At 44.0% G+C, this 72,089-nt stretch overlaps 3 protein-coding genes across 3 annotated transcripts; 1 reads left to right on the top strand and 2 right to left on the bottom strand.

The window, feature by feature from the left end:
- Nucleotides 1-22,109: 22,109 nt before the first annotated feature.
- Nucleotides 22,110-25,874, top strand: LOC125508757. Its single transcript, XM_048673544.1, has 9 exons — nucleotides 22,110-22,269; nucleotides 22,388-22,497; nucleotides 23,878-23,980; nucleotides 24,098-24,157; nucleotides 24,481-24,543; nucleotides 24,651-24,851; nucleotides 24,932-25,022; nucleotides 25,101-25,315; nucleotides 25,458-25,874. The coding sequence occupies exons 2-9, from the start codon at nucleotides 22,388-22,390 to the stop codon at nucleotides 25,545-25,547; spliced, it is 933 nt and encodes a 310-aa protein (XP_048529501.1). The 5' UTR covers nucleotides 22,110-22,269; the 3' UTR covers nucleotides 25,548-25,874.
- Nucleotides 25,875-30,108: 4,234 nt separating this feature from the next.
- On the bottom strand, nucleotides 30,109-31,860 carry LOC125555934 (NAC domain-containing protein 45-like). The gene is made up of 3 exons (XM_048718740.1): nucleotides 31,496-31,860; nucleotides 31,110-31,390; nucleotides 30,109-31,003 (listed from the first exon to the last, which is right to left on the bottom strand). The coding sequence occupies exons 1-3, from the start codon at nucleotides 31,695-31,697 to the stop codon at nucleotides 30,275-30,277; spliced, it is 1,212 nt and encodes a 403-aa protein (XP_048574697.1). The 5' UTR covers nucleotides 31,698-31,860; the 3' UTR covers nucleotides 30,109-30,274.
- A 6,072-nt stretch (nucleotides 31,861-37,932) lies between these two features.
- LOC125508756 (NAC domain-containing protein 1-like) lies at nucleotides 37,933-39,672 on the bottom strand. The gene is made up of 3 exons (XM_048673543.1): nucleotides 39,338-39,672; nucleotides 38,949-39,238; nucleotides 37,933-38,764 (listed from the first exon to the last, which is right to left on the bottom strand). The coding sequence occupies exons 1-3, from the start codon at nucleotides 39,513-39,515 to the stop codon at nucleotides 38,153-38,155; spliced, it is 1,080 nt and encodes a 359-aa protein (XP_048529500.1). The 5' UTR covers nucleotides 39,516-39,672; the 3' UTR covers nucleotides 37,933-38,152.
- Nucleotides 39,673-72,089: the final 32,417 nt, after the last annotated feature.

Raw genomic sequence — 72,089 nt, 5'->3', positions numbered from 1 at the left:
TCCTGAAGAAACAAAGAGAGACCGCGAGGTTAGGGAGAGAGAAGAACCAGGGGAAGAAGGAGAGGGAGGCGACGGGGAGCTGCTGTTGGTCATGGTCATCGGCGGGGACGAGGCCTCGGGCACGAGATCGGCGAGCGGCGCTGGTTCCTTGGTCAGAAGGAGGGAGGATTCGAAGGGAGCCATGGGAGGGCTCTGGTTGGTGGGGATCGATGGATTGGGCAGGGGAGATCCCGAGGGGGATTTGGTGAGTGGGTGGCGGCGGCTAGGGGGACAAATGTCCTAGGATTTAGGCTTAGGGGTGGTCTATATATGGAAAGGAGGGACGTCGGATCTTCTGGTCGAAATCCAACGAACGAGAATAAATATGCTAGGGAGTCCAATTAAGAAAACGGGGATGTTTTATAGATGTTTGGGGATGATCAGGACCCAACAGTGACGACAGTCCAGGTTGGGTTCGGGTAAGTTTCGAACACGCACCCGAGGGGGTTTGGTGGGCTGGTTTAGGAGGGTGTGGACTGAGAGGAGAGAAAAGAGGGCAGCCCGGCAACAGTTTCCGGGGACCAAAAACGTCCGACGATTTTACCGACTATATTGCCGCTATAGTTATCCGTTGGAGCCTCAAACGGACTCTGAATGCAATGAAACTTGGCAGACGGCCTACCTACACTATAACAAGACCGCACGCCAACTTTCAACCCATTCCGAGAACATTTTCCAGCCACTTATAAAATAATATTTCGGACGTGTCATGGGCGCGTGCAAGTGTGTATGGGCTCAGAACGGACAACGGGGAGAACTGGGAGAACCCGGCCGAATGCAAGTTTTGAAAACATGATGATGCAATGCACATGATGACATGGCAAGATGCAACACGCAAGCAAATGACATGGCAAAGACAATGAATAACTGGAAGACACCTGGTGCAACGATCTCGGGGCGTCACAACGAGAGGCGAATGGCAAATAATGTAATGCGAGGGATAAGAGTTTGTGATGGGTACTTGGTATGTCTTGACTTGACGTAGATCTCCCTGGCAACGGTGCCAGAAATCCTTCTTGCTACCTCTTGAGCATGCGTTGGTTTTCCCTTGAAGAGGAAAGGGTGATGCAGCAAATTAGCGTAAGTATTTCCCTCGGTTTTGAGAACCAAGGTATCAATCCAGTAGGAGACTACACGCAAGTCACCAAGTACCTGCACAAACAAACAAGAACCTCGCAACCAACGCGATAAAGGGGTTGTCAATCCCTTCACGGTCACTTACGAAAGTGAGATCTGATATAGATAATAAGATAAATATTTTTGGTATTTTTGTTGTATAGATTGAAAAGTAAAGATTGCAAAATAAATAGTAAACTATAATTGTAGATCAGAAACTTATATGATGTAAAGTAGATCTGGGGGCCATAGGTTTCACTAGTGGCTTCTCTCAAGATAGCATATATTACGGTGGGTGAACAAATTACTACCGAGCAATTGATAGAAAAGCGCATAGTTATGATGATATCAAGGCATGATCATGAACATAGGCATCACGTTCGTGTCAAGTAGACCGAAACGATTCTGCATCTACTACTATTATTCCACACATCGACCGCTATCCATCATGCATCTAGAGTATTAAGTTCAAAAGAACAGAGTAACGCATTAGGCAAGATGACATGATGTAGAGGGATAAACTCAAGCAATATGATATAAACCCCCATCTTTTTATCCTCGATGGCAACAATACAATACGTGCCTTGCTGCCCCTGCTGTCACTGGGAAAGGACACCGCAAGATTGAACCCAAAGCTAAGCACTTCTCCCATTGCAAGAAAGATCAATCTAGTAGGGCAAACCAAACTGATAATTCGAAGAGACTTGCAAAGATATCAAATCATGCATATAAGAATTCAGAGAAGAATCAAATATTGTTCATAGATAATCTTAATCATAAACCCACAATTCATCGGATCTCGGCAAACACACCGCAAAAAGAATTACATCGAATAGATCTCCAAGAACATCGAGGAGAACTTTGTATTGAGATCCAAAGAGAGAGAAGAAGCCATCTAGCTAATAACTATGGACCCGAAGGTCTATGGTAAACTACTCACACATCAACAGAGAGGCTATGGTGTTGATGCAGAAGCCCTCCGTGGTCGAATCCCCCTCCGGCAGATCACCGAAAAAGGTCCCCAGATGGGATCTCATGGGTACAGAAGGTTGCGGCAGTGGAAAAATGGTTTTGTGGCTCTCCTGGATGTTTTCAGGGTATAAGAGTATATATAGGCGAAAGAAGTAGGTCGGTAGAGCTGCGAGGGGCCCACGAGGGTGGGGGCGCGCCTGGCCCCCCTGGGCGCGGCGCCCTACCTCGTGGCCGCCTCGCTTCTTCCTTGACGTCCACTCCAAGTCTCCTGGATTGTGTTTGTTCCAAAAAAGATCCTCGCGAAGGTTTCATTCCGTTTGATATTCCTTTTCTGCGGAACACTGAAATATGCTAAAAACAACAATTTGCACTGGGCTTTCGGTTAATAGGTTAGTCTCAAAAATAATATAAAAGTGCATAATAAAGACCATAAACATCCAAAACAGATAATATAATAGCATGGAACAATCAAAAATTATAGATACATTGGAGACATATCATGCGTGCGAAGAACTCGTCCTCCCCAGTATGCCTACTCGCTAATCTCACAGCCTAGCTCGACGAACTAAATGGAAAAGAGACACAATAATTTACCCAGGTTCGGGCCACCTTGTGGTGTAAAGCTCTACTCCTGCTTTGTGGTGGATTGGCCTCGGGGGGTTGAGGATGAACTAGTACAGTGGGAGAACAACCTCAGGAGGAGGAGGGTTCTTGTGCTCGATGAGCTGGTGGGTGTGAGGATGATCTGAATGATCCGCCCCCTTCTACGGTGGTGGCTAAGCCCTATTTATAGTGGCCTTGGTCCTCTTCCCCAATGAAGGCGGGAAGGGATCCCACAACGGCCAAATTCGAAGGGAGACAACTAGTACATGCTATCCTGACAAAAGTAGTCTTCGCCTGCAAAGCCTCTGGTAGTGATGCTAGGGTGGGCTCGGCGATGACCTCCGTCCTGGCATCCTGGCGGTCTTGATCTTGTTGCACCGGAATGGAAACCTTTAGCTGATTCCTTGGGAATCCGCGCCTATGCTTGCCTCCTTAGCACCAAAGAGGAAACTGGTACACTATGCCCGCTGGAGCCCGCCTGGCCTTAGTCGTCATGGCCCACGTCATCCGAACCTCATGAGGTGAGACTTGCATAGAGATCTCCGCTCCTTGGGAGCCAGCCTGAGGAGGCCACCCCTTGTGGAGGCCTTGACGTCGTCTGCCTCGCGAGGCTTGGTCCCTCACGAGGGTCTTGAGTTGTTGGTGTTGAAACTGGGTCGTACCAAGCCATCGATGAAGCCACGTCGTGGGCCATAGGCAGGCAAGTCTGGGTACCCCCGTTCCCAGAACGCTGACAGATCCAAAGTTAATCCTTGACTTCATAGATCTCTAGCACAAGGACCCAAACACTCCTATGCCTGATTACAATCTCACACCTGGCCAAAGTCATATGTTGAGGGCCTTTATTGGTGAAGAAAAATGGAAATTTGAGAAGGCCATGCAACTAAAGAAAGCTCGGTACAAGAAGGAGCGTTTTCTGAAGAAAAATGTCGTGAAGATGACTCCTGATGAACTTGTGACCATGCAAACTAAGGTCAAAGCACTCAGTGATGAATTTGAAGCTTATTGTGCAGATTAGTTAGGAGCCAAAGTCGGATTCGTCAAAATGGCAAAGGGATTTACATCAAATGTTGCAGCTTCATCACAACATGGAATTCCTCATGCTGAAGCATCTGCTCAGCCTACTGAAGAACATGCAAGCACAACTGATGACAATCAGGATGTTGATGATTCTGAAAGTACCAGGGCTGCTGAAGAAATTCCAGCCACTGAAGAAACTGCCAGGGAAACCTCCACTATTGCGCCTGAAAATCAAGCCAGACCAGTTGAAGCATCTGCTACTGCGCCTGAGGAAACTGAACATGCCAGGGCAACTGCGTCAGTTGTGCCTGAAGAAATTGCACCAATTTCATCTGCTCCTCCTGCCAAGTCACCTCTGATGACAAGTATCAACCTTCCTTCTGCATCAGAAGTGAAGAAGACCAAAGCTGCGGAGAAGGCAACAGTGAAGAAAAGGAAAGCATCTGCAACCTTAGAGTCTTCACCTCCAAAGAAAGTGAAGACTTTGACGAGCTCTTATGCAAACCCAATAGATGATGTTCCAATATCAAGCATGCCATCAAAGGAGATTGTTCCCTTTGGTGAGGAATATGTGATTCCCAGTGAATCGGATGAAGAAAATCCTTCTGCTATTACGTTAGAGCAATTGGATGAAGAAATTGAAGTGGATAATTGTTGGGTTCTACGGTAGGGTGCGTCGACTGCAAATTAAAATTTTCCTACGCGCAGAACAACCAAGAACATGCTACGGGAGATGGATCACAGATCATTACCACTAGACGCGTAGTGTCGTGCATCAAAAGAAGAGTTGGGGCAGCGCGTCTCCTCCTCGTCCGATTTCCCTGGAATAGCCGGTCGTCGGTTCCCACATACAGGTTCGCCGGAGCAGCGCAAGTGCACCGCCTCTAACGATATTCGCGCGTGCAGGAGGAACACCGTGCGACGGACTGCTAGGTCTGATCACACAGTCGGCGGTCGAGTGGAGGTGGCTATTCGCAACACATGCAAACCCTAGTGACAACGCCGAAGCGATCAACTACATGAGTGTGCCACACCCCCACTTTATATAGGCGTCCTTCGCGGGCTCAACACTTGGGCCTCGCACGGACCCTAAAGCCCACAAGTCTACTCGTCCACAATCCGAATACAGCTCGGATCGCATCCGACCATTGTCCTCGGATCCGACCTTGTAGGTTCCTTCCCTTAAGCGTGTGACCCCTTAGGTTCAAGCCGACTTGGTCACAGTTCGGATCATCTCCGAACTGCACGGTTGGTAGCAGCCCCTAGCAAGGCATGCCAAACACCAAGCAGACTATGAAGCTGGTTAGGCGAACCCGTACATCACACATCTGTTCCCTTTGCCACATGATATATATTGTCGGGCTCAAGGCGAGTCTGTCATCCTTGTGCTGGCCCGACCTCTTTCTCGTTCCAGTGATGTCGACCACAAACCGGATTATCTCATAATCCTAATCGCATGGCCATGCTTATCTTGGTCGGATCACACGAGGGGCCCAGAGTATATCTCTTCTGGTCTGAGGGGCAAATCCCATCTTGCTCGACCATGTCTCTCAGCATGGGTCTGGACAAGCCCGAAACCTACCTTTGTAACTACCCAGTCACGGGGTAGCGTTTGGTCCGCCCAAAGCAAGTCTGTCACCATCCCAAGTACATGCGCCAGCTCAGGTCTTAGGACATAGAACGTATGTTGTACTAGAGACTCACAGATGACATATCGCTGCGTCTCATAGTTGGGTTTGTCCGACTCGGACCTTATCTCAACTCGGATCCGACTACGTCAAATCCGACCAGATCCTTCCGAGTCCATATTATTCGGTTAGCATCCAATGCTCCATGGCTAGTGAGACCAAGCCATCGACCGTGTCATATGCTAGTCTAGTCGGTTGCGCGTCCACACAACCCTTTTGACTAGGGACCTTTTAGGACGTTCATCATACAATGCATGGTCCCACAAATAAGTCACGCACTTGCTGATACACATCATTGATAATGTCCAAGGACTATCTTTATTCATAAACACATAGGAAATATCATCATACATGATTGCCTCTAGGGCATATCTCCAACAATAATATCCCTTCAACTCCTCTGGTATCATCGCGCATGCCTCAATTCACAGCTGAAGAGTCAGGCGTTGAAGAAATTGATGAAGAAGACGAGGATGTGGACATTGGGTCGACAACTCCAATTCTGAATGATGTCTATTGGGAAAGTCATCACCCCAATTCTCCTTTGACTACACCCCTGCACTAACTTCCTCAGTCCCAGTCCAAACTGAAGAAATTCATACGGGCTCTGAAGGACGTCAAGCTTCACTTCCTTCTGTTCCAAAAGAAGTTCTAGCCGCTAGCTAGTGCTGAAGAAATGGAGGCCAAGGATGCTGCTGACGACACTGCTCCTGAAATTCCTCAGCCTATGGATCCAGAGGCTATGCGTCAAGAGGTTGTGAAGACATCAACTGCAAATATTCAGCCCAAGCCATAGAATCCTCACACCAAGAAGCAGAAGTTCAAGGCTGATGACTTCTTTGTTGAGCATCATTTCTTCACTGACTACAATCCATACGAGTCTGCTCGACTCTGTCGCAAGCGTTTTTGGACTGTTAGCCAGATGAATTTCTATTCCTCACTGTTGTTTGATAAGGACAAGATATTTGACCATGAGCAAATTCCTCATGTGGATATGGAGTTGAAGGAAATATGCCCTAGAGGTAATAATAAATTTGTTATTTATATTACCTTATATCATGATAAATGTTTATTATTCATGCTAGAACTGTATTAACCGGAAACTTAGTACATGTGTGGATACATAGACAAACAGAGTGTCCCTAGTATGCCTCTACTAGACTAGCTCGTTAACCAAAGATGGTTAAGTTTCCTGACCATAGACATGTATTGTCATTTGATGAACGGGATCACATCATTAGGAGAATGATGTGATGGAGAAGACCCATCCATTAGCTTAGCATAAATGATCGTTTAGTTTTATTGCTATTGCTTTCTTCATGACTTATACATGTTCCTCTGACTATGAGATTATATAACTCCCGAATACCGGAGGAACACCTTGTGTGCTATCAAACATCACAATGTAACTAGGTGATTATAAATATGCTCTAAAGGTGTCTCCGATGGTGTTTGTTGAGTTGGCATAGATCAAGATTAGGATTTGTCACTCCGTGTATCGGGGAGGTGTCTCTGGGCCCTCACGGTAATGCACATCACTATGAGCCTTGCAAGCAATGTGACTAATGAGTTAGTTACAGGATGAAGCATTACAGAACTAGTAAAGAGACTTGCTGGTAACGAGATTGAACTAGGTATGATGATACCGATGATTGAATCTCGGGCAAGTAACATACCAATGACAAAGGAAATAACGTATGTTGTTATGCGGTTTGACCGACAAAGATCTTCGTAGAATATGTAGGAGCTAATATGAGCATCCAAGTTCTGCTATTGGTTATTGACCGGAGATGTGTCTCGGTCATGTCTACATAGTTCTCGAACCCGTAGGGTCCGCACGCTTAACGTTTGATGATGATTTGTATTATGTGTTATGTGATTTGATGACCGAAGTTTGTTCGGAGTCCCGTATGAGATCGAAATGGTTGAGATGTAAAGATTCATATATAGGACGATGATATGTATTAGTGGAGATAGGGAAGAAGGGCCACGAGGTGGCGTGCGCCTCCCCTTGCCCAAACCGAATTGGACAAGGGGTGGGGGCGCCCCCCCTTCCTTCTCCCTCTCCCTCCTTTCCTTCTTTCCCACTCCGAAAAGGAAAGGGAATCCTACTAGGACTTGGGAGTCCTAGTAGGACTCCCTACACTTGGCGTGCCCCTAGGAGGGCCGGCCTCTCTCTCTCTCCCTCCTTTATATACGTGGGCAGGGGCACTGATACGTCTCCAACGTATCTATAATTTTTGGTTGCTCCATGCTATATTAGCTTCTGTTTTGGATGTTTATGGGCTTTATTATACACTTCTATATCATTTTTGGGACTAACCTATTAACCCAGAGCCCAGTGCCAGTTTCTGTTTTTACCTTGTTTTAGAGTATCGCAGAAAAGGAAAATCAAACGGAGTCCAATTGACCTGAAACTTCACGGAACTTATTTTTGGAAGGAAAGCAACCTGATGGACTTGGAGTGCACGTCAGAGGGAAGAAACGAGGAGCCACGAGGTAGGGGGCACGCCCACCCCTGGGCGCGCCCTCCACCCTCGTGGGCCCCTCGTGGCCCCCTGACGTACTTCTTCCGCCTATATATCTCCATATACCCTAAAACATCGGGAGCACAATAGATCGGGAGTTCCGCCGCCAGAAGCCTCCGTAGCCACCGAAAGCCAATCTAGACCCGTTCGGCACCCTGCCGGAGGGGAATCCCTCTCCGGTGGCCATCTTCATCATCCCGGTGCTCTCCATGACGAGGAGGGAGTAGTTCTCCCTCGAGGGCTGAGGGTATGTACCAGTAGCTATGTGTTTGATCTCTCTCTCTCGTGTTCCTTGAGGTGATACGATCTTGATGTATCGCGAGCTTTGCTATTATATTTGGATCCTATGATGTTTCTTCCCCCTCTACTCTCTTGTAATGGATTGAGTTTCCCCTTTGAAGTTATCTTATCGGATTGAGTCTTTAAAGATTTGAGAACACTTGATGTATGTCTTGCCGTGTGTATCTGTGATGACAATGGGATACCACGTGATTCACTTGATGTATGTTTTGGTGATCAACTTGCGGGTTCCGCCCATGAACCTATGCATAGGGGTTGGCACACGTTTTCGTCGTGATTCTGCGGTAGAAACTTTGGCGCACTCTATGAGGTTCTATGTGTTGGTTGAATAGATGAATCTGAGATTGTCTGATGCATATCGTATAATCATACCCACGGATACTTGAGGTGACATTGGAGTATCTAGGTGACATTAGGGTTTCGGTTGATTTGTGTCTTAAGGTGTTATTCTAGTACGAACTCTAGGGCTGTTTGTGACACTTACAGGAATAGCCCAACGGATTGATTGGAAAGAATAACTTTGAGGTGGTTTCGTACCCTACCATAATCTCTTCGTTTGTTCTCCACTATTAGTGACTTTGGAGTGACTCTTTGTTGCATGTTGAGGGATAGTTATGTGATCCAATTATGATATTATTGTTGAGGGAACTTGCACTAGCGAAAGTATGAACCCTAGGCCTTGTTTCAACACATTGCAATACCATTTACGCTCACTTTTATCACTTGCTACCTTGCTGTTTTTATATTTTCAGATTACAAAAACTATTATCTACTATCCATATACCACTTGTATCACCATCTCTTCGTCGAACTAGTGCACCTATACAATTTACCATTGTATTGGGTGTGTTGGGGACACAAGAGACTCTTTGTTATTTGGTTGCAGGGTTACTTGAGAGAGACCATCTTCATCCTACGCCTCCTACGGATTGATAAATCTTAGGTCATCCACTTGAGGGAAATTTGCTACTGTCCTACAAACCTCTGCACTTGGAGGCCCAACAACGTCTACAAGAAGAAGGTTGTGTAGTAGACATCAAGCTCTTTTCTGGCGCCGTTGCCGGGGAGGTTAGCGCTTGAAGGTATATCTTTAGATCTTGCAATCGAGTCTTTTAGTTTCTTGTTTTATCGCTAGTTTAGTTTATAAAAGAAAACTAAAAAAAGGAATTGAGTTTGTCTCATACGCTTCACCTTTTTAATATCTTTCGTGAGTATGATGGAAAGGATAATTGTGCTCAAGTGCTAGAAGAAGAAATCTATAAAATGTTTGGCACTAAATATTTGAATGATGAGAATGATTGCAATGTTGTTAGTATGAATTCCTTGAATATCCATGATGCTAATGATATGCAAAGCCACAAGCTTGGGGAAGCTATGTTTGATGAAGATGATATTTTTTGTCCCCCAAGTTTTGATGAGCAAATTTATTATGATGAAAGCATGCCTCCTATCTATGATGATTATTGTGATGACACGTACGCTTTAAATAATAATGATAACCATGAAACTTGTCATCTTGATCTTAATTTTCAATCACATGATAGTTATTTTCTTGGGTTTGCTCCCACTATTATTCATGAGAAGAATTTTGCTTGTGTAGAGAGTAGTAAATTTTTTATGCTTGTAGATCATGAAACGAATGCTTTATGTGCTGGTTATATTGTTGAATTCATTCATGATGCTACTGAAAATTATTATGAGGGAGAAATATATGCTTGTAGGAATTGCAATAATATCAAGTTTCCTCTCTATGTGCTTAAATTTTTGAAGTTATGCTTGTTTTACCTTCCTATGCAAGTTGATTCTTGTTCCCACAAGTTGTTTTTTCACAAAATACCTATGCATAGGAAGTGGGTTAGACTTAAATGTGTTAGTCATATTCTTCATGATGCTCTCTTTATGTTACAATTCTTATCTTTTATATGAGCATCATTGAAATCATCATGCCTAGCTAGGGGCGTTAAACGATAGCGCTTGTTGGGAGGCAACCCAACTTTATTTTTGTTCCTTGCTTTTTGTTCCTGTTTAGTAATAAATAATTCATCTAGCCTCTGTTTAGATGTGGTTTTATGCTTTTAATTAGTGTTTGTGCCAAGTAGAACCTTTGGGAAGACTTGGGGAAAGTCTTGTTGATCATGCTGTAAAAAACAGAAACTTTAGCGCTCACGAGAATTGGTGCCATTTTTATTTGGAAAGTGCTAATTAGTTAATTCTTTTTGAAGATGATTAATAGATAAATTCCTCGTGTCCAGCAATTTATTTTAGAATTTTATGAGTTCCAGAAGTATATGTTTGATCCAGATTACTACAGACTGTTCTGTTTTTGACAGATTCTGTTTTTCGTGTGTTGTTTGCTTATTTTAATGAATCTATGGCTAGTAAAATAGTTTATAAACCATAGAGAAGTTGCAATACAGTAGGTTTAACACCAATATAAATAAAGAATGAGTTCGTTACAATACCTTGAAGTGGTGATTTATTTTCTTATACTAACGGAGCTTACGAATTTTCTGTTAAGTTTTGTGTTGTGAAGTTTTCAAGTTTTGGGTAAGGATTCTATGGACTATGGAATAAGGAGTGCCAATAGCCTAATCTTGGGGATTCCCAAGGCAACCCAAGGTAATATTCAAGGATAGCCAAGAGCCTAAGCTTGGGGATGCCCCGGAAGGCATCCCCTCTTTCGTCTTCGTTCATCGGTAACTTTACTTGGAGCTATATTTCTATTCACCACATGATATGTGTTTTGCTTGGAGCGTCAATTTATTTTGTTAGGATTTGCTTGCTGTTATTTAGAACAATGTTTTTCATCTTTTATTTCAATAAAAGTGGCATTGATAGCCTTTACTATGCCTATTTTAGAAGTCCACATGTTGCTGTTTGAAAACAGAAAGTTTACCGCTGTTGCAATAATTCCCTAGAAAATTCAGAATGTGATAAAATGTTGAAACCTTTTTCATATTAATCTCTGATAAATTTACTACAATGGGAATTTTATTTCATAATTTCTGGAGCTAGGGAAGTATGGATCTTCCTGCACTCTTTAAAAATTGTCCTGTTTAGGCAGATTGCTGTTATGTTTGCATTGTTTGCATATGTTTGCTTCTTTAATGATTCTATTTGAGGATAGGACTATTAAATATGCAGAGGAATTTAGTATGCAATGTGGAATAATAATTTTAGTGATTTGCTACAGTATAGTATGATAAGGTTTTTGCAATGGTTTATACTAACTTATCTCACGAGTCCTTGTTAAGTTTTGTGTGGATGAAGCTTTTGAGATTTAGGGAGACCGTGATATGAGAGGAATTAAGGAGACACAAAAGATCAAGCTTGGGGATGCCCAAGGCACCCCAAGATAATATTTCAAGAAGTCTCAAGCATCTAAGCTTGGGGATGCCCCGGTTGGCATCCCACCTTTCTTCTTCAACAACTATCGGTTAGTTTCGGTTGATCCTAAGTTTTTGCTTCTTCACATGATGTTTGCCATTCTTAGAATGCCATTTTATTTTGTTTTGCTTGCTGTTTGAATAAAATACCAAGATCTGAAATTATTAAATGTTAGAGAGTCTTCACATAGTTGCATAATTATTCGACTACTCATTGATCTTCACTTATATCTTTCGGAGTAGTTTGTCATTTGCTCTAGTACTTCACTTATATTTTTTTAGAGCATGGTGGTGGTTTTATTTTGTAGAAATAGATGAACTCTCATGCTTCACTTAGATTATTTTGAGAGTCTTAAATAGCATGGTAATTTGCTTAAATAATCCTAATATGCTAGGTATGCAAGATTAGTAAAATTTTCTTATGAGTGTTTTGAATACTAAGAGAAGTTTGATGCTTGATGATTGTTTTGAGATATGGAGGTAATAATATCAAAGTCGTGCTAGTTGAGTAGTTGTGAAATTGAGAATTACTTGTGTTGAAGTTTGCAAGTCCCGTAGCATGCACGTATGGTAAACGTTATGCAACAAATTTGAAACATGAGGTGTTATTTGATTGTCTTCCTTATGAGTGGCGGTCGGGGACGAGCGATGGTTTTTCCTACCAATCTATCCCCCTAGGAGCATGTGCATAGTACCGAGGTTTTTGATGACTTGTAGATTTTTGCAATAAGTATGTGAGTTCTGACTAATGTTGAGTCCATGGATTATACGCACTCTCACCCTTCCATCCTTGCTAGCCTCTTCGGTATCGTGCATTGGCCTTTCTCACATTGAGAGTTGGTGCAAACTTCGCCGGTGCATTCAAACCCCGTGATATGATACGCTCTTTCACACATAAACCTCCATATATCTTCCTCAAAACAGCCACCATACCTACCTATTATGGCATTTCCATAGCCATTCCGAGATATATTGCCATGCAACTTTCCACCATTCCGTTTATCATGACACATTCATCATTGTCATATTGCTTAGCATGATCATGTAGTTGACATAGTATTTGTGGCAAAGCCACCGTTCATAATTCTTTCATACTTGTCACTCTTGGTCCATTGCATATCCTGGTACACAGCTGGAGGCATTCATATCGAGTCATCTTTGTTCTAGTATTGAGTTGTAATCATTGAGTTGTAAATAAATAGAAGTGTGATGATCATCATTTTCTAGAGCATTGTCCCAAGTGAGGAATAAAAAAAGAGAAAGGCCATAAAAAAAGAGAAGGCCCAAAAAAAGAGAAAGGCCATAAATAAAAAAAGAGAAGGCCCAAAAAAATGAGAGAAAAATAGAGAAGGGACAATGCTACTATCCTTTGCCACACTAGTGCTTCAAAGTAGCACCATAATCCTTATGAGTCATGATAGAGAGTCTCTTGTTTTGTCACTTTCATATACTAGTGGGAATTTTTCATTATAGAACTTGGCTTGTATATTCCAACAATGGGCCTCCTCAAGTGTCCTAGGTCTTCGTGAGCAAGCAAGTTGGATGCACACCCACTTAGTTTATTTTGTTGAGCTTTCATACATTTATAGCTCTAGTGCATCCGTTGCATGACAATCCCTACTCCTTGCATCGACATCAATTGATGGGCATCTCCATAGCCCATTGATTAGCCTCGTTGATGTGAGACTTTCTCCTTTTTGTCTTCTCCACATAACCCCCTCATTATATTCTATTCCACGCATAGTGCTATGTCCATGGCTCGCGCTCATGTATTGCGTGAAGGTTTATGAGTTTGAGATTACTAAAGTATGAAACAATTGCTTGGCTTGTCATTGGGGTTGTGCATGATGAGAGCATTCTTGTGTGATGAAAACGGAACATGGCTAAAGTATATGATTTTGTAGGGATGAACTTTCTTTGGCCATGTTATTTTGAGAAGACATGATTGCTTAGTTAGTATGCTTGAAGTATTATTATTTTTATGTCAATATGAACTTTTGTCTTGAATCTTTTGGATCTGAATATTCATGCCACAATTAAGAAGAATTACATTGAAATTATGCCAAGTAGCACTCCGCATCAAAAATTCTATTTTTATCATTTACCTACTCGAGGACGAGTAGGAATTAAGCTTGGGGATGCTGATACGTCTCCAACGTATCTATAATTTTTGATTGCTCCATGCTATATTATCTTCTGTTTTGGATGTTTATGGGCTTTATTATACACTTTTATATCATTTTTGGGACTAACCTATTAACCCAGAGCCCAATGCCAGTTTCTGTTTTTACCTTGTTTTAGAGTATCGCAGAAAAGGAAAATCAAACGGAGTCCAATTGACCCGAAACTTCACGGAACTTATTTTTGGAAGGAAAGCAACCTGATGGACTTGGAGTGCACGTCAGGAAAGAAACGAGGGAGCCACAAGGTAGGGGGGCACGCCCACCCCCCTAGGGCGCGCCCTCCACCCTCGTGGGCCCCTCGTAGCCCCCCTGACGTACTTCTTCCGCCTATATATCTCCATATACCCTAAAAACATCGAGGAGCACAATAGATCAGGAGTTCCGCCGCCAGAAGCCTCCGTAGCCACCGAAAGCCAATCTAGACCCGTTCCGGCACCTTGCCGGAGGGGGAATCCCTCTCCGGTGGCCATCTTCATCATCCCGGTGCTCTCCATGACGACGAGGGAGTAGTTCTCCCTCGAGGCTGAGGGTATGTACCAGTAGCTATGTGTTTGATCTCTCTCTCTCTCTCATGTTCTTGAGGTGATACGATCTTGATGTATCGCGAGCTTTGCTATTATATTTGGATCCTATGATGTTTCTTCCCCCCTCTACTCTCTTGTAATGGATTGAGTTTCCCCTTTGAAGTTATCTTATCGGATTGAGTCTTTAAATATTTGAGAACACTTGATGTATGTCTTGCCGTGCGTATCTGTGGTGACAATGGGATACCACGTGATTCACTTGATGTATGTTTTGGTGATCAACTTGCGGGTTCCGCCCATGAACCTATGCATAGGGGTTGGCACACGTTTTCGTCGTGATTCTTTGGTAGAAACTTTGGGGCACTCTTTGAGGTTCTATGTGTTGGTTGAATAGATGAATCTGAGATTGTTTGATGCATATCGTATAATCATACCCACGGATACTTGAGGTGACATTGGAGTATCTAGGTGACATTAGGGTTTTGGTTGATTTGTGTCTTAAGGTGTTATTCTAGTACGAACTCTAGGGTTGTTTGTGACACTTATAGGAATAGCCCAATGGATTGATTGGAAAGAATAACTTTGAGGTGGTTTCGTACCCTACCATAATCTCTACGTTTGTTCTCCGCTATTAGTGACTTTGGAGTGACTCTTTGTTGCATGTTGAGGGATAGTTATGTGATCCAATTATGATATTATTGTTGAGGGAACTTGCACTAGCGAAAGTATGAACCCTAGGCCTTGTTTCAACACATTGCAATACTGTTTACGCTCACTTTTATCACTTGCTACCTTGCCGTTTTTATATTTTCAGATTACAAAAACTATTATCTACTATCCATATACCACTTGTATCACCATATCTTCGCAGAACTAGTGCACCTATACAATTTACCATTGTATTGGGTGTGTTGGGGACACAAGAGACTCTTTGTTATTTGGTTGCAGGGTTGCTTGAGAGAGACCATCTTCATCCTACGCCTCCTACGGATTGATAAACCTTAGGTCATCCACTTGAGGGAAATTTGCTATTGTCCTACAAACCTCTGCACTTGGAGGCCCAACAACGTCTACAAGAAGAAGGTTGTGTAGTAGACATCAGGCACCCCAAAGGCACAACAAGTCTTCTCTTAGCCGTGTGCGGTGCCCCCCTCCACAGTTACACACCTTGGTCATATCGTCGTAGTGCTTAGGCGAAGCCCTGTGCCGGTAACTTCATCATCATCGTTGCCATGCCGTCGTGCTGACAGAACTCTCCCTCGTCCTCAACTGGATCAAGAGTTCGAGGGATGCCATCGAGCTGAACGTGTGCTTAACACGGAGGTGTCGTACGTTCGGTTCTAGGATCGGTTGAATCGCGAAGACGTTCGACTACATCAACCGCGTTACTAAACGCTTCCGCTTTCGGTCTACGAGGGTACGTGGACACACTCTCCCCGCTTGTTGCTATGCATCTCCTAGATATATCTTGTGTGATCGTAGGTAAATTTTTTGAAATACTGCGTTCCCTAACAGGAGTCTCTTCTGTGCTCCACCCCAGTCCTCAGTGTTCTTCATGATGCTGGACTGCTCAACTTCTGCACCGACATCTACGATTGGAATGAAGAACTCATTCTTCAATTCTTCGCCAGGCTGCACATCACAGAAAACGTTGAAGATGTGAATTCATGGGTATTGGACTAGATGACTGAAAACACTCACTACAAAGCACCGGCCTTTGAATTGATTCATGTCGTTCCTGTCAGTCCTCCCATTGAAGGTGCAAGGCGCATCTATGATGAACCCGAACTGTCAAATCATCTGATGCAAGTGCTGATGAAGCCTTTGAAGCCAAACCAAGCTCCAAGGACCACATTCCTGATCAAGGAATTGCTCTATGTGCCAAGGACTATATATCGCATATTGACCAAAACCGTCAGTCCAATCAAGGGCCATAACTCTGATGATGATGAAGTCATTGGCATAATGAAGAATCAGCTATTCAATATCATCCATGGTATTCCTATCAACTACCATGATTTATTCATGAGGACTTTGGACAATGTAGATCTATCACCGTTTGAATTGAAGCCTTACGCCCCCTGGATTATGAGATTCATCAGATCAAGGTCTTCAATCAACTATAAGGCTGACTGTCAAAATCATCTCACCTACTTGCCGCCAATTGAAGTCCTCAAAAGGACTATTTCCTCAGCTGATGAGAAGGGCAAGGCTGCTGTCATTGATGAAGGCACTCGTCCATTGGATGGACAGTTTCACAAAGCTGTATCATATTCCACCAATGATGACTCTGCCACACATGATACTGCCGCAAATGCTTCAAAGCAATATCCTCAAGCCACTGCTCCGCAGGTGATGACTGATCGTGAGCTTCTCCTCAGTCTTCATCAAAAAGTCGATCTAAATCACAAGCGGGTCAAGCGTCAGTTTAGTTCAATTCTTCAGAATATGACAATCATGCAAAACACTGTGAAGAAGAACCATTACTACCTGCATGAAGTTTTTGATCGCACTTGGGATGTATTGTCTCACCTCTACGGTGATGAAGATCTCAAGCAGATGAGGTTCCAACAGGACTTTGACTGGTCTCAGCCACCTTCGAAGAAATTCGAGAAGGTCAAAGTTCCTCACGTGGTCGCCAGCTCATATTCCTCATCGCGCGAGATGGATGAAGATGGAGATTTGAATGACACCGCAGCAGGACCTACTCCAACGGACGACCCCAACAACGCTGGTGCTCCCCCATCGACATCATGATGACATTCTTCAGGGGCGTTAGTCCTCATTTTTCGTCCCTTTTGGTCATTCGATGACAAAGGGGGAGAAATTTGAGTTAGTCTTCAAGTGGGTCTCTATATATGGGCGTTTTTGTTAAGTCACAACTCTCGCTCTTCTGAAGTGTTTGTTGATCGAGTTGTCAACTTAAGTCCTATGGTGCTCTAGCTCTTTTGAACTGCTTTTCTGCATGCTTATTCCTCAAGTACCTTAATGCATGCATGCTAAATTCATCAGAGTCCATATTTCATCATGCATTTCAAATTCTTCATATCATATGTTAAATGCGTGTATGGATTACAAGATATAGGGGGGATCTCCATGATTCTACTCTACAATGTGCATTTGCTTTTCAAAGCAAATTCCTCAGATATGCACATCTTCAGGGGGAGTTCTTCTATATCTTGCAACCAAATTCCTCAATATCAGTATTTACACTTCATATGTTTACTCCCGTTGAAAACTTAACCTATATTGTCACCAATCACCAAAAATGGGGAGATTGTAAGTGCATTTAGTGCCCCTTAGTGATTTTGGTGTATTGAATGAAGGAAATATGCCCTAGAGGCAATAATAAAGTTGTTATTTACATTTCCTTATATCATGATAAATGTCTATTATTCATGCTAGAATTGTATTAACCGGAAACTTGATACATGTGTGGATACATAGACAAAACACAGTGTCCCTAGTAAGCCTCTACTTGACTAGATCGTTAATCAAAGATGGTTAAGTTTCCTAACCATAGACATGTGTTGTCATTTGATGAACGAGATCACATCATTAGGAGAATGATGTGATGGACAAAACCCATCCGTTAGCTTAGCATAATAATCGTTAAGTTTTATTGCTATTGCTTTCTTCATGACTTGTACATATTCCTTTGACTATGAGATTATGCAACTCTCGAATATCGAAGGAATACCTTGTGTGCTATCAAACGTCACAATATAACTGGGTGATTATAAAGATGCTCTACAGGTATCTCCGAAGTTGTTTGTTGGGTTGGCATAGATCGAGATTAGGATTTGTCACTTCGAGTATCAGAGAGGTATCTCTGGGCCCTCTCGGTAATGCACATCATAATAAGCCTTGCAAGCAATGTGACTAATGAGTTAGTTACGGGATGATGCATCACGGAGCGAGTAAAGAGACTTGCCGGTAACGAGATTGAACTAGGTATGAAGATACCGACGATCAAATCTCGGGCAAGTAACATACCGATGACAAAGGGAATAACATATGTTGTCATTACGGTACAACCGATAAATATATTCGTAGAATATGTGGGAACCAATATGAGCATCCAGGTTCCGCTGTAGGTTATCGACCGGAGAGGTGTCTCGTTCATGTCTACATAGTTCTCGAACCCATAGGGTCCGCACACTTAACGTTCGATGACGATTTTGTATTATATGAGTTATGTGATTTGGTGACCGGATGTTGTTCGGAGTCCCGGATGATATCATGGACATGATGAGGAGTCTCAAAATAGCCGAGAGGTAAAGATTCATATATTGGACGATGATATTCGGACACCGAAAATGTTCCGGGGATACCGGGTGCATATCGGGTCACCGGAAGGGGTTCCGGGTATCCCCCCGGCAACTACATGGGCCTTAATGGGCCAAGAGGGGGACAGACCAGCCCCTAAGGGGCTGGTGCACCCCTCCTATACAGGCTTGCCAAATTGGAGTAGAAAAGAGGAAGGAGGAAAGGAAAAAAGGAATAGGATTCCTCCTCCCCCCTCTTCCCTCCCTACCCCGAATAGGAATAGGAAAAGGGGGTGGCCGAATTGGGAGGACCCCATGGCTGCCTCTCCTCCCCTCCAACCTATATATATATAAAGGGGGGAACCGCTAGAACATACACCAGCAATTGTTAGCCGTGTGCGGCGCCCCCCTCTACAGTTTACACCTCCGGTCATATCTTCATAGTGCTTAGGCAAAGCCCAGCGCGGATCACTTTGCCATCACCGTCACCACACCATCGTGCTGACGGAACTCTCCCTTGATACTTTGCTGGACCAAGAGTTCGAGGGACTTCATTGAGCTAAATGTGTGCAGAACTCGGAGGTGTCGTATGTTCCGTGCTTGATCGATCAGAACAAGAAGAAGTTCGACTACACCAACCGGGTTGTCAAACGCTTTCGCTTTCGGTCTACGAGGGTACGTGGACACACTCTCTCCCTCTCGTTGCTATGCATCTCCTAGATAGATCTTGCGTGATCGCAGGTTTTTTTTTAAATTGTATGCTACGTTCCCCAACATTGAAGACTTATAGGTTAAGGGACTAATGAGTTTGCGAGTGTACATAGGTCTATAAGTCTATGAGGAGTTTGATATTTACGATAAAAGTCGATCCCTAAAAATGAATAACTTCAGCTGAAGAATTTGGTTTTCTTGAAGATTTTGAAAGTGAAGAAATTGATGTGACCATGAAGACTTGGTATTCATGCAAGGATAATGAAGCATGAAGATTTTTGTTTTCGTAGTTTCATTTTCTCTTTCTTAAGTCATAGGAAACACCGTACTGTTAAGGGGGTCGAGGTAAAACTAAGGAAAAGTTTCCAAGTGATGTTCATCTCAAAATCCTACACCTACCCAATCCTTTCGAGTGAAGCCATTGGAAATCTCATACAGTCTAGTCAATTTCTTCAGTGACAGAGATGGAGATCTTTTGGTCTCTGAGGAATTTGTTCTGACTGAGGAGTTAGGAATTTGCCAGTGGGGATTGCCTATAAGTGAGGAACATGATAGCCCTGAGGAATTTGATAATCAAATATCTGACCGTTGTTGTGCTATGCGCCAGCTGTCCCAAAATATTTACCCACCTAACGGTCATATCATTGAAGGGCATTTATGTCTTATCATGGCGGGCTGCTCCCTAGGCTATATATAGCCGCCCCCTACAACCACTAGTTGGTTGGCTGCTTCGAGAGAAACTGACACTTATCATTGAGAGCATCCCATCCTCCAAGGACTTTGAGCGAAAATCATCAAGTGAGGAAAACCCAAACCCAAACACCTACAAACCCAAAGTGATTGAGCATCACTGAAGAGATTGTTCCTGTATGGAACAGATGCTTGTTACCTTTGAGGACTGTGCATCCCCTAGACGGTTAGGCGTCATGGTCTGGAGCATCCAAGAGGAAATTGTGGATCACCGAGTGACCGGGTCTGTGAAGGTTTGGAAGTCACCTGAAGACTTACCACGAGTGATTGGGCGAGGTCTGTGTGATCTTAGCTCAAGGAGAATACGGTGAGGACTGTGTGTCCGGGACTGTGTGTCCTCAGGTTTAAATACCTAGCCGCTCCAACCAGACGTACAACTGTCACAACAGTTGGAAATGGTCTACCAAATCATCGTCTTCACCAAGCTACTGGTTCTATTTTCTCAACCCTTTCATTTCCTCATTCATGCGTTGAATTACTTGATCATTATTGTTTGAACACTTTGACCGAAGACTTTCTCAATTTTCTCAATCCTAATTCTTCAGTCACTTTGTCTTCAGCTTGATTATCCTGTTTACACACTACTTGTACTCTGTGCTTGTCTTTATTTCATCATAATGACCCTGTTACTACTCTGTTACGCTTGCATCTGAGTACTTATTCCGCTGCTAGTTATTCGTGACTTAGGAAAGTCCTCACCTTGAATTTCCTCATTCATGAATTTGTAAAAATCGCCTATTTCCCCCCTCTAGTCGATATAATGTACTTTCAGTAGTTTATGAAATGACATTTTAAAAGTTCTTATCTGATCATGACATAATCTGCATAATCTGATTCTTTTTCTCCCGTTGCAACGCACGGGCATATTTGCTAGTGTACCTAAGAGCATCTACAACTGGACCTCTCAAACCCGCCTCATACGTCCAGGCGGGCCGCCTGATCACTGTCCGGTCACGATTTTTAAACCTAGACGGGCCTCTCAAACGACCCTCAAACGCTAGGGCTGACCGGCATCCCCCATATCCAGCCCAAATATGGAGTGGATATGGGGGCGCCCGGGCACGCCTGCCACGTCGGACCCGACAACTCGACCCCATCCTAAATTGCATCAAATCCATCAAACCATTCCTCCTCCTTCTGCCGCCCTCCAACCATTCCCGCGCCCGACCCTCGCCGGCCTCCACCCTTGCTCCCAATCCTCACCTCCGGTCCCGATCCATCGCCGGAGATGTCGTCCAGCCCAACCCACACCACCGCGACGGAGACGCAGTCCGCCTTGTCCGTCGGAGGCGTGATTTCGTCGACGACGACTTGCAAGGCGAAGGACGTCGCAACGACATTTGGCGACATAAAGCTTGAGAAGGAAATGTTGCAACTCGCATGGGACGCGGAAGATGCGAAGATCATGTTGGCGGACGAGACCGTCTTGGATGAGCATCCGAAGAAGTGGCTTGCGGACAAGAAGAAGGAGATCAACGACCGAAAGGACTACGAGGCGGCGAGGGCGGCTGCGGCTCGGGTGCAGGCGGAGGAGGCGGCCCGGATGCAGGCGGAGTAGGACGAGCAGGACACATTCCGCTTGGAGCATGCGCCCAACCAGTGATCCGAGGCCATCCGTCACATTCAGACATTGATTTCATTTTGTCATGTCCGGTTTGTTAAATTATGTTTTGCTTTGCTTTGTTTCGAACTTTGGCATTCAGACAGTTTGTACCGTATGAGGCATGCATGGATTGCATGGATTTGAGGATCGGAATTTACGGTATGTGAATATGCGGAATAATATTTAAAAGGCGATGTGTCCGCGAGCGTTTAAGAAGCCGAATTTGCAAAGTCCAGGCTGTAGAGGCTCTAACACGACTGCTAGGACGGAGGTAATATTTGTGAACATAGGAAGCAGAAAGATTGCAGTCGATCTTCACAAGGTCGGACACGTGCGAGACACTGCCTCTAATGCTCGGGCCCACTCGTCAGCCTCTAAAACAAGCGTGGTAGCAACTCACGCCACGACCTCCCCCCCCCCCCCCCCCCCCCCCCCCCCCCCCCCGCGTTCTCTGCCCCTGCCACGATTCGCAATACAGATCACGGCCGCGGTGACCAGCAGAAATCGGTATCGGAAGCGGGCGAGCCAAACCAACGCAAACCCCAAATCCCCAATCCGAGCTGCCCTCTCCCCCCGAGGTAAGATCCGTTCACGATCTCCGCGCCAGATACTCCAGATCGATTTCTGCAGCAATTTCCCGCAATTTTGTTTGACTTTTTCTCGGGGGGTCGATCGGATACGATCCGATTCGATCAGATGGCGGCGGTCTGGATGGCGTTGGCGGTGATGCTGGTCGCTGCTGCTCAGGTGGCGGTGGCTGCCCCGGTGATGGCGCCGGCCTTCCTCTGGGCGCCCAAGAACTACGGGTAAGTAGCTGAAGCGCACTATGATGCGCATCTCTGCTTGTGTTAGATGTGATACGTTCTTGTAAAGCTGGAGGAATCTTAGCCTGGAATTCTGCTTAGCTCTGAAACTATTGCAAGTTGGTGGATTAACAACTGTTGGGGCGTAATGACATGATTCATGTAGCTCTTTTTTCATGAACGTGGTACCATGTTGCTTCATACAACTAATCTGACATGAAATCAGTATAAGCCTACTAGTTGGTTCAGTGCATGGGATAGTCACCTCAAGTTTGTTACTTGAAGGCCTCTCACCTTTACTTTATGGTGTATCTGTATGCTGCGGAATAGCATGGTTCATTGGAAGGCAATCATGGTGTTACCTCAAGATTGATATCTACATCCTCTAAAAAAAGATTGGTATCTACATTATCACAGTAGATTTATGTCAGCTGCATTTCTCTCCAACCATAATTGTGTATGTCCATACAGCTACCCGTGGAAAAATCAATCTCTAGATCTTTACTTAGTGCAAACATTAATTCACTCATCCTTGTGACAATCTTCAATCTGTGGAGTGTAGAGTAGGGTAGTTGGAAGAAAATTTTCCCAACTTCAGTAATGGAAGGCTGGAGGATTGATGATATCTGGTGATGAAACCCACTCTACATAGAAAGCCACACATTTTGTTCATGTAGACTACTAAGAATAGTGATCTATGGGTATAAACCCCGGATGAAGGAGAGACAGAACAGAGTTTATTGTTGGCTTCAGGACCCTTGTTCAACTTGTATGCAGGCCACTCCATAGTCCCGTTGACATTAGGAGAGCAGATGCTGAGCATCAGTTCTCAGGGGAAGTTGCACTTTTTGTGTTGCAAATTGAACAGTGACTTCTGTTCAATCACGCTGTCTGCCCATATTTGTATACCTCAAGTAGAAACATACAGTTCCTTTTTTCTCTATTTCTTGTGGAATGTATCTGGCCTCGAAGCTGAAGGAAACTTGAAACCCTGATTTCCATTAGATATGACAATCGCCTTCTACCGAGATGCATCCTTACCTGTGAATATTACAGCAACTGTGTAATGCATCCAGGCGCTACCTGCTACCTAGGTCACATGTTGCTCCTCCGTCTTCTTAGTGTAGACGATGCATCTCATACATCTCCAGTGTTACTCCTTGTTGTTCTTAGTGCAGGTGATTCATATTTTACATCTCTGGTGTTCCTGATCAGTCTTACTCCTGGATGTTTGGTTACTTGTTGACTAGTTCTAAGTTTTCATTTTGTGAAATTTATGCATTCGGTTACTTACCAACGAAGTACAATTATACAAGTTCATTTTTGATATATTTGCCGTCCTTCAAGTAATAGTAGTTTACATAACATTACCTTTATCTCCAGACTTAGTCCCAATGAGGCTAAAGAAGTAGTCCACTATCAGACAATCTCCCCAAAGAGTTTAGCTGATTCTGTTCTCGAGGAAGGTGGCTGGTCAAACTTGGTGGTGAGTTCCCCTCCAATGTCCCAATTGGAACTTAAGTTGACATCCAGCTTTATTGAAATGTGAGTTCTTCGTATGCACAAATTTAAGCAGCACACAATGTTTTGGTTTTGTTTTCAGTGTTCAAAGGATGGTCCTCAAAAGAATGTTGATGTTGCAGTTCTTTTTCTTGGATCAAAGGTATTTCTTGGACTACCATACATTTGTTACTGTTATAAATTAGTTTTTTCATCTTTTGGGCATTCACTGGTTACACTAAATCCACACTTGATGGAAGCAGCCTCATAATCATCGATAATTGTTTATTCAAATACCTTCTCGTCGTGATATCTCAGCTAGCTGTTATTGGTCAAGTCCAAGAGGCCATTATTTTTTCTAAAATTCTCCATGCTTTAGTCTGTGTAGGAAAAAAAAAACTCCAGCCTAGAATTTTTTTTGTTGAAGATGCTATCTCTATTTTGTTGCTTCAGTTACACTAACCAGTAACTAATATTGTTCCTCAGCTACAATCATCAGACATCTCTAAAGATAAACAGGTCGATCCTGCTTTAGCGGACATACTAAAGGTAGTCACAGTCATCATATATGGTTTTCCATGTTTTTTCTCTGCTGTCATACATAATTTTAAGCATAGAATGATTTCAAATCCATTAATATATATACCTTTTACCAGCTGTCCTTCTCAAGCTCCGAGTTTTCCATGGCATTCCCTTATGTTGCCATGTCAGACGACGAAGCACTAGAGAACTCATTGCTATCTGGATTTACTGAGAATTGCGAGGATGGTTCTGGAGGAAATCATATCACTTACACAGACATGTGTACTGCAAGCAGTGAAAGTGTGAAGAAACATCTGAACATGGATTCTGTTCAAGCAAGTTATCTTTTACATATAAAATACTTATTTCGATATTTTCTGTATATCATTATTTATTGACAGCATATACATTCCAGGACTTGGTGAAGTCACGGATGGGAAACAACCAACCAACTGAGCTAATCGTCTTCTGTAGCGGTGGTTTCAAGGACAATGCAAAATCAGAAGGTTGGGTAAAGTAACCAGGTTTAGTTCCATCACCTTCAACTGTACAACTTTAACCTGTGTTCCACTTCCTTACTTCAGGGCAGTTGCTTTTGGATCTGGTTTCTGTTCTTGACAAGTCTGGGGCTAAATACACAGTTCTTTACGCATCTCAACCCTATGGTTTGCTGGAGAATCCTTCGGACCTGCCATTAGCCAGGTATCTTGCAGAGAAGACCAATACAACTAAACCTGTCCTAGAGAAATGCGATGGAGAATGCCAATTAAAATCAACTCTCCTGGAAGGAGTTTTTGTGGTAAGTTGTTACTCGCACTCTGTTTTGTTTATTCCAAGCTATGCTGTTGAATTTGTCCTCTTCATCTGTATAAACTGCAGTATGTAGATCACAGTTGTTTGTATCCTTGCATAATTCATTCACATTTTTGCGTAATCTGCAGGGTGTGGTGCTGCTTATCATCTTGATATCAGGACTTTGCTGCATGATGGGGATCGATACCCCGTCAAGGTTTGAGGCTCCCCAGGATTAAACTTGGTCTGATCTTGAAGCAAACCCGATGTGGATGGCCAGTGTTTGTTACCCTGCGCAGTGGATATAGTTAGCTTCCTCTTCAAAGGTGCCTTGCTTGTGTATTTTACTAAGCCAAACTTCTGTTTAGTGATCAATTTTTTGATGTACTATTGCATTCCCAGACCCACGGAGATCTGAGCCTTTGCAAACTACTACATGCGCAAGGTTTATGTTGTACTATCAAACCAGAATTGTTTCCAGTTTTCTCTGTGAATAGCCTGGAATTCAGGAAGCCAATAAGATGATGGCACTAATGTCCATCTAATAAAATCTTGTTATTCTTTTAGTAGTCATAACTTGAAGCACATCAATTTCTTGGGTGATTGGGACACAAGGCTACTTTTGGGGGCATCGCTCCTTTCTATGTTGCACCGCTGAGGATGTGTAATTGTCAGTTAGACTTACCGCGCAAGTGATTACATGATTGAGATTGGAGTAGTGATCGCTCTGCCTACTTCATTTAAAACGATGGATAGTCGGATGACGCCCCAGTATCTTTTTCTCCTCTCGTGTCAATTTGTCCTTTATGCTTGCTATAGGTCTTGTCTTGGCTTAGCACTCAAGTGAGTAGAAAATTGTGGCGTCCCTTTATATATGGTTTAATGCGAGCTCCATTTTGTCTTTTATAATGCAAAGGAAACGCAACTGAAATTTCGCGAGCATATAGATTGTGTGGTGTTATATCGCGTTTCATATCCCAACTTGCTTGGGGCAAAAGGATTTGTTGTTGTTGTTGTTGTTGTTGTTGTTGTTGTTGTTGTTGTTGTTGTTGTTGTATATTGCTTACTGTTGTGCGATTCCTCGCCGATGCGACATTTTTGTTCTGGACCAAACATATATCCTCATAGTCAGGCCGAGGCACACGTCATTGCATATCCCGGAGGCCCATGATGATAGTAGTATAATGTCTATCCGCTGAGCCTGACGTTGGCGAATGAGATGTGTTTTCAGTATAGTCGGTACCGGCGACGTACTGGCCCATACATTGGCTGCCAAGTCAGTGCGTGTTTGTCTCTTGGGAGCCATGCCACTGCCAGTGTATAGTATAGCCTGCAAAACATAACTTGGAAGAAAGGTCTTTGACGTTTGCGGATTGTCGTGAGCAGTTTTTCCTTTCTGAAATAATAAACCTGCTTACGTAGCATGACTCTGGGGGCCTGGGATGCGTACGATGAGTTAGTTATGTACCTACCTTGGGCATCTACAGAAGCATGATACTATTGATCTAGTACCGCCACGGTGGAGTAATGGGAAGTGATAAATCTTCTTCCAACGAAATTTTAGCCGCTCTCCTGCAAATTTTCAAAAAAAGGAAGTGCAAGAGATCTTCGTAGGCATTGCTCGATCCTAATACTACAAACTTACCCCTGCGATACGTGCAGTGAGGCAAACTCATTTTGGTGGAACCAACCCAATAGGGTTCAAGTTCTATATTTAGCACTGGTGCTTCAATTTTTCTAGATTTATTATTTCAGACTTCCCGACAATGTTCTTTCAATATTTCCGACGATGTTCGTTCAGTGAGTGAAAACGCTACATCGACTACAAAGGTATCCAGTATCTCTCGCAGGTGCTCATATGTGGCATGTGAAAAAGGGCGGAAAATGCACATATAGCTTTTAAATTATTTGAAACAAAAAAGGTACGTAACTTGCACCGGCTTATGATGCAGGAAACATGCCCAAAATGCCGGTAAAAAAGGGGGATTCCTTTCTATTTCCCCCCTCAGATCACGCTGCACCAGGCCTGCGCTGCACTGTGTGCGGGATCATGCATGCAAGCTGGATGCCAGGGGTTACGTCTACATCTTTCAGTTACTATCTTGCTGGTTGTATATAGTTTCTTTTCGAGGAATCTTCGCTGGCCACCATTGGTAACTGATCATCTTACTTTTAGAGTTTCAGTTAAAAGCTCTCCATTTTCTAACGATCGATCTTCATGTGTACTACTCTTGTGTTAAAATATTGGAGAGTCATATTTTTTTCAGTTTGATAAAAGTATATTATGATGAATCTAATGAAGCTAATTTGATGTTATAGATGATGTTATTTCTACAAACTTGACCAAACTTCAAGGAAATTTGACTGATGACAAAAGTAAAACTTCAAATATTTTAAAATAGAGGAGGTACTTCGTTAAACTGGTCTCTCGGTAGATCAAGTGAATGACCTCCTCCCATAACTGAGCTGGCATACAGGTGGCGTCCCCACGTGGCCTGCGTGCATGCACGCGCCGTCCAACATGTATGCATGCGTGGCTGCACGTGCTTTCCTGCTGACGAACGCTCCAGCTTGCACCAACCTGTATACAATGCTAATTAACGTGGAGGCCACTTGACTAAGTCCTAACTTGCGCGCCAAGAATACAAACTAGCTTGCTTACATTACGATTTACGAGCAATTTCACAGGTCTTGACAAACAAAAGTCACCGCACCTGAAAAGTATTGTCATACGTATGAGCACTACTACTGTATAAGTATGACCTAGTTGTGTCTTTTCCATACATACATGGAAGAATATATATATATATATATATATATATATATATATATATATATAGGAAAATGGTTGTGTACTTTTGGGAGTACGTACTCCCACTCCTCATATACCACATAGATGAATCTTTTATACCTTTTTATTATTTTTAATATACTTCATTAGTAATTATTAGATACCCCAAAATGAGTTTCATGAAAAAATTCATGTGAGTCTATGTATTTTTAAATATTTACGTATATACTGATGTGTTTGTACGTGAAAAGGTATATTACAAAAAGTACGTCGCAGATGATAATTTTTGAACTAAACTCATATTGAAGTATCTTAGAATATTTAATAAAGTATATTGAGAATAATAAAGAGGTATAATTAATGCGTATATGAGGTATATTGAGGATGAGAGTACATACTCCCAAGAGTACAGAAGAAGAGTCCGTAAGCGGAAAGCGCTAAACTAAGCGGGAGCGTAAAACGCTTATTCTGCGCTCCGCCCGTGTCGCACGCACCGTTTGGTTTAATCGGCATTATTCTTCCACCTGTTAGTAAAAGTCTGTGGAATATATAGTAATAGATTTAATTCGGTTACCATCTGCATGCAGCGGTTCATCATCCCGCCACCATTTCTTTTTTTTATATGCATGGTCGTAGCAACACATTGTAAACAACCATAAGAAATATAGTAACCCAATAAATTCAGTTACTATCTGCACCCACTAGTTCACGCACCGGTACCATTTGTCTTTTTTACATGCATGCTCAAATGATACATAGTAATCAACCAAGAAAAAAGTAGTAACATATTTAATTTGGTTACTGGCTGGACATGCAGGTGCATAGTCCCACCACCATTTTTCCTTTCTACATGCCTACTTGTAATGGCATATAGTAATCAACCATGGGAAATGTAGTAACCTAGTAATCGTCCATGAAAAGCTTGGTAATAGAACAAATTGGGTTACTGACATCTGTTGTTTCACATGGCAGTAAAAAGCATGTTAGGAATGGTAACTGAATTAAAACAGTTACCATCCGCATGCACTGATCCCGCCATGCTAGTAAAAAACCATGCTAAATATGGTAACAGGATTAAATGAATTACGGTCAACAAGCAATGTCGTCTGTTTCGCATCCTCGACTCGCATGCTAGTAAAACGCGGGCCAAACATAGTAAATGAATTAAATTATTTACCATATGCATGCATGTGGCTGCGCTAATTAAAGAATGATGTAACCGATTAGCAAACAGGGTGCGCTCCATGGGTCGGAGCGTAGAATAAGCACAGTCCGCTCGGGCTCACTTTAGCGCACCTATACACACATACACACACACACCATGGCTCACTCTCTTGGTTTAGATATCTCTCTAGCTCTGTCTGTCTCCACAGCCTATTTAGAGTACACATGCATATAGCTAGCTAGCTGCTTTGGTTACCGATTTGTAGCTAGTAGCTAGCTACTTTGGTTACCCATCTGTGTAGCTAGTAGCTAGCTAGAGAACAGAATAAGCCAGTACCACGACCTAATCAACAGCATCATCTGTTAATTATTTTGGATGAGAAGGCACAACAAGGACACGACTAGGGCAATCAAGATTCAACAAAAACAGCCTGTATATATATACAGACGACGACCGAGGTCCTTATTATAGTTAACAATGAAAGAAGAGCCATCTACAAACGCCACACATACTAAACCTAAAGATAGAGTTTGCAAAACCATAAGTTGTCTGAACTTTTTTATTTCTCTAAGTCTTAATTTGGACCAACACCCAACCATCCTCATTTCCACGCCAACTTCATATATAACTTGCCAAGAATTGTTTGTGTTGCTAAAATAGCTGGCAGACTTCTTGAGATACTACTACTATGTTCATGTGGTTAACTACATTTTGGGCAAAGGATCTTCACCTGAGTTATACTTATATTACCCAAGTTACTCAAAGATCCCCACAAAAGTTTAGGCGACCGAGAATTAGCGAAACTGAAATTATGTGCCATGCGACAACATCAGCTCAATGAAGATTGAAGAAGCAACATAGTTAACTCACAACAAACAATATATTGTCCTTTTTTACAAAATCCTAAAACAAACTAATGCAACTGTAATCTCTCCATAGTCCATATATAATCAACATCGATCTAATCAATGAAGCAACCAACAAAATTACTACAATCAATGAACATTCGATCAGTAAAACCTAGGACCAAGATTATTAGCAGCAGCTGGGCGTCCACTCATAGCGGCAGAAGCAAGATCATAATTCCCATAGGGAAATTCACCGTCGTCGTAGCTCCCGAGCTTGCCCGGCTGAGGCGGAACACTGCCGGCGGTCACCGCGGAGCTCGGCAACTGCAGACCCTTTGCCGGCTCACCGAAGTTTTGGGCGCCAACGACACCACCTAGGGCTCTCATCATGATCGCCTGCTGCTCATGGAGGTTGACGTCGTAGCTTCTTCTTCCCATCATCCCGCCATGCGGCGCCGTATTCATAAGCATGTGCTGCCAGGAGGAGCCGCTTGTTGCCGGGACTGAGCTGGCCATGGCGGTGGACGTTTGCGCGTTGCTTGTGGCGTTGGTCAAGCTGTAGTTAGACATGAGGTTGAAGCTTCCAGCTGTAGTAGGAACGGACGGGTAGTAGTAGTCCGCGTTGTACGGCGGCGCCGCACTGTTGGTGGTGGTGGACGTCGTCGTCTTGGCCGGCGGCTGGTTGCTTGTGTACTCGTCGGAGTTGGGGATGTAGCAGAGCGGGTCGATCGTGAACATGGAGTCGGTGAAGTCTCCGGCGCCCTCGCCGGCGTCGACGACCGAGCTAGCGTTCGGCGTCGTCACGGCGGAGTACTCGGCGTCCACGTCGGCGGCCCTCGCCGCCTTGGCCTCCCCCTTCTTGTTGAACACCTTGCACACCACCCATTCGTCCTGACCGATCAAAAGCACACACGAAAAAACTCCCAATCAATTCACCCTCCGATCGAGTAGAGTCTAGAGAGAGGCGTAATTAGAATGGAATGTTGGAGAGGCTCACCTTGGGATTGTTCATGGTTTGGCCTCTGGACTTGCCTTCGAGGCGGAACTCGTGCATGACCCACTCAGACTTGGCGCCGCGGGGCGCGCGGCCCCTGTAGAACACGAGCGTCTTCTTCATCCCGACGAGCTCGCGGGCGCGGGGCTTGAAGATCTCCCTGTCCTTGCCGGTGGCCTTCCAGTAGCCCTCCTTGGTGGCGCGGTTGGCCCGGCTCCCGGTGGGGTACTTGAGGTCCTTGTGCACAAAGAAGTACCACTCCTTCTCCCCCATGTTGGCCTTGCCTTCAGTTGCACATCAAACAACATCAGCAGCTAGCTAGCCCGCCGTAAATATGCATGGAAAAAAGAAGAAGACGATGAAGCTAGGGGGGCGAAGCGAATTGGTACCTGGGAGATCTCGCGGCTCGCAGCTGTTGAGGTCGACCTCGCCGACGGCGCGGGAGACGAAGCTAGGGTCGAGGAACTTGCGCAGGAGGTAGCTCGTGATGATCTCCTCGTCGGTGGGGTGGAACCTGAACCCCGGAGGCAGCGACAGGCCGCCGCCGCGGCCTTGCTCCTCCGACGGCGTTGCTGCCACGCTCTCCACCATGCTCGCTCTCTCGATCAAGCCAGCCAAGGAAAGCAGTAGCCTGCTAGCTACGAGTGATATCGATCGGGAGGAAGAAGAAGAAGAGGAACCTCGGAGGCTTGCTTGAGCGCACAAGAAAGCGAGGCTGGGTGCAGACGGATGAATGGGAACAGGAAGGGGATGGAGAGCGCGCAAGAGGCCAACTTTTATAATGCTTTCAGCGACCTTTTCCGTGGCGTCGGAGGGGCCAGGTCCTAAACCTTGCCTAGGAAGGAACTCTTCAGTCGGTTTCATTAATCGCCCCACATCACACATCAGATTTAGGTGTGATCGGGGGCATTAATTTCAGCGATTAATTGCCTCTGCAGCTTTAATTCCCTGTATCTCCACAGCTACTGCCGGGGAGTGTGGGGGGCTGCTGCCAATTAACGGCCTGTTTGGTTCCAGTGACTTATAAGTCATGCCTGTTTGGTTGTCACCTGACTTATAAGTCATCTGACCATACATTTTCACCTTATTTTTTATGTAAAGGTGATGGGACCCACGTAAAAGGGGGTGACTTATAAGTTTTAAGTTGGAGTGGAGCAACTTATGACTTATAAGTTGGGGTGACTTATAATTTGGGTCCGTTTAGCAAAATAAGTCATTTTTTTTATTTTTCGACTTATAAGTTGGTGACTTATTTAAAACCAAACAGGGCCTAAAACTGAGGGCGGGAGGCTTGTTTGGTAGGCTACTTGACTTTCTTCTCTCTCTTGTAGCGTTGCGGAGAAAGATACAAATCCCTCAAACCACAGACTCTTCTCTCGCCTAGATATTTTGACAAAGGAAACTATTCCCTTTACTTTTCTCCTATGCCCGGTTTCAGTATATAGACTGATTTGAAGAAACATGTAGGGTTTGTGTGTTCTTTGATGACCATGCATGAGAGACTAGGTATGCATGTATTTGGTCAGGTCTTTGCATGCAGTTAGGCTAGCTTGCTCAATGATAGTGTGAAATTTCGCGGCATATATGGTAAATAACTCAATTTCGATTTGTTAATTGTTGATGAGCGTAGATTCAAGTGTGCTTTGCTCCGGTTTCTTGGTAATTGCCATCTCTTTTGACAAAAATAAAATAAAATAAAATAAAATAGTGCAGCGCACATCAGTTCGCATGCATGTACACATTGAAGCTGGAGTAGTAGCTAGCATCCATATCAGCCTAACATTGAGTAGTACAGTACTTAGCTTAACATCGGCATGAGTAGTGCTGTGGTGTGGGCATGCATGCAGCTATCAGGCCACGTAGGCTCGTTCTTGCAAGTTGCAACATGTCTTGTTCAGTTCGTGACTATGGCAATTTAGTTGGCCAAGGTAGGACTTTTGTAACCTTTTTTAACCGTACGGATTCAAGCCTGCCTGCAGCAGCAACATAGGACCTCTACAAGAAGAAATATTCTCATGGCGTGGAACGGTCAAAGCCTGCAGCATGCATGCAAGAATGACGGCTGTTCATACCTCACAAGTATTACCATGCATGGAACAATCGAAATTGGTCAGCTCCAGCCTCTCTTAGTTAGGCCACGAGCTTGCCGCCTCGGTCGGCCAGAATCTCGTAGAAACTCGCTACTACTACCTTCGTCCTGGTTTATTAATTTTTTTTGTATTTTATATGTTAAATTTTGATCAAAAATTTAACTGATAATATGTTAGTACTACTGAATGAAACTGGGTATACGTGTCCAGCTGTTTAAATTATTATTAGTTTATTTTCTAGCTCTGGGGGCTAGGAGCACGTGCGTGCATGCTTGACAGCCAGCCCTAGAGGCTAGAGCACACGATGCAAGGTCCATATTATCTGGCCGGCGGAACTGGATTTGGCGGCCGGCCGGGCTTCGATTCAAACTCTCGATCTTGACCCAACTGTTTGCTAGGGAAAGCGATCGGCCGGTGCCACATGCGCTAGCTTGTGGTACAGCTAGCTTACGTCCAGCTAGCCACGCATGCATATGCTCCTGTAAAGCATGTCAGAGGGACACCGTTCTCTGACCGTTCAATGTCGGTTCCGAATCCACGTATGCCTCCGTAGATCAACGGAGATAGAAGTTTCTGCTTAACTGCAAGCTACTCTACCGGGTGCGGCCAAGTTTGTTTACCTAAATGGAGCTGATGTGCAGCATTAATTGGTCTGAAATTTTCTATCAACTCGATCGGCAGCTGGCTCATCGGAGATCCAAGATACTCTCTACTGTCAGCATGATGTCGTCAGATTGAAAAAAAAAGAGATGGAAGCCACGGATAGCGAGCTGTACTCCACCAATTTTAGGGACCGAATGCATGTATCTTCTCGAGAATCTGCTTGTCCTTCTTTTTTGGGGAATTAAGAATCTGCTTGGCCAAGTCTTAACAAAATTTCCTGGTACGTTCTGTCAGCAAACAGCTCATGAGCTGCATTTTGATATTGTGGAAACACCTCCGTCGCAATTCAGAAATGGTCGTACTGACTTGTTTTTGTGCTTCTTCAGGCCGTGCTGACGTGTGAGAAGTGGGCAGGCTAGGTCAGGAGCTGTTATTTTTTTTGAATTTTTTCAAATTGCGAACATTTTTTTTTAATTTTGGAAAAAAAATCAAAGAATGGAGCAGCCCAAGTCGACTGGTCAGGAGCTTTTTTGTTTTGAGAAATGTTTGGTCTTTTTTTTTACAACTGAGAAATGTTTGATCAGGAGCTTTTTTTTTGAGTGTTCCGGTGTTCCCGAATAGATGGGCCGAGTATTCTCAGCCCATATAAATTCTAGGCCGAGATAGCTTTCTCTCCCACATTACAGCCCATTATGTTCTGAGAAGAAAAAACACTATACTTTGTGTCTGGGAGCTCCTATTTCCCACGTAGGGCGACAGGAGTCGCCCAAACGCGCACTTCTCGACCCACGCGGGCCCATTATTCTTTTTTAAGTTTCCTTTTGTTTTTTATGTAAAAATAAAAAATTAAAAACTCTTCTTCAATTTTAAAAATGTTCATGAATTATAGAAATATTAAAGAATTTGTGAAAATAGTCCCAAATTTCAAAAAATGTCCAGGATTAAAAAATGTTCATGATTTAAAAAATGTTCCAAATTTCAAAACATGTTCATGAATTTGAAAAAAGTTCACGTATACAAAAAAAATTCATCGTTTTAGGGCAAAAGTTCTTAGATTTATTTTTTACAAATTAGAAATTGTTCTCAGATTTCAGAAAATGTTCAAAAATTTGACAAATATTCATGATTTCAAAAAATGTTCATGAATGTGCAAAAAAATATTCCCGAATTTAAAAATTATTCCTGGGTTTCATAAATTAATCATGAATTTGGACTCAAAAATGAGAAGGAAAAAAAGGGAAAAGGATAGCGAAAACAAAATTTTGAAAGGAAAACAAAACACAAAAAAACCCGGAAAAGAAGGCAACAGAAAAACGGCCTGGGAAGGTTCTAGAACCTTCTAAAAAGGGTAGCTAGTTGGGCCAACCAAAGTGATGTAGCGGCAGCAGAGGAGGGCTAGTTGGATTTCTGGTCATATTCAAAGGGTCACTCCTCTATGAAATGTGCACAACTATCATGGGAAACAACAAGGCCGTTGAACTCTTTGGTAAAGTCTGGAAAGGACCAAGTAGGCTCGAGCATAAAATTATCTTTTGGCTTATACTTGATGATAAGCTGAACACCACAACACTATTTCAAATGAAAGGCTTATATATGGATGATTATGCATGCACTTTATGTACTTAAAAAGTTGATGAAACTGCACACCATCTGTTTGGGGACTACAACTTTGCCGATGACTGTATTTTTAACAAAGAGAATATATTAATATCGCGAAGATACCAATTACACCCAGCCTCTACAACAACGCAATGTTATAAAGACATTACGGATGCACACAACCAAAAGACAATAAGAAGAAGAAGAAGAAGAAGAAAGGAAAGATCCTGCTATAGTGATCAACTTGTAGCTGCAGCACAAACCACCACCTAGACAACACCTGAAGTCCCAATATTCCAAATGCGACGCCTTCAAGAAGGAAATAGTGCAGATGCACCGTCATCGCCCGATCATAGATCTTAGGTTTTCACCATGAAGAAGATCCGCGCTCTCAAAACAATGCCTTCAATAAGGTCACTGCCAGGCACAACCAATTAAGGTCATACCTTAGGTTTTCACCCTGAAAGCTAAGACTCTATACTCCGCCTGTGTTGCCGCCTCCACTTACCGATGCCACTGCCACGAGTCCCGAATCACCAAGTAAAGTCCTCATTGCCATGAAGACTCGATCCACCATTATAAGGCCTCAAACCTCAGCCACCATGATGTTCTCTGTCACTGTCTTCACCATGAGAATCGAAATACCGACGCTGACTATTGGAAATTCATTATCTCAATTTGATTTAGAGGGGGTTTAGTTTATGATGAAGCTCTTCTCACGACTGAGAGACTACCTAAACCAACTGTAATGGAAATTCTTATACACGAGTGCTGGAATATTTGGATGCAAAGGAATGGAAGGATCTTCAGGAGCATAACTCCCTCTCTTGACTCCTGGAAACACTTCTTGAGAGCAAATCTAGAGCTTATAAGTTGCTCGCTTTCAAGATTTGTTAAAGTTTTGCCCTAATTTCAATTCCTATAGTGTTTCTTGGAGCTGATATTGGTTAACTTTTTTTTCCTCTTTTCTTCCTTTATACCCTCCTTAACATACTTATACTTGATTAATAAAAAAAAATACCGTAGACCAATTGTTCTATGGTCAAAGGCCTCAAACTAAATTAGTAAGTATTAGTTTGAAGCTAGCGGAGAAATTGTTTCCTCTTCAACTACCCAATTTTGCTTCAAACCTATCATAAACCGATTTGTGCCACTGGTCAAAGGCCTCAAACTAAATTAGTAAGTTTTTTGAAATGCAGCGAGATGTCAAGGTATATAAAAAGGTGAAATGTAACAAGTCTGCAGCCAAAAAGCTGCTCTTAGCATGATGTATGCTCTGCTCCATGAAGAGGATCAAACTAGCTAGAAGATCGAATTCATCTTCGTGAAAATAAAGGAATATTGAGTTCAGAATTTTCCTTTTCTATAAAGGTGGGAGGTCAAGTTTATGTTACCCTAAGTAGCCAATTATTAGCGGCTACCGATAGTGGCTATCGTTCTAGAAAAAGGGGACCAGCCACCCATGTCATGTACCCATGCATGTGAGCTCATGGATAAGCCTTTCAACCTCTTGACGTACGACGATCCTAGTAACCCCATCCCACAGACGTTTTTCAACTAGCTTTTCGCAAGCATGCATGCATGCCTGCTTAGAGATAATCTATCATAACCGATGCTTAGGGCATCATCGTCATGACTTAGCTAAGCCTACGCTGAAGCCTGATTAGGACGCACCATTCTTATCTTAACCACCCTCATATGTCTCAATCACCTTTTAATCGCGCGTGCGGTTAGGCTATCCGGCGACTAAACTAGCGTATAAGTACCAATTAACTGTAACAAGTCCCCGTAAGCATGTGTGACTTGATGCTTCCGCTACGTGTAGCTACTAGATTAAGTTTCCTTGGTGTGATCGCTCCAAGTCCCAACCATGGGGTGGTAGAGCCGTAGAGGTAGACCGGATCGGAAAGGCTAAGCCAATTAAGTACTCTGCATTATCTTCTTTGGCTTGGTACACGATGGTTCGAAAGGGCCGCAAGCATAAACAAAGCTCTGTCTCCAATAGGGAGACGCTCTTGTGATTAACCTAATGGAGGAGGACGGAAGATTCCAGTTTCTAGCCTATCTAATTCGCAACGTGTGATATATACCAGCATGCGCGGCAACTAAATTAAGTTCAGCAGCAGTTGAGCGGCGTGTGCCGCCGCCTTCTTCATCTGTCCGGCCTGCCACAATTTTAATTCCACGCCTGGACGGTTCCTGCGAGCTGACGTTTTGCCGTTCGATTGGCCCCGGAGCCTTAGTTAAATGATGTGTATTTGATTCGGGCTTTGGTTTCCGGTGACAGATGCTATGGATCATTCGAGCGAGCGTTAGTTAATTGCTCCTGGCTGTACGGTGGACAAGGGAAGGGTTCAGACCGCACACGCTAGCAACAAGCCTCGATCATTAACTAGTGCTGGGTACGCCAGCAGTTAATTAACAAGTCCGGCTGCGTGTGTCGGCCATGGAATGGATGCGTCGTTGGTTTTGCATTCTGGAATTAACTAAGAACCCTAGGATATATGATGATCATCACATGTAGGAGTATCTTGTAACAATACTGGATTAATTTATTTCACAATAAACCCCGTAATTTACAGCTTTTGTGCTACACCAAGAATTCTGAAATTTGTCCGTTCTTATCGGTTGGGAGTTCACGACGCAGCAAGCAAGCTAGATCCCTGCCTATCTGCCACAACGGGCGATCTCCTCGATCTACAGCAAATTCAAATGGAACAACGATGATCTCTTCGATCCAAGCTCTCTGGTTCTTCACATGTGCAGCTGCTGGCTGAGGAACGGATGGATCAGCATGCCGCTGTACTGATCCGCCGGGAGCTGCAGCTGGCTGCAGTACAAGCTGCCGCTGGACCTCTTCCTCTTCATGCCGTTGTACCTATCGCCATTCATGCCGTAGTCATCTACACGGGCCTCGGGTATCTGAGGCACGTCGATGGTGTCGATGTTCACGTAGCCGTTGTTATTGTTATTATAGTGTAGCGTTTGTTGCCATGGAGGCTGCGAGTAGATGAGCGGGTTTTCCGGCGGCAGCTGGTAGTCTGCTCCGGCGTCCGACGACGAGGCGCCGGCGCCGGCGCCGTCGAGGAGGAGGTGCGAGAGCGCGGCGTAGTCGACGGTGTTGAGCAGGTCGGTGAGGGAGCACGACTTGGCGATCGCCATGGGGCGGAACTGCTGCAGCTGCAGCTGGTCGTCGCCGTCGCCGTCGAAGGCCTCCGACTTGGGCGACGACACGGTGTGGTTGTTGTGCGAGTCCTCCACGGTGGTGGAGCTCTCCTGCTCGTGCTCCTGTTCCTGGTCAGAGGAGGAGAAGTTGTGCAAGTTGTTGCACTTCTTGTGGATCCTACACAGCACCCAGTCATCCAGCTGCACGAACAAATAAATAAAAATCCCGGATTAATTCGCTGATTAAACAAACATTTCAAATGCAAACAGTTAAGTCGAGTAAGTTGTAGTAGCTTATGGTACAAGCAACTGCTCTTACCAAAGTGAAGAAAATACAGTAGATAATAAATAAATAAATAAGCGAAGAAGAAAAAAAAATGCTCACCCTCATGGAGGATCCTCTGCGCTTGGTGGTCCGGTTGTCGGCGGCGGTGAGGCGGTACTCGTGCATGATCCAGTCGGTCTTGACGCCCTTGGGCGGCTTGCCCCGGTAGAAGACGAGCGCCTTCTTAACGCCGATGCTCTCGTTGGCCGGCGTGGACAGGATGGCCTTGTCGGTGCCGGTGGCCTTCCAGTACCCGGACCCGGCGGCGCGGTTGGGGCGCGCGCCGTTGGGGTACTTGCGATCCCGGGGGCTGAAGAAGTACCACTCATTCTCCCCGAACAAGGCCTTGCCTGCAAAGTTCAAACAAGAAAATTAATACTCCAGTAATTAGAGCAGAGCTGGAGTTGATTAATCGATGGATGCTGCTGATTAGTTAGTCATGTATGTACCGGGGAGGTCCCATGGGTTGCACTTGTAGATGTTGACCTCGGCGATGATGGGCACGGGGCTGGGCATGGACGCGGCCTGCCTGCCGAGGTAGTGGACGATGAGCTCCTCGTCGGTGGGGTGGAACCGGAAGCCGGGAGGGAGGGCGGGCATGGCGGCACTGCTGCTGCCCATTGGCATGGCGACGGCGAGCAGGTGGGAACGGAATCAATATGAGTTGGTGTGGATGATGTGATAGTGAGCTAGGTGGCTAGCTGGAAGGCGGGAGGAGGAGGTGGAGAAGATGGCTACTGCTGCATATGAAATGCTGTGTGGTGTGGTGTTGATGGGAGGGAGGCTTGAAATTTTTCAGATGCAGGGAGTGGGGTGCCGATTTATAGCTGCCATGCCTTGTCCGCTTGCGAGTCAGCAGCGGGGTGGTGGGTGGATCAGGATCGCGAGGGGCAGAATCGGCAACTAATTACTTAGTTTATTTACGTCAACACGTACATATCTTTTCAAATACCAAGGCTAATGAACTTCTTGCATCAGTGGAGTGTAGTTATATTCTGCCTCACAAGGGCAAAACTAAGGTGGTGTTTGGTTCTCTAGTCCTAGAACTTTTCCTAGTCTCAACTAAAAAGTCCCTAGTCCCTAAAAGTCTCTTCCTATTTTTTCTCATAAACTAAAAAGTTTCTAGTCCCTTTCTAGAGGTTATTAAATGACCATGTTGCCTCTAATATACAGAAAAATAACAATCAAACAACACCATGAGGTGGCGGGCCAATAGGTGCATAGAGGGGCATTGTTGGAAAAGTCCCAAAAAGACTCTCTTTGAGGGTCTTCTTCATTTAGTCTCAAATGCCTAGTTTACTTCGTAAAAAGTCTCTCCCGTTTAATAAAAAAGTCTCTAAAAAAGATTTTTTTAGGCTCTAAAAAAAAGTCCTTAAAAACAAACACCTCTAAGACTACTGCTAGACAAGCCTAGATTCACACCAAAATTAATGCGTGGAGCGCAAAACACAGGCGGACACGTGCGAGCGCGATCAAGTGCACAAGTTTCTCGCCGCGGTGAAGGTGAGACGGGCAAATGGCTAATCTGCCCCTGTGTGCGTACGGGTGAGCTAATCATCGGCGTGGCTCCACGTCGTGTGTGCAGGGGGGACGAACGAGTCGTGGATAACCAACGCAAAAGAACAGACTTTTTTTTTCTGTCTTCTCTTCTTTTCTTTTGGTTAGCAGTAGTAGCAAGCAGGAATGGTGAGGACGACACCGGCTGCGACACCTGTCCGCCTTGTGGTTGCCGCCAATGATATGCGCCCTTTGGCATCTTGCGGGCTCGTGGCCAGCTCGTGCCTGCCTCTGTCTCTCTGCCCGCCCGCTGCCTCCTTCCTTCGTTCGCTCATTGTTTGATTTTTTTTAATAATATTGTTTGGCGTTGATTTATGGCCGGGTCCATCTCGTGGATTTCATGTGCCACCGACCGGACCATAGCTATAGCATGGCATCCTGGCTCGTGGGGGCGTGCATATGGAGAACTTCAGATAAGGGAGAATGCGGTGCTGGCCGTACGGGGTCCGCGTACACGAGCCAATAATTAATACTCTATGTATATCTCACATTAAAATGCATCTAGATACATCCGTTTCAACGATATTGAAATCGATTGAAGGTAATACCATAGCTGATGTAAGACTTCATCTCATACTACCGCATGACAAACACATGCCATTCCTTACAAACACGTGCCATTCCTTACCGTCTTGCACATATGTGAATGAAAACAATTTAAGTATCGGCCTAATTATGCAAGGGTCATCGCTTCAGAACAACAGAAAACTCTAGTGCATCACTTCCAACAATTACGAGGTGACTCCCACCATCACCCCTCCCCCTCCCTCGGGTTTTCTCGCTGGCGACACCTGGCCTCCGCAATCCCTCCTCCTCTAACACTCTCTCATCTCTTGTCCTTCCTTTGGGCTGAAGTCACATGGCGGCCAATGACCATTGGGGCAATTGTGCGACCGAAGCCTGATGGGATGGCCACCACATGTGCATGTGGTTCTAGGGTCACAAACTGACATGGCATCTCACCTCTTCGAATGATGTCTGGCTCGGGATGGATCTGCAAATCTGGGTGCATGGTCAACTTTCCTAGCTGACGGGCCACCTCCTCGTCTGGGTGCTTCCCTTCAGTTGAGGGTGTGAGTCGTGCCACTTGGGTGCGGGGGTCACAACTCAAGTGTTGCCTCATGGTCATGGTTGCAAGGGCGACGTGATGACTAGCGAGTGGCAAGCAATGGAGGTGGTACGACGGTTATATTGCGTCCGACCGCACTTGGTTCTAGAGGTTAGGACCTTCCTACCAAGGTGAAAAGCTACCCAACAACACACATGTGTGTCGTTTCCTTCTTGACAGCAATGCCACAACTCTTTTCTTGACATCCTCGATGGTCCAGGTGAAAACTCTTGATCCTTTTGAATTCGGCGGTGGCAGGACAGTGCGGTCGTGACGGTTTCCTTCCTGAAGGCATCATCTTAAGAGTCCATAGTTTGTCGCTCCTTCATCGCCAATGTGGTGGTGATGGTGCTCGCTCAAAACATAGTCAGTGTGGCTCGTCTCAGAAGTGCAACATTGTTGTCACGTTAGCTTCAGTTCTAGGGTGAGCCCTGGCCCATCGTGAACAACATGTCTTGCATAATGAGGGATGGGGTTCCCTGTGACAACAAAGTTTGAAGGTTGACCTGCATGTGGCCATCCTCTCGACCACAAGGAACTAAATCACGCGTTAACTCTCTGTGTTATACCAATTAACTTATGACAATTGTATCTCAAAGTATAACAAAAAGTTTGGGTCAATTTAATATGATAGTTCTTCTAACGTCATATTCTCAAAGTTGTTTAGGACTATCGTTACTCTTAATGATATCCTAAGATCCGAAAAATATGATCACCAACAACACTTGAGCTAGTCTTAGAGGCGAGACTAGGAATCATATTTTACCGTTTATCATTCCGCACGTGCATATGAGTTTTCTACTAAATCGCACATTCCAGGATCATAGCAGTTATAGCATAGAATATAAACTCTTAATTATGGAAATATAATAATACAACATTATTGCCTCTAGGGCATATTTCCAACAGACTCCCACTTGCACTAGAGTCAATAATCTAGTTACATAGTTTCTTTAGCACATATGGCTATCCGGTGTTGCTCATGCTTTGCTCGTGGTAGAGGCTTCGTCATTGAGTCTGACACTTGAAATCCGTGTGAATCTTGAGTACTTTCACAAGCCCCTTATCGACATACTATCGGATAATATGATACTTGCGTTCGATATGTCTGGTCTTCATGTGGGATCTCGGTTCCTTTGCTTGAGCAACAGTGCCACTATTATCTATACCCCTATATAGTGTGCGAATAACTTTGAAAGATGGTCGTTGGATGAAGCCAATCCGACGGTGCAGAGATGGCAAATCCAAGCACTACTAGCCGTTGGATATCATCTACATTCCACCAGTTTTTGCCACATGTACAATCTAGAAGACTCCATGGTTGAACTTAAGCATAATGCACAAACCTCAAACCACAAGCACTTCTCCTTTGTTCTAGAATCTTTCGTATCATAATTGCCTAAATTTTTTTCCACATGAATCGCCATTATTTGTTTTTTACTTTATGCTTTACAATGCACAATTCCATGAATCTTAAAATAGATTAGCTTTTTTATAAAAACTAAATGATTTTGAATGAGATGAACTATAAGAATTAAACGAACATCTACATCATGCATATATGACCCAAAGATTACATACTATAATGTGGTATTTATTCATAATTTGGTTGCCAAATCTCATGCGTGCAATGCATGTGTACCTTACTAGTAACAATAGAGCGCCTTTGGGTTCATCGCACTTGGGACCACACCAACTTTTTCAGGAAACTTGTTGATCGAGATCGTCTCCTTCGAAGCTTCTGAAGCCGCGGTATATTCTACTTCCGTTGTAGAATCTGCAACAGTGTTCTACTTAAAATTCTTTCAATCCACTGCCCCACCATTGAGGGTGAAAACATAGCCCGATTGAGATTTATAGTCATCTATATCAGTCATGAAGCTAGCATTCGTATAACCATTTACAACGATCTCTTCATCTCCTCCATAGACAAGAAGCATGTCCTTTGTCCCCATGAGGTACTTAAAAATATTTTTAACAGCTTCCCAGCGAGTGATGTCTACTACACAACTTATTCTTGTAGACTCGTGTTGGGCCTCCAAGTGCAGAGTTTTGTAGAACAACAACAAATTTCCCTCAAGTAGATGACCTAATGTTTATCAACCTGTGGGAGGCGTAGGATGAAGATGATCTCTCTCAAACAACCCTGCAATCAAATACAAGAAATCTCTTGTGTCCCCAACACACCCAATACAATGGTAAATTGTATGATGCACTAGTTCGTCGAAGAGATGGTGATACAAGTGTAGTATGGATAGTAGATATAGGTTGTTGTAATATGAAAATATAAAAGTAGCAAGGTAGCAAGTGATAAAACGGAGCAGAAACGGTATTGAAATGCTTGAAAACAAGGCCTAGGGTTCATACTTTCACTAGTGCAATATCTCAACAATGCTAGCATAATTGAATCATATAACCATCCCTCAACGTGCGACAAAGAATCACTCCAAAGTTCTTATCAATAGCGGAGAACATAAGAAGAAATTGTTGTAGGTAGTAAACCATCTCAAAGTTATCCTTTCCGATCAATCTATTAAGATATTCCTGTAAGTGTCACAAACAGCCCTAGAGTTCGTACTAAAATAACATCATATGATACACATCAATCAACTCTAGTGTCACCTAGATACTCCAATATCACCACAAGTATCTGTGAGTCAATTATAGCTGGGTCAACTCTAATGGCCTCTGTATGGCTAAGGAAATGAATCTTAGCCGGGTCAGGTGCCTCAGCGACTCTGATCTGGTTGCTCAGCAAGTTTCTGAAAAGTGGGATTCCAAGGACCCCCTCATGGTGGCTTATAGACAGGCAGTGACCAATATAGCGGGACACTTTAAAGGATATCAAGTGGAACATATAGATCGGCGGCTCAATGTGGCGGCCAATGGTCTTTCACGACTCGGCTCTCAATGTAAGCTGGTCCCTCCTAATGTGTTTCTTGATGTTCTCCACAATCCTTCTGTCAAATTACCATCCGAGGAAGATCTTGCTATACCTGACCTAGATGCACAATTGGTGGCGGCTCTTCGTGCTATACCAGATTGGACAACTCCTTATTTGGCTTATTTGACTCACAGTGAGCTCCCTGAGGATGAACTCATCGCTCATCAGATCGTTCGATGCTCCAAGTCCATGACTATTGTCAATGGCGAGTTGCACAGAAGAAGCATTACATGTGTTTTTCAACGTTGTGTCTCCCTTGAAGAGGGTCGAGAAATCCTTAATGAAATTCATTCTGGTGACTGTGGTCATCATGTTGGCTCAAGATCCCTAGTAGCGAAGGCGTTTCGACAGGGTTTTTATTGGCTCACGGCTCATGCAGATGCTGAGGATATTGTGCGCAAGTGTGATGGATGCTAGAAGTTTGCACATCCCGCTCATGTTCCTGCTCAAGAACTTCGGATGATCCCAATCACATGGTCGTTTTCTGTTCGGGGGCTTGATATGGTTGGCTCGTTATCCAAGGACAAGAAGACCCACCTTTTGGTCACTATTGATACATTTACCAAGTGGGATGAAGCAGAGCCAATAAGAAATTGTGATGCAGCCACAACAGTTCAATTCCTAAAAAAAGTTGATTTTTCACTTTGGTTATCCACATAGCATCATCACTGATAACATAACTAACTTGTCCAAGGGAGCTATGAAGCAATTTTATCAACGAGAGCACATCCGGCTTGATGTAGCATCCGTTGCACATCCTCAGTCCAATGGGCAAGCAGAACATGCCAACCAAGAGATTTTATGAGGCATCAAGCCAAGGCTCATGGTTCCTATGCAGCATACGCCGGGTTGTTGGGTTGAAGAGCTGCCCTCACTCCTTTGGAGTATACAGACCACCTCCAATAGATCAACAGGCTATACGTCTTTCTCCATGGTTTATGGTGCGAAAGCCGTCTTACCAAGTGATATTCGTCATGACTCTCCATGAGTGGCGGCTTATGTTGAAGAAGATAATGAGCAGGCTCTCCAAGACTCTCTTGATGCCTTGGAGGAGGAACGTGATTTTGCTACAACACGATCTACTATATATCAACAAGACCTACGTCGCCATCATAATTGTAGAGTTCGCACCCGCACTTTCCAGGGGGGCAACTTAGTGCTCCGGTTGATCCAAGAACAAGCCGGTATGCATAAGCTTTCACCCCCTTGGGAAAGGCCTTTTGTCATCAGTAAGAACCTCAACAATGGATCAAATTACCTGATTGACATACATGAACATGATAAGTCATGTACATATGAGGAGGAGACCAACATGCCTTCGAATATTGCTCATCTCCGTCCTTAATACACTTAGAGCCACTGGCTCCAGTTTTTGTACATACCTTTGTGTGTGTATATTTTATGATCAATATTAATAAAGTCTGCATCCCAAAACTCGGGGCCTCTGCCATTTCATCCAATATATTGTGCATGAGTCTTTATTTTTTATCATATGTCACTTGGGGGCTTCCGACTCATCGAATTTAGCTATTAACATCCCTCTTGACCCAAAATATGCCATTATAAATCTTGGTTAAACCTACCTGTTTGCCTGATGCTCATCCACCAAAATGACCCGACGTACTCTTGACAGTCAATCTATTATGACCCTGCACTTGTCAAGGTTAAAACGTCGACTTATATCATGTGAGAGCGAGCTTACAGAGAGGTAGGATAAACCAAGGGCTATCGCATCAGCTTCATGGAAGCAAGACTCGTGCCTCGAAATCCGGCTTAACATTTATCTTTACCCATATTTAAACTTTTGTTTTATAGGTTTATTTTCTCCTTGATCAAACATTATATCAACAATAAGTTGTCGGGTCAACAATACAACGGCTTACTTGATCAAGATTGAGCTCTCAACGGCTATGAGCCGCCCAGGTCATCGGTACTCTGGGTTAGAACAATCACATACTGATATCAACCATGAGTCGTTCAAATATATATACATGTTGCATATTTTAGGATCAAGATTGCAGACGAATAACCATTGTTGGCGGCTCAAAATATGACTTGCCACATCATTCATTCAAGCAACAGATCAATATTAGGAGACTGGGCGGGTCAATAGAGCACCACACCAGTCGAAATCTGTAACACCCCAGTAGTTAAGCTACAGTAATCACACACAAATGGTGCCATGTCATCACAATTAATTTGCTAAACCACACCTTGGTCCAAACCGAGTTCAAATTCAAATTTTAAAGTAAAGTCAAATAAATCATCTCTTCAAACTGCAAAACAAAAGTGTTAATAATATTTCAAATAATCCACTGATATTTTTCATGAAGAAACCCCACTTGAGAGAGTTTCTAAAATGCCCCTAACTAATTTTAGAATGTACCAACATCATTGCAAACGCAATTATAAACTTTTCTAGTTGGCCTCAAACTTTTTGAGCAACCTCATAATATTCCAAAGAATTTATGTACCAAGTTTAATATTTAGCAAAAAAAATGTTTGGACACTCATTTAATTAGAAAACAATGGCAAAAATTGAAAAAAAGAAAGAAAATGCTAAAGACCTAGTGTACTAATGGGCCATAAGTGGCTGCAGTAACACGGCCCAGCCCATGAACGGCCTTCTCCTTCTTCTGTACAGAGGAGGAGGCTGGAGATGTGCGTGTCGCACATCCATGGCCGCCATGGCCATGGATGGCCGCCACGTTGATCCCCTCTACATATAACTGCACCAACGTGAACCCTAGCTATCCCTCGTCCGATCCCATCTCTTTCCCCATCGAGCCACCTCCTCCTCGGCTCGGAAACGAGCTCGAAAGCCCGCGTGTGTCGTCGCCGTTGCCGTGGCCAGTGTGCACCCCACCGGCTAAAAATACGTCTACGAGAATCACCATAGTCTTCTTCATCTTCCGCGTGCACCAAATCGAGTCGGTGCGGCCGGTACGCTCGCCATCGACCTCGTCTTCACCGCATACATCGCCGACGTCCGCCGTTGATTGCTGTTGCTCCGGCCCACCCCAGGTCTTCTCGAGCTCGACTACATCGCCGCGGTGAGCCCCTCCTCCGAATCCCGGCCTTGCCTCGTCGATCGGTCGCCGTAGTGTCGTCCCGCGAGCTCGCATCTGCCATAGTCGAAGCGCCACCATACCCACATCGGGCTCGCTCCCGTGCGTGCTCGTCGCGCCCATGGCTGTGCTCTTCCGCGCCTATGCCCGCGTCCGGCTGCACCCTACGCCACCTACACCGCACGCTTTGGCCATCCGCCGCCGCTCGCCTCCTCTGCTACGCTGCCCGCGGCTGTTCTTGCCGCTGCTGCTTCCACCTGCGGTTGCTCGCTGCTACTCCTCGTGGCCGCCCCCTGCCTCCCAGTCCCCCGGCCACCCACTGGCCCCGCATCCCGGCCGCCCTGCTGATATGTCTCCAACGTATCTATAATTTTTTATTGTTCCATGTTATTATATTATTTGTTTTGGATGTTTAATGGGCTTTAATATGTTCTTTTATATTATTTTTGGGACTAACCTATTAACCGGAGCCCAGTGCCAATTTCTGTTTTTTTGCCTATTTCAGTGTTTCGTAGAAAAGAAATATCAAACAGAACGAAACCTTCACGGGGATCTTTCTTGGAACAAACGCAATCCAGGAGACTTGGAGTGGAAGTCTGGAAGTCCGCGAGGCGGCCATGAGGTAGGAGGGCGCGCACAGGGGGGTAGGTGTGCCCCCCACCCTCGTGGGTGAAGGAAATATGCCCTAGAGGCAATAATAAAGTTGTTATTTATATTTCCTTATATCATGATAAATGTTTATTATTCATGCTAGAATTGTATTAACCGGAAACTTAGTACATGTGTGAATACATAGACAAACAGAATGTCACTAGTATGCCTCTACTTGACTAGCTCGTTGAATCAATGATGGTTATGTTTCCTAACCATAGACATGAATTTTCATTTGATTAACGGGATCCCATCATTATAGAATGATGTGATTGACTTGACCCATCCATTAGCTTAGCACGATGATCGTTTAGTTTGTTGCTATTGCTTTGTCCATAACTTATACATGTTCTTCTGACTATGAGAGCATGCAACTCCCGAATACCGAAGGAACACTTAGTGTGCTATCAAATGTCACAACATAATTGGGTGAGTATAAAGATGCTCTATAGGTATCTCCGATGGTATTTGTTGAGTTGGCATAGATCGAGATTAGGATTTGTCACTCCGAGTATTAGAGAGGTATCTCTGGGCCCTCTCGGGAATGCACATCACTATAAGCCTTGCAAGCAATGTGACTAATGAGTTAGTTACGGGATGATGCATTACAAAATGAGTAAAGAGACTTGCCGGTAATGAGATTGAACTAGGTATTGAGATATCGACGATCGAATCTCGGGCAAGTAACATACCGATGACAAAGGGAACAACGTATATCGTTATGCGGTTTAACCGATAAAGATCTTCGTAGAATATGTGGGAGCCAATATGAACATCCAGGTTCCGCTATTGGTTATTGACCAGAGACATGTCTCGGTCATGTCTACATAGTTATCGAACCCGTAGGGTCCGCACGCTTAACATTCTATGACGATCGGTATTATGAGTTTATGTGTTTTGATGAACCGAATATAGTTCAGAGTCCCGTATATGATCACAGACATGACGAGGAGTCTCAAAATGGTCTAGACATAAAGATTGATATATTGGATGACTATATTCACACACCGGATGAGTTCCGGGGGTCACCGGACAATTATCAGAGTGCCGGGGGGTTATCGGAACCCTCGGGGGAACTAATGGGCCACATGGGCCTTAGTGGAGAGAGAGAGGGCTGGCCAAGGCAGGGCCACGTGCCCCCTCCCCTCTAGTACGAATTGGACTAGGGAAGGGGGGTGGTTCCCCCCCTTTCCTTCTCTTCTCTCCCTCTCCTTCCTTCCCCCTTCCTCCTCCTAGTAGGACTAGGAAAGGGAAGTCCTACTCCTATTAGGAGGAGGACTCCTCCTCTCCTGGCGCGCCCCCAAGGACCGGCTGGCCTTCCCCCTTGCTCCTTTATATACGGGGGCAGGGGGCACCCTAGAACACACAAGTTGATCATTGATCCCTTAGCCGTGTGCGGTGCCCCCCTCCACCATAATCCACCTCGGTCATATCATCGTAGTGCTTAGGCGAACCCTGCGACGGTAGCATCATCATCACCGTCATCACGCCGTCGTGCCGACGAAGCTCTCCCTCGACACTCAGCTAGATCAAGAGTTCGTGGGACGTCACCGAGCCGAACATGTGCAGATCGCGCAGGTGCCGTACTTTCGGTACTAGGATCGGTCGGATCATGAAGACATATGACTACATCAACCGAACCGCGTTGTCATAACGCTTTCCGCTTACGGTCTACGAGGGTACGTGGACAACACTCTTCCCTCTCGTTGCTATGCATCACCATGATAGATCTTGCGTGTGCGTAGGATTTTTTTTGAAATTACTGTTCCCCAACAGTGGCATCCGAGCCAGGTTTATGCGTAGATGTTATATGCACGAGTAGAACACAAAGGAGTTGTGGGCGTGGGTATATACATATTGCTTGCCGTCACTAGTTGATTCTTGATTCGCGGTATTGTTGGATGAAGCGGCCCAGACCGACATTACGCGTACGCTTACGCGAGACTGGTTCTACCGATGTGCTTCACACACAGGTGGCTGGTGGGTGTCAGTTTCTCCAACTTTAGTTGAATCGGATTCAATGAACAGGGTTCTTTCTGAAGATCAAAAAGCAATCACTATACCGCGTTGTGGTTTTTGATGCGTAGGTAAGAACGGTTCTTGCTCAGCCCGTAGCAGCCACGTAAAACTTGCAACAACAAAGTAGAGGACGTCTAACTTGTTTTTGCAGGGCATGTTGTGATGTGATATGGTCAAGACATGATGCTAAATTTTATTGTATGAGATGATCATGTTTTGTAACACAGTTATCGGCAACTGGCAGGAGCCATATGGTTGTCGCTTTATTGTATGAAATGCAATCGCCATGTAATTGCTTTACTTTATCACTAAGCGGTAGCGATAGTCGTAGAAGCAATAGTTGGCGAGACGACAACGATGCTTCGATGGAGATCAAGGTGTCAAGCCGGTGACGATGGTGATCATGACGGTGCTTTGGAGATGGAGATCAAAGGCACAAGATGATGATGGCCATATCATATCACTTATATTGATTGCATGTGATGTTTATCCTTTATGCATCTTATTTTGCTTAGTTCGACGGTAGCATTATAAGATGATCTCTCACTAAATTTCAAGGTATAAGTGTTCTCCCTGAGTATGCACCGTTGCTAACAGTTCGTCGTGCCGAGACACCACGTGATGATCGGGTGTGATAAGCTCTACGTTCACATACAACGGGTGCAAGCCAGTTTTGCACACGCAGAATACTCGGGTTAAACTTGACGAGCCTAGCATATGCAGATATGGCCTCGGAACACTGAGACCGAAAGGTCGAGCGTGAATCATATAGTAGATATGATCAACATAGTGATGTTCACCATTGAAAACTACTCCATCTCACGTGATGATCGGACATGGTTTAGTTGATATGGATCACGTGATCACTTAGATGATTAGAGGATGTCTATCTAAGTGGGAGTTCTTAAGTAATTTGATTAATTGAACTTTAATTTATCATGAACTTAGTACCTGATAGTATTTTGCATGTCTATGTTGTTGTAGATAGATGGCCCGTGCTGTTGTTCCGTTGAATTTTAATGCGTTCCTAGAGAAAGCTAAGTTGAAAGATGATGGTAGCAACTACAACGGACTGGGTCCGTAACTTGAGGATTATCCTCATTGCTGCACAGAAGAATTACGTCCTGGAAGCACCGCTAGGTGACAAACCCGCTGTAGGAGCAACGCCAGATGTTGTGAACACCTGGCAGAGCAAAGCTGATGACTACTCGATAGTTCAGTGTGCCATGCTTTACGGCTTAGAACCGGGACTTCAACGACGTTTTGAACGTCATGGAGCATATGAGATGTTCTAGGAGTTGAAGTTAATATTTCAAGCAAATGCCCGGATTGAGAGATATGAAGTCTCCAATAAGTTCTACAGCTGCAAAATGGAGGAGAATAGTTCTGTCAGTGAACATATACTCAGAATGTCTGGGTACCACAACCACTTGACAACTGGGAGTTAATCTTCCTGATGATAGTGTCATTGACAGAGTTCTTCAATCACTGCCACCAAGCTACAAGAGCTTCGTGATGAACTATAATATGCAAGGGATGGATAAGACGATTCCTGAGCTCTTCGCAATGCTAAAGGCTGCGGAGGTAGAAATCAAGAAGGAGCATCAAGTGTTGATGGTCAACAAGACCACCAGTTTCAAGAAAAAGGGTAAAGGGAAGAAGGGGAACTTCAAGAAGAACAAAGCCAGTTGCTGCTCAAGTGAAGAAACCATCTTGGACCTAAGCCTGAGACTGAGTGCTTCTACTGCAAAGGAACTGGTCACTGGAAGCGGAACTGCCCCAAGTATTTGGCGGAGAAGAAGGATGGCAAAGTGAAAGGTATATTTGATATACATGTTATTGATGTGTACCTTACTAATGCTCGCAGTAGTGCCTGGGTATTTGATACTGGTTCAGTTGCTAACATTTGCAACTCGAAACAGGGGCTACGGATTAAGCGAAGATTGGCTAAGGACGAGGTGACGATGCGCGTGGGAAATGGTTCCAAAGTCGATGTGATCGCGTCGGCACGCTACCTCTACATCTACCTTCGGGATTAGTTTTAGACCTAAATAATTGTTATTTGGTGCCAGCGTTGAGCATGAACATTATATCTGGATCTTGTTTGATGCGAGACGGTTATTCATTTAAATCAGAGAATAATGGTTGTTCTATTTTTATGAGTAATATCTTTTATGGTCATGCACCCTTGATGAGTTGTCTATTTTTACTAAATCTTGATAGTAGTGATACACATGTTCATAGTATTGAAGCCAAAAGATGCAGAGTTGATAATGATAGTGCAACTTATTTGTGGCACGCCGTTTGGGTCATATTGGTGTAAAGCGCATGAAGAAACTCTATTCTGATGGACTTCTGGAATCACTTGGTACTTGCGAACCATGCCTCATGGGAAGATGACTAAAACTCCGTTCTCCGGAACAACGGAGCAAGCAACAGAGTTATTAGAAATCATACATACTGATGTATGTGGTCCAATGAACAATGAACATTGAGGCTCGCGACGGATATCATTATTTTCTCACCTTCACAGATGATTTGAGCAGATATGGGTATATCTACTTAATGAAACATAAGTCTGAAACATTTGAAAAGTTCAAAGAATTTCAGAGTGAAGTTGAAAATCATCATAACAAGAAAATAAAGTTTCTACGATCTGATCGTGGAGGAGAATATTTGAGTTACGAGTTTGGTCTGCATTTGAAACAATGCGAAATAGTTTCGCAACTCACGCCACCGGGAACACCACAGCATAATGGTGTGTCCGAACGTCGTAATCGTACTTTACTAGATATGGTGTGATCTATGATGTCTCTTACTGATTTGCTGCTATCATTTTGGGGTTATGCTTTAGAGACGGCTGCATTCATGTTAAATAGGGCACCATCGAAATCCGTTGAGACGACACCTTATGAACTGTGGTTTGGCAAGAAACCAAAGTTGTCGTTTCTTAAAGTTTGGGGCTGCGATGCTTATGTGAGAAAAGCTTCAACCTGATAAGCTCGAACCCAAATAGGAGAAATGTGTCTTCATAGGATACCCAAAAGAGACTGTTGGGTACACCTTCTATCACAGATCCGAAGGCAAGATATTCGTTGCTAAGAATGGATCCTTTCTAGAGAAGGAGTTTCTCTCGAAAGAAGTGAGTGGGAGGAAAGTAGAACTTGATGAGGTAATTGTACCTGCTCCCTTATTGGAAAGTAGTTCATCACTGAAATCAGTTCCATGATTCCTACACCAGTAAGTGAGGAAGCTAATGATGATGATCATGAAACTTCTGATCAAGTTACTACCGAACCTCGTAGGTCAACCAGAGTAAGATCCGCACCAGAGTGGTAGTGAGATCCGCACCAGAGTGGTACGGTAATCCTGTTCTGGAAGTCATGCTACTAGATCATGATGAACCTACGAACTATGAAGAAGCGATGGTGAGCCCAGATTCCGCAAAATGGCTTGAAGCCATGAAATCTGAGATGGGATCCATGTATGAGAACAAAGTATGGACTTTGGTTGACTTGCCCGATGATCGGCAAGCAATTGAGAATAAATGGATCTTCAAGAAGAAGACTGACGCTGACGGAAATATTACTGTCTACAAAGCTCGACTTGTCGCGAAAGGTTTTCGGCAAGTTCAAGGGATTGACTACGATGAGACCTTCTCACCCGTAGCGATGCTTAAGTCCGTCTGAATCATGTTAGCGATTGCCGCATTTTATGATTATGAAATTTGGCAAATGGATGTCAAAACTGCATTCCTGAATGGATTTCTGGAAGAAGAGTTGTATATGATGCAACCAGAAGGTTTTGTCGATCCAAAAGGAGCTAACAAAGCGTGCAAGCTCCAGCGATCCATTTATGGACTGGTGCAAGCCTCTCGGAGTTGGAATAAACGCTTTGATAGTGTGATCAAAGCATTTGGTTATACAGACTTTTGGAGAAGCCTGTATTTACAAGAAAGTGAGTGGGAGCTCTGTAGCATTTCTGATATTATATGTGGATGACATATTATATTGGAAATGATATAGAATTTCTGGATAGCATAAAGGATACTTGAATAAGAGTTTTTCAATGAAAGACCTCGGTGAAGCTGCTTACATATTAGGCATAAGATCTATAGAGATAGATCAAGACGCTTAATTGGACTTTCACAAACAACATACCTTGACAAAATTTTGAAGAAGTTCAAAATGGATCAAGCAAAGAAAGGATTCTTGCCTGTGTTACAAGGTGTGAAATTGAGTAAGACTCAATGCCCGACCACTGCAGAAGATAGAGAGAATATGAAAGATGTTCCCTATGCATCAGCGATAGGATCTATCATGTATGCAATGCTGTGTACCAGACCTGATGTGTGCCTTGCTATAAGTCTAGCAGGGAGGTACCAAAGTAATCCAGGAGTGGATCACTGGACAGCGGTCAAGAACATCCTGAAATACCTGAAAAGGACTAAGGATATGTTTCTCGTATATGGAGGTGACAAAGAGCTCATCAAAAGGTTACGTTGATGCAAGCTTTGACACTGATCCGGACGATTCTAAATCGCAAACCGGATACGTGTTTACATTACGGTGGAGCTGTCAGTTGGTGCAGTTCTAAACAAAGCGTCGGCGGGATCTACATGTGAAGCGGAGTACATAGCTGCTTCGGAAGCAGCAATGAAGGAGTCTGGCTGAAGGAGTTCATATCCGATCTAGGTGTCATACCTAGTGCATCGGGTCCAATGAAAATTTTTGTGACAATACTGGTGCAATTGCCTTGGCAAAGGAATCCAGATTTCACAAGAGAACCAAGCACATCAAGAGACGCTTCAATTCCATCCGGGATCTAGTCCAGGTGGGAGACATAGAGATTTGCAAGATACATACGGATCTGAATGTTGCAGACCCGTTGACTAAGCCTCTTCCACGAGCAAAACATGATCAGCACCAAAGCTCCATGGGTGTTAGAATCATTACTGTGTAATCTAGATTATTGACTCTAGTGCAAGTGGGAGACTGAAGGAAATATGCCCTAGAGGCAATAATAAGTTATTATTTATTTCCTTGTTTCATGATAAATGTTTATTATTCATGCTAGAATTGTATTAACCGGAAACATAATACATGTGTGAATACATAGACAAACAGAGTGTCACTAGTATGCCTCTACTTGACTAGCTCGTTAATCAAAGATGGTTATGTTTCCTAACCATGGACAAAGAGTTGTTATTTGATTAACGGGATCACATCATTAGGTGAATGATCTGATTGACATGACCCATTCCATTAGCTTAGCACCCGATCATTTAGTATGTTGCTATTGCTTTCTTCATGACTTATACATGTTCCTATAACTATGAGATTATGCAACTCCCGTTTACCGGAGGAACACTTTGGGTACTACCAAACGTCACAACGTAACTGGGTGATTATAAAGGAGTACTACAGGTGTCTCCAAAGGTACATGTTGGGTTGGCGTATTTCGAGATTAGGTTTTGTCACTCCGATTGTCGGAGAGGTATCTCTGGGCCCTCTCGGTAATGCACATCACTTAAGCCTTGCAAGCATTGTAACTAAGATGTTAGTTGTGAGATGATGTATTACGGAACGAGTAAAGAGACTTGCCGGTAACGAGATTGAACTAGGTATTGGATACCGACGATCGAATCTCGGGCAAGTAACATACCGATGACAAAGGGAACAACGTATGTTGTTATGCGGTTTGACCGATAAAGATCTTCGTAGAATATGTAGGAGCCAATATGGGCATCTAGGTCCCGCTATTGGTTATTGACCAGAGACGTGTCTCGGTCATGTCTACATTGTTCTCGAACCCGTAGGGTCCGCACGCTTAAGGTTACGATGACAGTTATATTATGAGTTTATGCATTTTGATGTACCGAAGGTTGTTCGGAGTCCCGGATGTGATCACGGACATGACGAGGAGTCTCGAAATGGTCGAGACGTAAAGATTGATATATTGGAAGCCTATGTTTGGATATCGGAAGTGTTCCGGGTGAAATCGGGATTTTACCGGAGTACCGGGAGGTTACCGGAACCCCCCGGGAGCCATATGGGCCTTAATGGGCTTTAGTGGAAAGGAGAAAGGGGCAGCCCAAGGTGGCTGCGCACCTCCCCCTCCCCTAGTCCTATTAGGACTAGGAGAAGGTGGCCGGCCCCCCTCTCCCTCTTTCCCCCTCAGGGAATCCTAGTCCAACTAGGATTGGGGGGGGGAATCCTACTCCCAGAGGGAGTAGGACTCTCCTGGCGCACCCCTTGTGGCCGGCCAGCCTCCCCCCTTTAGTCCTTTATATACTGAGGTAGAAGCACCCTAGAACACACAAGTTGATTCACGTGATCTATTCCTTAGCCGTGTGCGGTGCCCCCAGCCACCATAATCCTCGATAATACTGTAGCGGAGTTTAGGCGAAGCCCTGCTGCCGTAGTGCATCAAGATCGTCACCACGCCTTCGTGCTGACGGAACTCTTCCTCGACACTTTGCCGGATCGGAGTCCGGGGATCATCATCGAGCTGAACGTGTGCTCGAACTCGGAGGTGCCGTAGTTTTGGTGCTTGATCGGTTGGATCGTGAAGACGTACGACTACTTCCTCTACGTTGCGTCAACGCTTCCGCAGTCGGTCTGCGTGGGTACGTAGACAACACTCTCCCATCTCGTTGCTATGCATCACATGATCTTGCGTGTGCGTAGGAATTTTTTTGAAATTACTACGAAACCCAACACTTCACATCTTTGGAAGGATTGTTTCATTATGCGGGAGTTTAAGAATTCCAATATGTTTCAATATGACAACGGCCCGCTTGGCGGTTCAGGAGGTAGTTTTATGGGCCGGGTTACGGAGGTGGCAGCTCCGGTTCAGGATTCCAAGGCAATCAGACCGGACAGGCCATCAAGGGAACCAGGGCAATCAAGGAGGTTATAACCATCAGGGGAGTCAGCAGCAGCAACAGTCGGGTTATCAGAGCAATCCGAAGCAGTTGAATAGTGGGAAGTATCATGTCTTTACCGCTAGCTTGTGTAAACGCAATCAGAAGCTTCACAAGAGGGCAGTAAACTCTGTTGAACCGGCGGTGCCTCAGTATCTGCACTGGTTTGAGCAGCCCATTTTATGGAGTAGAGAGGATCACCCACCCCGGGTTGATAATCCGGGTCATCTGGCCTTAGTGGTGGCACCTCGGGTTGGGGGTATAAGTTCACCAAGGTGCTTATGGATGGGGGAAGCAGTATAAATATTCTTTACTATGATACCTTCCGCCGTATGGGGTTGACAGATAAGAATCTTAAACCATCGAACACCATTTTTCATGGTGTGGTGCCCGGCAAGTCTACGTATCCAGTGGGCAAGATAGCCATAGAGGTGGCCTTTGGAGATGATCATGATTCAAGGTCAGAAACATTGACTTTTGAGGTGGTGAAAATCAAGAGTCCGTATCACGCCCTTTTTGGGCGACCGGCTTATGCCAAGTTCATGGTGAGGCCGTGTTATGTTTATCTGCAGCTTAAGATGCCAGGTCATAAGGGGACCATCACAGTACATGGGAGCAGGAAGATTGCTTTGGAATGTGAGGAAGGCGATGCGGCTTACGCTGAGTCGGTTTGTGCCACAGAAGAGCTAAAGTTTTATAAAGACAAGGTTGATCTGGCAGACATGACTTTTTTGAAAAAGCCAACTACGGAGCACGATCCGGCGTTGAAGTTTAAATCGGCCACAGACACTAAGATGGTTGATTTTGTTCCTGGCAATTCATGCAAGCAGTTCAGCATCAGCGCTAACCTGGATCCCAAATAGGAAAGCGCGCTCATCGAGTTCATCCGTGAGAACCGTGACATCTTTGCATGGAAGCCTTCTGACATGCCAGGTGTACCGAGGGAACTCGCTGAGCACACACTAAATATCGATCCTAAGTTTAAACCGGTCAGGCAGTTTCTCCGCCGCTTCAACGAAGAAAGGCGTAAAGCTATTGGTGAGGAGGTAGCTCGGCTGTTGGCCGCAGGGTTTATCGTGGAGGTTTTTCACCCTGAGTGGTTAGCTAATCTGGTGCTGGTTCTTAAGAAAAATGGCACTTGGCGTATGTGTGTGGACTACACAGATTTGAACAAAGCTTGTCCAGCAGATCCCTTTGCCCTCCCTCGCATTGATCAGATTATTGATGCTACGGCGGGTTGTGACCATTTGTGTTTTTTGGATGCTTACTCTGGTTATCATCAGATCAAAATGGCAGTTAAGGACGAGGAGAAGACAAATTTTATAACTCCCTTTGGAGCCTTCTGCTATGTCTCCATGCCCTTTGGGCTCAAGAGTGCCCAGGCGACTTATCAACGATGTGTTCAGAGTTGTCTTCATAAGTAGATTGGGCGCAATGTTCACACATATGTGGATGATATTGTGGTAAAGTCCAGGAAGGAGGAAACATTGATAGATGACTTGAGAGAAACCTTTGACAACCTCTGGGTTTATAAGATGATGCTTAATCTGGACAAATGTGTCTTTGGTGTTCCGGCAGGCAAGCTCTTGGGTTTTCTGGTGTCTAACAGGGGCATCGAGGCTAATCCGGAGAAGATCACAACTATCACCTTTCTGGCTAAATCGGCATGTATCAATGACGTTCAGCGTCTGGCGGGCTGGATTGCGGCTTTGAGCCGGTTTATCAGTCGTCTTGGGGAGAAGGCTATCCCTTTATATCAGATGCTAAAGAAAACAGATGACTTTGTTTGGAGCGATGCGGCTGATAAAGCATTTGAAGATCTGAAGAGGCAGTTAGCTGAACTGCCTGTCCTTGCGGCTCTGATCAATAAAGAGCCTTTACTGCTATATGTGGCTGCTAATGCCCGGGCTGTTAGTGTGGCTATTGTTGTGGAGCACAAGGAGGTTGGAAAGGAGTATCCGGTTCAACGGCCGGTTTATTATATCAGTGAGGTGCTTGTCGAATCAAAGCAGAGGTATCCGCATTGGCAGAAGCTGGTGTATGGGGTGTTTATGGCAAGCCGGAAGCTCAAGCATTATTTTCAGGGTCATCCTATCACAGTGGTCAGTTCAGCCCCTTTGGGAGACATCATCCAAAACAGAGAGGCGACTGGCCGGATTGCCAAATGGGCTATTGAGCTTGGACCTTACGGGATCAAGTATACACCTCGCACAATGATCAAATCTCAAGCACTCGTGGACTTCATCAATGATTGGACAGAGTTGCAGGCACTAGAGGAAAAGCCAGACAACACTTATTGGACTATTCACTTTGATGGGTCTAGGCAATTGGAGGGCTCGGGGGTTGGAGTCATATTAACTTCCCCACGAGGTGACAAGTTTTGTTATGTTCTTTGCTTAATGTTCCCTTGCACTAACAATGCAACTGAGTATGAGGCCTTACTCCACGGTCTTCGGATGGCTAAAGAGATGAACTTAAGCTAGGTTAAGTGCTTCGGTGACTCGGACCTGGTGGCTCAACAGGTATCTGGCACTTAGGATTCTAAGGACCCACTCATGGCTGCATATCGACGAGAGGTGGACATAGTGGCCGGTCATTTCAAGGGTTATCAAGTTGACCATATAGACCGGTGAAAGAATGAAGCAGCGGACGCTTTAAGTCGTCTAGGCTCTCAGCGTAAACCGGTGCCACCTAATGTCTTCCTCGACGTATTGCATAATCCGTCGGTCAAGATACCCACAGAGGAGGAGTTGGCTATTCCTGACCCGGAGGCCCAGTTGGTGGCGGCTTTGCATGTTATACCGGATTGGACAGTCCCGTACTTGGCATACATGAACCGGGGCGAGTTACCGGAGGATGAAACCTTGGCCCGGTAGATAATCCGGCGATCCAAGTCAATGACCATTATCAATGGGGAGTTACATCGTTACAGCGTCACAGGAGTAATTCAGTGTTGTGTGTCTCCTCAAGAGGGTTGTGAGATTTTGCGAGAAATCCACGAAGGAGATTGTGGTCACCACGTCGGTTCAAAATCCTTGGTGGCTAAGGCTTTTCGTCACGGCTTCTATTGGTCGACGGCTCATGCTGATGCTGAGGATTTAGTTAAAAGGTGTGACGGTTGTCAGAAATTTGCACGCCGCGCTCATGTTCCGGCTCAGGAGTTGAGAATGATTCCAATCACTTGGCCGTTTGCAACTTGGGGGCTCGATATGGTTGGACCCTTTAAGAGATCCAAGGACAAAAAGACCCACCTGTTGGTGGCGGTTGACAAGTTTACCAAGTGGGTAGAGGCAGAGCCAGTCAGTAAGTGTGATGCAGCCACGGCGGTTCAATTCATCAAGAAGGTGATCTTCCGGTTTGGCTTTCCACACAGCATTATCACGGATAATGGTACTAATCTGTCTAAGGGTGAGATGGAGGAATTTTGTCAACGTGAGCACATCCGGCTTGATATAGCGTCAGTGGCTCACCCCCAGTCTAATGGTCAAGCTGAGAGGGCAAATCAAGAAATTTTGAGAGGTATCAAACCCCGGCTTATGGTTCCTTTAAAGCGGACACCGGGTTGTTGGGTGGAGGAGTTACCTTCTGTGTTATGGAGTATCAACACCACACCAAACAGATCGACGGGTTATACACCTTTCTTCATGGTTTATGGAGCAGAGGCGGTTCTTCCTAGTGACATCTGTCATGACTCGCCCCGTGTGGCGGCTTATGTTGAAGCTGACAATGAGAAGGCACATCAGGACTCACTCGACCTGTTAGATGAGGAGCGTGATCTCGCAGCGGCACGTTCGGTGATTTATCAACAAGATCTCCGACGTTATCACAGCCATCGGGTTAAAACCAGAACTTTTCAAGAGGGTGATCTGGTGCTCCGGCTCATCCAGGATCAAACTGATATGCACAAGTTATCCCCACCTTGGGAAGGACCTTTTGTGGTCAGCAAAAACCTACACAACGGGTCATACTACCTTATCGATATTCGAGAGCACAAAGACTCACGTAAATCGGAGGAGGAGACAAAGCGGCCGTGGAATATAGCCCTTCTTCGGCCTTACTATACTTGAGCCACAGGCTCTTCTTATGTACATACTTATGACAATGTATATATTATATAATAAACCGGAGCCTCGGCTAAAGCGGGGTCTCTGTTCCTTTTTTACATCATGTGTGGTTTCACAGGGGTTTCTACTGACAAAGCTGAGTTTTATTAACCCGGCCCATAAGGTCACACAGATATAAAGAAAGTCACTAGGGGGCTTGGTCGTATTCGAACCATAGCTACACCTCTTGATCGGTTAAAAACCAAAAAGGGATATCACTAGGGGGCTTGGTCGTATTCGAACCATAGCTACACCTCTTGATCGGTTTAAAACCAAAAAGGGACATCACTAGGGGGCTTGGTCGTAACCGAACCATAGCTACACCTCTTGATCGGTTTAAAACCAAAAAGGGATATCACTAGGGGGCTTGGTCGTATCCGAACCATAGCTACACCTCTTGATCAGTTTAAAACCAAAAAGGGATATCACTAGGGGGCTTGGTCGTAACCGAACCATAGCTACACCTCTTGATCGGTTTAAAACCAAAAAGGGATATCACTAGGGGGCTTGGTCGTATCCGAACCATAGCTACACCTCTTGATCGGTTTAAAACCAAAAAGGGATATCACTAGGGGGCTTGGTCGTATCCGAACCATAGCTACACCTCTTGATCAGTTTAAAACCAAAAAGGGATATCACTAGGGGGCTTGGTCGTATCCGAACCATAGCTACACCTCTTGATCGGTTTAAAACCAAAAAGGGATATCACTAGGGGGCTTGATTGTCTTCACACCATAGCTACACCTCTTGATAGGCTTAAAGCCAAAAGGAAATTATGTGGAACCAAAGAGAGTCTGTTGCATCAAGCACAACTCAAACATAGGTAACCACCGAGCACATCTCAAATATTACCTGAGGGCTCCTTGCTTCTCAAAGAGCAATGTGCTTGTACCCTTGTAATAGGCTATCAAGCCAGGCTTGGAAGCCAGGTGTATTCACCTAAAACCCCGGGTTATCCTGCCTCTTTAAGTAAGCCACTCCGTCCAGGTAAACCTGGTATGACCCATCGAACGTTTGACAAGTCAATCTCATGGACCCTGAACTTTTCAAAGTTAAAACGGTGATTGGTTAAAGATTGAGGTCCATCTTAAAAGGCTTTGCAAAATGGTTTAACTCAGCGGCCTGGCAGCCCATGAAAAGCCTCGATTTAGGGCCTGGCAGCCCATGAAAAGCCTTGTATATTTCTTTTTGATTTGTTGTTTTTAATATCTTTTGATAAGGGATTTATGAATATTTCTGATAAACCGGTGTTTATTACAACCCGACATGGCTTTCAACGCTCAGTTGTCAGTACATGATCAGTTCTAAATCGACAGTAAATTGCTCCGGTCTGGTTTTGGCTACAGGTCACCAGCATTATACGAACAAACTGGTGTGGTCTTACATGAACCGGCAAGAGGGAAAGGAGTCATCAACCCTACACATGGGTATTTTCACTCCTATTATACCAACAGTTGGTCAGCCAACGAAGGTATATCACAGGTATGCTTTATTTTATATCTAGTTAATACAAATCTTGGTTATCCATCCAAGTTATGTATATATTTTTTGGGCATCATGACCCATCCAGTGGTAAACCACTGGGACACTTTCAAGTTCTTATATGTAGGAACATAAATCATAATGGACTATGCATAAATAGATCCCACAGGTAGGACAAGTTTTCAGTATTAAGCAACACAAACATGCTCGATGGCATGGCAGATAAGGTGTTCATACTATCCTATTACAAGGTGCTTTCAATACCCCAAATTGAATAAGTGTTTTTGATAACCCACAAGTATAGCGGATCGCAACAGTTTTCGAGGGTAGAGTATTCAACCCAAATTTATTGATTCGACACAAGGGGAGCCAAAGAATATTCTCAAGTATTAGCAGCTGAGTTGTTAATTCAACCACACATGGAAACTTAATATCTGCAGCAAAGTGTTTAGTAGCAAAGTAGTATGATAGTAGTGATAACAGTAGCAAAAGGTAACAGTAGTAAAAGTAATGTTTTTGGTATTTTGTAGTGATGATAGCAATAGCAACAGAAAAGTAAATAAGCGAAGAACAATATATGGAAAGCTCGTAGGCAATGGATCAGTGATGGAGAATTATGCCGGATGCGGTTCATCATGTAACAGTCATAACCTAAGGTGACATAGAACTAGCTCCAGTTCATTGATATAATGTAGGCATGTATTCCGAACATAGTCATACGTGCTTATGGAAAAGAACCTGCATGACATCTTTTGTCCTACCCTCCCGTGGTAGCGGGGTCCTTATGGAAACTAAGGGATATTAAGGCCTCCTTTTAATAGAGAACCGGAACAAAGCATTAACACATAGTGAATACATGAACTCCTCAAACTACGGTCATCACCGGTAAGTATCCCGATTATTGTCACTTCGGGGTTAACGGATCATAACACATAATAGGTGACTATAGACTTGCAAGATAGGATGAAGAACACTCATATATTGATGAAAACATAATAGGTTCAGATCTGAAATCATGGCACTCGGGCCCTAGTGACAAGCATTAAGCATAGCAAAGTCATAGCAACATCAATCTCAGAACATAGTGGACACTAGGGATCAAACCCTAACAAAACTAACTTGATTACATGATAGATCCCATCCAACCCATCACCGTCCAGCAAGCCTACGATGGAATTACTCACGCATGGCGGTGAGCATCATGAAATTGGTGATGGAGGATGGTTGATGATGACGATGGCGATGGATTCCCCTCTCCGGAGCCCTGAACGGACTCCAGATCAGCCCTCCCGAGAGGTTTTAGGGCTTGGTGGCGGCTCCATATCGTAAAACGCGATGATTTCTTCTCTCTGATTTTTCTCTCCCCGAAACTCAATATATGGAGGTGAAGTTGGAGTCGGAGAGGCAACAGGGGCCCACGAGGTAGGGGGGCGCGCCCTAGGGGGGCAGGCGCATCCCCCACCCTCGTGGCACGGTGGTGGCCCCCCTGGCCTTCATCTTTGGTAGGTATTTTTCTTATTTTCTGAAAAGTGTCTCCGTGAAGTTTCAGGTCATTCCGAGAACGTTTGCTCCTGCACATAAACAACACCATGGTAATTCTGCTAAAAACAACGTCAGTCTGGGTTAGTTCCATTCAAATCATGCAAGTTAGAGTCCAAAACAAGGGCAAAAGTGTTTGGAAAAGTAGATACGTTGGAGACGTATCAACTCCCCCAAGCTTAAACCTTTGCTTGTCCTCAAGCAATTCAGTTGACAAACTGAAAGTGATAAAGAAAAACTTTTACAAACTCTGTTTGCTCTTGTTGTTGTAAATATGTAAAGCCAGCATTCAAGTTTTCAGCAAAGATTATAACTAACCACATTTGCAATAATGCATAGTTCTCAAGTTTACTCATATCAATATCATAATCAACTAGCGAGCCATAATAATAAAACTCGGATGATAACACTTTCTCAAAACAATCATAATATGATATAACAAGGTGGTATCTCACTAGCCCTTTCTGAGACCGCAAAACATAAATGCAGAGCACCTTTAAAGACCAAGGACTGACTAGACATTGTAATTCATGGTAAAAGAGATCCAGTCAAGTCATACTCAATGTAAACTAACAATAATGAATGCAAATGACATCAGTGCTCTCCAACTGGTGCTTTTTAATAAAAGGATGATGACTCAGCATAAAAGTAAATAGATAGGCCCTTCGCAGAGGGAAGCAGGGATTTGTAGAGGTGCCAGAGCTCGGTTTTGAAACAGAGGTAAATGATATTTTGAGCGGTGTACTTTCATTGTCAACATAACAACCAAGAGATGACGATATCTTCCATGCTACACACATTATAGGCGGTTCCCAAGCAGAATGGTAAAGTTTATACTCCCCCTTCCACCACAAGCATCAATCCATGGCTTGCTCGAAACAACGAGTGCCTCCAACTAACAAGAGTCCCAGGGGGAGTTTTGTTTGCAATCATTTTGATTTAGTTTGCATAAAGCATGGGACTGGGCATCCCAGTGACCAGCCATTTATCTCGTGAGTGAGGAGCGGAGTCCACTCCTCTTTAGAATAACCCGCCTAACATGGAAGATACAGACATCCCTAGTTGATACATGATCTATTCGAGCATACAAAACAGGATATTTATTTGAAGGTTTAGAGTTTGGCACATACAAATTTACTTGGAACGGCAGGTAGATACCGTATATAGGTAGGTATAGTGGACTCATGTGGAATAACTTTGGGGTTTAAGGAGTTTGGATGCACAAGCAGTATTCCCGCTTAGTACAAGTGAAGGCTAGCAAAAGACTGGGAAGCGACCAGCTAGAGAGCGACAACAGTCATGAACATGCATTAAAATTAATCAACATCGAATGCAAGCATTAGTAAGATATAATCCACCATGAACATAAATATCGTGAAGGCTATGTTGATTTTGTTTCAACTACATGTGTGAACATGTGCCAAGTCAAGTCACTTAAATCATTCAGAGGAGGATACCACCCTATCATACCACATCATAACCATTTTAATAGCATGTTGGCACGCAAGGTAAACCATTATAACTCATAGCTAATCAAGCATGGCACAAGAAACTATGATCTCTAGTTGTCATTGAAAACATGTTTATTCATAATAGGCTGAATCAGGAACGATGAACTAATCATATTTACAAAAACAAAAGAGATCGAGTTCATACCAGCTCTTCTCATCTCAGCCAGTCCATCATATATCATCATAATTGCCTTTCACTTGCACGACCGAACGATGTGAATAATAATAATAGTGCACGTGCATTGGACTAAGCTGGAATCTGCAAGCATTCAATAAACAGGAGAAGACAAAGCAATATGGGCTCTTTTGTCAGATCAACAATAATGCATATAAGAGCCACTACAACAATTTAATTATGGTCTTCTCCTATCGACCCCCAAAGAAAAGAAAAGAAATAAAACTATTTACACGGGAGAGCTCCCAACAAGTAAAAGAAGAATAGGAAATCTTTTTGGGTTTTCTTTTTAATTACTACTACAAGCATGTAAAGTAAATTAATTGAAATCTACAACTAATTTTTTTGTTTTTCTAAGGTTTATTAAACACACAAGAAGAAAGCATAAAAAGTAAATTAAAACTAGCATGGATGATACAATGAAAAAGTATGAGCACCGACATCTAGCAATGAGTGTGTGAACATAAATGTAATGTCGATGGGAAATACATACTACCCCAAGCTTAGGCTTTTGGCCTAAGTTGGTCTATGGCCACGACTGGCCTGGCTGATATCCATAATAGTAGTTGTTGGGGGTCGTACTGTGATGTAGACGAGGAAGGCTCCGATTGCCACTGGCTGACAATCATCTCTGGATCCCACTGGTAATTAGACTGTTGTGAAGGATCAAATTGTGGCTCCGGCTCTGGCTCCTCGGCTGGTGCAGGGTTCCGGTAGGCGTGGATAGCCGTCAACGGAACAAGGTACGTGCCTACAGTCAAATCAAACAGAGAAGGAGCAGGCAAGGTTATAGTCTCAGGATGATGTTTATTAAAGAACAATTGATATTTAAGCTCTCCTTCCCTATTCTTAACAATAAAATCATGTGCTACCATACTTTTATAATCTAAATAAACACGAGGCAGCACCTTTTCTTCCTTCTCATAATGCCTAATAGGTATGTTAAAATGTGCAGCTAGGCGTGTAGCATAGATGCCTCCAAAGATGGGGCCCTTGGTACGGTTCAGACTTAATCATTTGACAATAATGCCGCCCATACTAAAAGAGTTATGACCGTATAAACCGTGGTGCAAAATAATAATATCAGGGATACTCAGGTTTCCACAGTTTCCGCGACCAATTATGCAACGACTAGCAAATAATGCAAAATAACGTAAAACAGGAAAGTGTATGCTAGTGATTCGTGCATCAGAAACCTTCCTTGTTTCCCCTACAGTGATAGTGTCAATAAATCCATCCACATCATCACGATGTGGTTCTTCTGTATTGCCCTCAAAAGGGACTAAACAGACCCGACAGAAATCATAAAGTGACATATCCTTATGCTTATCATATAAATAAAACTCCACCGTAGGTGGTGAGCTCCTAGAATGGAAATGGAAGTTTTGCACAAAGATATTTGTGAGCAAGAGATACTGATTGCATTGGTTGTGGAGGAAAGCGGTAAGGCCTGCAGTCTGAGCCAATTCATGAAAATCTTCATAAATCCCGGCTGCTCTCAAGAAATCCTCAGAAGGCCATTCACACGCCCGAACCTCCGCGGTGCGAGGAAGATTATACTTAGGCTTCGGTGCCTTTTCCTTCGAGCTTTGGCTCGATGAGCCCCTCAAAAGTCTCCTCGTCATTTTCTAAAAAAATCTGAAAATTTTTAGTAACTTCAAAATAAAAGTAAGCCAAACTCAATAATATTGATAGCAACTACTACTACAAGTGCCTAGGGCCTATATCATGCATCAAAACTACTTTTGACCATATAAATTTGACATGCAAGCTCAATAACAGGGTCACCTAAGCAGCAAAAAATTGCAATGAATAAAGCACTAGAAAAAAACTAATTGGACCAATGGAGGAGTCACATACCAAGGAACAATCTCCCCAAGCAATTTTGTGAGAGGTGCTTTGAGCAAGGAGATCGAATGTAACATCCCAAAATTCTAAATTTTGGAATGTTATAATAAATAGATAGATTTGATTGATTGTTTGATTGATTGTCTGAAAGTGAGTGAATTCGAAACTTTTTGAAAGTTAAATGAGAGGGAATAAAAGGACTTTCCCAAACTTTCATATTTGCTTTCTAATCTCCATGAATTCAATTTTTTTTTCAACACAAAACCCTAGAGAGAAGATGACATGACTTCTTCCATTTAAAAATGAAAAGGGTGTTTGAAAAATATTTGAATTCCATTGGGGAATATTTTTTCAATTCAGAAACTTTATGCAACTAAATGATTTTCACGAGAGAAGATAAAATGACTTCTTCAAATTACGAAATATGAGTTGGGAGTTTCAAAGGATCAATCTCAAGTCCTTTTGGAATTAATTTTCAATTTGGATTTATTTGAGTTTTATTCAAATTATTTTTCTCCAAAAATAAAATATATGGAAATTAGGGTAACATGATTCCCTACAAGAAAATTGGAGAAAAATTAATTTGAAATCATTTTGGTATTTTTAAAATGATTTTTGTGATTTTATTAGACCAGTAGCACTCTTTGAATTATTAGAATTTGTGTATTTTATTTAATGCTAGAAAAATGTTCATGTCGTAGAAAAATTTTTCTGAAAATTTTGATATATTATATGCCTATAAAATTTTCTTTTATTTTTGTTTTTATGATTTATTGTTTATCTGGAATTTTAAAAAAAATACCCCGCCGCCGACTGGGCCGGCCCAGCTCCCAGCCAGGCCAGGCCCAGCCCAGCAACCGCCATCGCCCACTCCAGGCGGGAGTCCGCCGCCTGTACGACGCCGCGCCGCCGCCGTGCTCCGCCCTGCCTCTCCTCGCCGCTTGCCCCCTCCTCCACGCAACCCCGCCCCCCTCTATATAAGCTCCGCCGCGCCGCCTTTTTCCTCTCTGCCGCACCGCACGCCGCCCTTGCGCCGCGCCCGCCGCCTCGCCGGCGAGATCCACCGCCGCGCCCCGCTCTGTCCCGTCACCGTTGACCACCGCCGACGCCGCCATCCTGCTCGCCTCGCCGCGCCGCCCCTCCCCGACCCTCCCGCCGCCCTCCTGGACGACCGGAGCCGCCCGCCCGCCGGCGACCCGAGCCCCGCCGCCGCTGTCTCGCCGGAGACCTCCGCCGTCGTCGAAACCTTCCGAACCGGTATAAAACCGCCCGGTTCGCCGGTTTTTTAGGGTTCGGTTTTCGTTTAAAAAAACGGTTTAGTTTTTTTTTATATTTAGATCTATTTAGAGAACGTCCGCTGTTTAGATCTTATAAACTAACGTTCGCTTTTTAGTCTTTTTCTTTTTCTTTTAGTTTTCCGCCAGGGACCCGTTTGTGAATATTTTCTTCACAGATTAGTCCCTGTTCTTCAAACAGTCATAACTTTTACACTCGTTTGTCCAAATTCAACGAAACCAACGCTCACGTCTTCGTTATGATCTCCTCTATCCATAATCAACTCAAACATGTTTTTGAAAAGTTTAAAATTTGAATTAGATCAGATTTGAATTCAAACTTCGTTTGATCATAACTTGAGTTTCGTAGCTCCGTTTGAGTTGATTCTTTTTGCAAATCGAAGCTCTTGACCTAAACTTTCTGATAAGGCCAAATTCATATAATTTTGGTACTGTTAGAAATTGTTTTATGTTGCAAGAGTTATTTGCTTGGTTTTGATGTTTTTCCGAATTGTCTTCTTCGATCTTTCTGATCTTTTGAGTGATTGCTTATGTGTGGTTACTATTGCTTGCTTACGATAGATTGACCGGAGTGTGACGAGTAGAATATCAAGAGTTTTGAGTGCGAATCATCTTCATCAACATTGCAGGCAAGTTCACACTTTGATCATACTTTTCTACAACCCAGTTTTATTGCATTAGATCAATCCTCACACATTGCATGATTAGGATCTAATTAAATTGTGGGATGGGAAGTAGATGAGGTAGTACCTATTACCTGTATTATCATGAACCTTTGGGAGTTACTTCTACGTTTGCTTATTATGCCATGCTATGCTAGTAGACGTGGATTGGGTGAGTGATATCCATGACAGATGTGAGTTGATAATTTTAATGGTTTATCTAAGGTGGCAACTTAAACACACATCTGGGTGGATTGAGGCACCTGATTCTATCAGGACTTGCCTGTTTTTTTGGACCGCCACCCAGGCTCAAAGGGATCATAAGATCTATTCATGCTAGAAACTTCCGTGTGCAGCCACAAGCCATTATGGGCTCTGGCATAGTTGACTAAGTTGTGCGAACTCTTACAGTGGTAGACTAGCAGATGTAGGGGATGTAGGTGTACCGGTCTACCCATCGTAAGGTGCTAGCGCTTCTGAAAGACTGTGTCTCGGTCATCCGTTTCTCAAACACCATGTAGTGCGAGAAATCCAACGGAGGCGATCGAGTCTTGTGGGGAAAAGTGCGCAAACCTCTGCAGAGTGTACAAACTAATCATGATTAGCCGTGTCCCCGGTTATGGACAACTTGAGTATCTAGTACTTGAATATCATGTGAATCTCATCAATGTTACTTTAAATGAATATTGTTGGGTTTTAATGATGTTACTTAATTGGGATTGAGAATGCTGTCAACCATTCTCAATGTTCAACAACCACCATGATAGTTAAATAAAATTTATTCCTTTGCAGTAGGGAAAAATTGGCTTTACGCAAAAACCTTATAACCATAGAGCTTTTCCACCAGCCAAATATGCATGTAGTGATAGTCTTTATTCATCATTCTCTATGGTGTGAATTTGCCAGTACATTCAATGTACTGACCCGTTTCGGGCTGCAACGTCTCATGTTGCAGGTTTCTTACGACGAGTAAGTGATACGTTAGGGTTACGATTTCTACACTCAACTTTGCCGTTGGTGTTGATGGGAATCCACAACCTTGTTGCTTCCGCTATATGGATTGAGGTAATAGTATTTACGTTACTTTATACATGTGATTTACCTCTGTTATAAATCCTTCGAGTACTGTGTGTGTCAGCATACCGATCCAGGGATGACACTTAAGCACAGAGACTTGATCCATTCGGGTCAGGTCGCTACAAGATGGTATCAGAGCACATGTTGACTGTAGGACGTGACCCTAGAAACTGGCAAGCCCATAGCAAAGATTTTTCTCTACAACTTTCCCTTTCAAAAAGATCTTTTACCTCTCTTCTCTTCTGAGCTTATTCAAAAATTCCCTTTAGTGAGACCATACCCCTTTTCCCTTTTGACCACATGAAGATTCGACTGATGAGGACCACTCCAAGAAGATACAAGATATCGGACAACTAAGACCACTTCGGAATGAAGAGTATCTTACGTGCATCTGAAAAATGGAAACTACAACGGTTAAAGACCGAAGACAAGTAGAATTTGAAGGCTCTGAAGAATTCCTAGATTTCTATGACCTAGGAAAGGCTACCCTTTATGGAACTTGGCAGACTATGGAGTTGTCATACCGAGATCAAGGGTGTATCGGAGAAAGACTGAAACAAGGAGCATGAGAACTCGAAGTTTTGTCAAAGAAAACCCCTAAGGCAGGAGATATCAACTATGGGAATGATAGGCTCATGGGAAAGACAAGAGCAGAAACACGGTTATCCCGATTGATGTCATCTGCCCGCTGATGCTATTGGCACCGTGCTGAGTTAGGATGCATTTCTTCAGAATGGATTTGAATGGAAGAAGGCTGATGGAGCACCTATCATAAGATGAAGTTTTAGCCCTAGCCGGTGTATCACCAGGATCTGGAGTAGTACATCAAGAAGTTAAAATGGAGCTCCAGGAAGTCGTATTAGACAAGGAAGTATTTCATGAGGAACTCAGGATCCTGAAGATGAGAGTAGCCAAGCTGGAGGAGCTACAACCTCGAGATACCGGAGAATTATCAAGAACTGAAGGACAGTATGACCATGGTTCATGTGAAGGATGTTGAAACCAGAAGTTTGAAATGCAACTCCGGAATATTAAAGGATGTCACGAGAGATTTCACGTCAACAGAGATTGATCTGGCAAAAGAACTTGAGAAAGACAAGCATGATCGGAAGAAGCCATTGGAGGCATGAACAAGGCTTGAAGAGTTTGGAGACGTTGAAGATTTATTGACCTTAGAAGACCAAACCCCTGTTATACCTACGTTAGATGCGACGTTTGTGAGCTGTCATTTGTTTGA

The sequence above is a fragment of the Triticum urartu genome, chromosome 5 (assembly GCF_003073215.2).
Source record: "Triticum urartu cultivar G1812 chromosome 5, Tu2.1, whole genome shotgun sequence".
In the NCBI taxonomy this organism is placed as follows: domain Eukaryota; kingdom Viridiplantae; phylum Streptophyta; class Magnoliopsida; order Poales; family Poaceae; genus Triticum; species Triticum urartu.
The sequence above is the reverse complement of the archived record's forward strand: the minus strand, read 5'-3'. Positions and strand labels throughout refer to the sequence as shown.

Excerpts from the sequence above, each read along its gene's own strand:
- LOC125508757 (XM_048673544.1), top strand. The coding sequence starts at position 22,388 with ATGGCGGCGGTCTGGATGGCGTTGGCGGTGATGCTGGTCGCTGCTGCT. Across the intron at positions 24,852-24,931 it reads TGAACATGGATTCTGTTCAA|GACTTGGTGAAGTCACGGAT; the intron begins GCAAGTTATCTT and ends TATACATTCCAG. Across the intron at positions 25,316-25,457 it reads TCCTGGAAGGAGTTTTTGTG|GGTGTGGTGCTGCTTATCAT; the intron begins GTAAGTTGTTAC and ends CGTAATCTGCAG.
- LOC125508756 (XM_048673543.1), bottom strand. The coding sequence starts at position 39,515 with ATGCCAATGGGCAGCAGCAGTGCCGCCATGCCCGCCCTCCCTCCCGGC. Across the intron at positions 39,239-39,337 it reads CAACCCATGGGACCTCCCCG|GCAAGGCCTTGTTCGGGGAG; the intron begins GTACATACATGA and ends TGAACTTTGCAG. Across the intron at positions 38,765-38,948 it reads GCAGAGGATCCTCCATGAGG|CTGGATGACTGGGTGCTGTG; the intron begins GTGAGCATTTTT and ends TTGTTCGTGCAG.
- LOC125555934 (XM_048718740.1), bottom strand. The coding sequence starts at position 31,697 with ATGGTGGAGAGCGTGGCAGCAACGCCGTCGGAGGAGCAAGGCCGCGGC. Across the intron at positions 31,391-31,495 it reads CGAGCCGCGAGATCTCCCAG|GCAAGGCCAACATGGGGGAG; the intron begins GTACCAATTCGC and ends GTGCAACTGAAG. Across the intron at positions 31,004-31,109 it reads AAACCATGAACAATCCCAAG|GACGAATGGGTGGTGTGCAA; the intron begins GTGAGCCTCTCC and ends TTGATCGGTCAG.